General features: G+C 35.2%; 2 protein-coding genes and 1 long non-coding RNA gene across 3 annotated transcripts; 2 read left to right on the forward strand and 1 right to left on the reverse strand.

Annotated features, from left to right (window-relative positions):
- The first annotated feature begins 11937 nt into the window (after positions 1–11937).
- On the forward strand, positions 11938–14276 carry LOC127084451 (protein NUCLEAR FUSION DEFECTIVE 4). Its single transcript, XM_051024897.1, has 2 exons — positions 11938–13208; positions 13674–14276. Exons 1-2 carry the CDS (start codon positions 12091–12093, stop codon positions 14092–14094), a joined length of 1539 nt encoding a protein of 512 aa, XP_050880854.1. The 5' UTR covers positions 11938–12090; the 3' UTR covers positions 14095–14276.
- Positions 14277–19763: 5487 nt separating this feature from the next.
- LOC127078390 (uncharacterized) lies at positions 19764–20391 on the forward strand. Its single transcript, XR_007787847.1, has 3 exons — positions 19764–19892; positions 19984–20057; positions 20165–20391. It is a non-coding gene; the product is annotated as an uncharacterized LOC127078390 (long non-coding RNA).
- Positions 20392–40633: 20242 nt separating this feature from the next.
- LOC127084452 (uncharacterized) lies at positions 40634–44426 on the reverse strand. Its single transcript, XM_051024898.1, has 7 exons — positions 43977–44426; positions 43681–43847; positions 43243–43454; positions 41727–41981; positions 41527–41613; positions 41239–41411; positions 40634–41015 (listed from the first exon to the last, which is right to left on the reverse strand). The coding sequence occupies exons 1-7, from the start codon at positions 44282–44284 to the stop codon at positions 40904–40906; spliced, it is 1314 nt and encodes a 437-aa protein (XP_050880855.1). The 5' UTR covers positions 44285–44426; the 3' UTR covers positions 40634–40903.
- Between the last annotated feature and the right edge of the window lie 27663 nt (positions 44427–72089).

The raw sequence follows: 72089 nt of genomic DNA on the forward strand, positions 1-72089 counted from the left end.
CAGTTGGTAATAGATCTCTTCCCTTTATTTCTGATGTCCTCTAAGTTGGGGGATTGATGCATAACTTGTTATCCATAAGTCAATTAAGTGATAACAGTTATGATATAATCTTTAATCAAAAAACGTGCAAAGTTTTTAATAAGAAAAATGGCACAGTTCCTTTCACTGGAAAGAGGAAGAACAACCTTTATAAAATAAAGCTTTCAAATTTGAAAAATCAAAATTTAAAATGCTTAATGTCTACAAATGAAGAGCAATGGGTGTGGCATAGACGCTTGAGTCACATTAGGTTGAAGAGAATTTCTCAGCTAAATAAACTTGAGCTTGTCAGAGGCCTACCTAGCCTGAAGTTTTTTTTAGGTGCTCTTTGTGAAGCATGCCAGAAAGGAAAATTTTCTAAAACAACCTTCAAAACCAAAAATGTTGTTTCTACCTCTAAACCTCTGGAACTTCTACACATTGATCTTTTTAGACCTGTTAAGACGACGTCACTCAATGGTAAGAAGTATGGACTTGTCATTGTTGATGATTACAGTCGTTGGGCATGGGTCAAATTCTTAAGGCACAAGAATGAGTGACATTATGGGTTCACCAGTTTTTGTTCAAAAGTACAAAATGAACTTGACTCTAAAATCATTAGAGTCAAAAGTGATCATGGTGGCGAATTTGAAAACAACATTTTTGAAGAAATTTTTGACTCTAATGGAATATCTCATGATTTCTCCTGTCCTAGAACTTCACAACAAAATGGAGTTGTAGAAAGGAAGAACAGAACCCTCCAAGAAATGGCCAGAACCATGATCAATGAAACTAATATGGCTAAAGACTTCTGGGCATAAGTTGTGAATACAACATGTTGCACTCAGAATAGAATCTCCATCAGACCTATTTTAAAGAAGACTCCTTATGAATTGTGCAAGGGAAGAAAACCCAACATTTCTTATTTTCATCCTTTTGGATGTTCTTGTTTTATTCTGAATACTAAAGATAATCAGAACAAGTTTGACTCTAAGGCACAAAAGTGTATTATGTTGGGATACTCAAAACATTCTAAAGGATATAGAGTATACAATATAGAAACACAAATTGTGGAAGAATCAATTCATGTCAGATTTAATGATAAGCTTGACTCTGAAAAGTCAAATCTAGTTAAGAATTTTGAAGATTTGGAGATCACGGTTGCAAGTTCTGATGAAAAGACAAAAGATTCTGAAGAAGCAGAAAGAGGAACTTCAAAAGCACCTGAAATCTCAATCAATTAGAAAAGACAAAGAATTATGCAGAATCTTTCTGAAGAACTGATTCTGGGAAACAAGGATAAACCTGTTAGAACAATATCTACATTCAAAGTTTCTAAAGAAACATTTTTGGAACTAGTATCTTTGATACAACCAACATCTTATGAAGAAGCTCTTAAAGACAAAGAATGGATTCTAGAAATGAAAGAAGAACTTGATCAGTTTTCCAAGAAGGACGTTTGGGATCTTGTACCAAGACCCAAGGGAACCTATGTGATTGGAACCAAATGGGTCTACAGAAACAAACTAAATGAAAAGGGTTAAGTGGTCAGAAACAAAGCACGACTGGTAGAACAAGGTTATAGTCAACAAGAAGAAATTAACTATAATGAAACCTTTGATCCAGTCGCAAGGTTATAATCTATTCGTCTCCTTGTATATTTTGTTGTAAATTATTGCATTAAATTATATCAGATGGACGTCGAAAGTGCGTTTCTGAATGGTTATATTTCTGAAGAAGTGTATGTCCATCAACCTCCTGGCTTTGAAAACTCAAAACTTCCAGAACATGTTTTTAAACATAAAAAATATCTTTATGGTCTGAAACAAGCTCACAGAGCTTGGTATGAAAGACTCAACTCATTTCTTCTGGAAAATGACTTTATCAGAGGTAAAGTGGACTCTACACTCTTTTGCAAAAACATCACAAATGATCTTATGATTTGTCACATATATGTTGATGACATAATTTTTGGTTCTACTAACCCCTCTGTTTGCCAATAATTTTTTGAGTTAATGTAGGCATAATTTGAGATGAGTCAGATGCAAGAACTAAAGTTATTTCTGGGGATTCAAAAATCAACCAAACATTAGAAGCCACGTATGTATATCAAAGAAAATACATAAAAGATATTCTGAATAAATTTGGCATGTCAGAAAGCAAACCTGCCAAGACTCCCATGCATCCTACTTGCATTCTGGAGAAAGAAGAGGTAAGTCAAAAGGTTTGTCAGAAACTCGATCGTGGTACGATAGGTTCTCTCCTCTATCTAACTGCTACGCGTCCAAATATATTATTTAGCGTATGTCTATGTGCAAGATTTCAGTCAGATCCAAAAGAAACTCATTTAACTATTGTTAAGAGAATCCTTAGGTATCTGAAAGGAACACCTAACCTTGGTCCGATGTATAAGAAAACATCAGAGTATAGGCTTTTTGGCCATTGTAATGCAAATTATGCTGGAGATAGGTTGGAACACAAAAGCACACCTGGGAACTGTCTGTTTATGGGAGGTAACCTTATATCATGGGCAAGCAAAAGACAATCAACCATTGCATTGTTAACTACAGAAGCAAAATACATTTCATCTTCACTGTGCACCACTCAGATGTTCTGGATGAAGAATCAGCTTGAGGACTTTCATATTTACGAGACTAATATCCCTATCTTTTATGACAATACTACTGCTATATGTTTAAGTAAGAATCCAATTTTACATTCCAGCGCGAAGCACATAGAAATTAAACAACATTTTATCAGAGACTATGTTCATAAAGGGATAATTATTTTAAAATTCATAGATACATACCATCAATGGGATGATATCTTTACAAAACCCTTAGTTGAATATAGATTTCTTTTCATTATGAAAAACATAAATATGGCAGTTTGCCCATAATGAATCTGAACATGTGCTTCTCCTCTCTAATGTTAAACTAGACTCTGACTTAAACATATGTTGTTTATTTAATTATGGTTCTGATACTTCTACAAGTCAGAAGACATCTAGATCATAAACGTATGAGTCAGAAACCCGTTGGTATTCTTGACATCAGAAACATCAACACGTGGTCTCTCAAACGTGTGACCTTGGATCTTCTAGACACGTGTCTAGCTCAAAACTCAAGGGCCAAACTGTTGATATCCCCTCGAGCAGTATGCATATTTTTTAGATTAGACACTCATCATTAGCTGCATTTAATTCTCCCCACGCTTATCAACTCAGATTTTAGCAATCATAATTACTTTTGTCCTCTCTTAATCTAACGATGTCGTCTTACATGTGTTTTAAAATTTGTATATATATTACCACGATTCCCACATTCACACTTTTCACTCTCACAACCTACACAAACCCTTACCATCAACTTCTCTGCAACTTCTTTTCAACTTCATCTCCTTCAACAAACAGTATGAGTTCTCAACAATAACAAATGTTTGAATACCCACATGAAATGAATGTTGTTGAGCAATAAGTTGCAACCCAAAATTCTACGCCTTCAACAACCACCTATCAAGAACCCCATGTTCTTGATCGTCCTCCTCATATCAACCTTGCTATGCCATTTGAGAAACTGGAAGTTCATTGTGAGCTTTTGGTTGATTTCGACAACCTCAAGAAGAATGGTATGGACTTAACTGAAGAACTGGCGAATCAAGGATGGGCTAACTACTTCAATCGTCTTTATAGCCCCATTTACATATAACTGGTAAAGGAGTTCTAGAGATTTGTAGATTGTGATGACTACTACATAGTGTCTTACGTTCTGGGAATAAAGATGGTGATAACTGAGAAGTCCATAACAACACTTCTGGACATGGAAAAAGCTGGGGGGGAAGGATCTACAACATCAATCCTAGGGAAAAGTATATGTCCCAGGAAGTTATCCCTACTACTTTCTCTCAGAACCCAGAAGGCAAAACCTCAAAGAACAAAGAGCTTCATCAGCATCTAAGAGTATGGTTGAAGATCATTCTGGGAACCATCCATCATCGTCCTGCTTCAAGCTTCTCTAACTACATCAACACAGACCAGAAATGAATTCTCTACTATCTGTACAAAGGTCTGAAGCTGAATCTTCGCTCCCTCCTCTTTAAATATCTAAGGGACTCCATCAGAGACACCTGAAATAACATGAAGCACAGAAACTACATACCTCTAGGAAGATTAATCTCTGATGTTTTGGTAGAGAGTGGTCTGGTGAACCATCTCATCTCTCTGAACCTGATGGAAGACGTAACTGTAGACATGGGGAATCCTCTGAACGGGAGGAATCTGAAGAGTATGGGTTTAATTGACAAGGTCAGAGTCAAACCCATAAAGGACACCTCCTGGGAAGCTCTGGAGGACCAAAGGATGATATCAAATGGCATGTATCTTTTCTCCAAGATTGATCCTCCAGAAGTCGTCGCTTGCTACCTTTAGGATCTGGAAGCACAAGGCATCGAGATTTCTGGCTTCAGCTTGGATTGGCTACCAGATCATCCACCTAACTTCATGAAGAGGAATAGAGAGCCCTCTGAGAAGAAGAAGAAGAATAAGAAGAAGAAGAAGAAGAAGAAGAAGAAGAAGAAGAAGAGTCTGAAGCTGGGAGAATCTTCATCAACTCAAAAGCAACATGTGCCTCTGAGCTCTTCAGCACCGGGTAAGTTCCTAATCTCAGAAGCTCCTTTAGTTTCTAGTACTAGGAAAATCCTCTCATCCTTACCTCAACCACCCCCACCATCTCTCCCTCGGGACCAACCATCTCTATACCTACCCCTCCTGAACCAAACACTTTTGAGCATCTCACTTCTGACCCTAAACCATTTTCACCTCCATTACCTCAATTCAATCTCACAACAACATCCATCCCCATATCTGAAGCCTTATTGCTTAACGAACCCATATTACCTCCCTCTTCTAACCCAAGTTCCCCTTCATACTACGACCTAACCTCAAACTCTGAACATTCAGATATTCCTGACCCATCTTCTCCAACTCTTGCACAACTCCAGGCCACAACTAAATCTGAAAAGACTCAGTATGTACCAGAATCTTCTGAACCCATTCCACCTCCCTCTGAACCCACTTCTGAACCCATTCACAAACCCTCTGAACCCACTTTAGCCAAGTTCTTAGAGAACTCTACTTCAAGACTAAGGCAGTTATCTAAAGAATCCAAGCTCATTGACAATCCTTCTAAAGTAAGGACTCATTGGAAATGGTTTCTCAGGTGGATGACATCTGAAGTCTTTAAGCTGAAAGGACTTTCTGAGCAAGCCAGAAATAACTACATCAGAGGTGTTGAAGAGAGGCTAGAGGCGCATCTGGCGTAGGAAGCTACTGAAAGGGCTAGGAGAGAAGCTGAATAAAGAGTATTTGTTGAAGCTGCTGCAAAGGAGGCAACTGAGGAGGCTATTGTAAAGGTTGAAGCTAAAGCAACATTGGTCGCTGAAGCTGCTAGAAAAGCTGCAGAAGACGCTGAGAAGGCTAATGAGGTTGCTCTGACTCGAGGTGAGTCATCAACATCTGATCTAGCTCCCATTATCCTCCAGACTCTAGAAGAGCTACAGAAAGAACATCAACTAGTCAGAGTCAGACTCGACCAGCAGGATCAAGTCAACTCCAACATCCAAAATCTACTTGCTCAACTACATCAGAGGATGCCTCCTCCTCCAAACCCTTAGGAACTCTACGAATTTATTTGATTGTATTTTTTCTAAGATTTTTTGTCTCTGAGGCACCTTTTTCTTCTGCTTTCTTCTATCTATAACTCCTTTTTCTCTATCAATGAAATTTTGCCTTCTCTAGATTTTTCTTTTGTTTTTATTAACTTTTTTAGTCTGACAAAAAGGGGTAGAAATAAATAGAAGTATTATGATGAAATAACATATCTAACTCTCAAAATGCACTGCTTACATTCTAACATTAAAATTTATTGCGCAGTCTAAGTGTTTTACAGGATTTATATGAACAAATAAGAAATGAATTTTTATCTGAGAAACAAATAAAAATAAGGCAAGCAACCTAAGAAGATCTGGTAAAAAACTCTCTACCCCATAAACCCTTTTCTAATACAATTGTCTTAAAAAAAATTCTAAGTATCAGACTTAGGAGGAGATTGCTAATCTCAGGGGGAGTCATTCTCGATCTGTCTCTCATTCATTTAAATCTATATCTTTGGAAAGGACAAGGAACTTAATACCTTTAATTCCCATAGTTGACAAGAAATCTCCAATGATTTCCCTCCAACGGTATCATCCTAAAGTACTATATAAAGGCATATTCACAACATGTTGAACATACCTGAATACACAACACATCGATCTACAACTCTCAATCCACAATATATATTCATATCTCTCTTAGTAATATTCAGTAATCACACAAGAGTTGTTGCTCATATTGTGTGGCCATTGTCTCATTGTTCTTAACTTGTCTTCATACTGCTTATCTAGAAGCATTAAGATAAAACTCTTGTAATTCTCCAAATTTGTTGATATTCCTCAAGTGAGTTGGTTAAGTCTGTAGACTTGAGAGGGCTAAGATATTGTTAAACTCTTAGATGTTTTTGTAATCTATTGAGATTATTGGATTAAGTCCTTATTGAAGGAGAAATCACCTTGGCCAGGTGGACTGGAGTAGCTTTGATTTTCAAGCGAACCAGGATAAACTCCTTGTGTTGTTAGCATTTATCTTTGTGTGTGTGGTGTTGCAAAAAGTTGTTAATTACCGTGAAAACAATTCAAACCCCCCTTTCTTGTTTTTCTCTACCTTCTAAAAGTAATAAGCTCAAAAGGAAGGATACCAACTACCAGCCAAGTGATAACTTAACAAAGGTAATAATCTCGAAAGGGGAAATTACCAACTACCATCTAAGTGATAACTTAACAAAGGTAACTATCCAAGGGTAAAAGGAATATTACCTACTATCAACCAATTGATAGCTTAAGAAAGGTAATAAGCTCAAAAGGAATGATTACCAACTACCAGTTAAGTGATAGCTTAACGAAGGTAACCAACCAAAGGTAAGAGAAATATTACCTAACTATTAGCCAAGTGATAGCTTTACAAAGGTAATAAGCTTCAGGGACCAAAATTCAAACCAGGAATAAACTAGAGAGAAACGGTCAAAGAAGACTCAATCCAATAAGGAAATAAACTCAATTAGGGATAAACTCAATTGGGCATACTCATGACATGATCATTCATTTACAGTTGCATTTTAGATAAGCACCATTGATTCAAAGGTTGTTGCTCGTGGCATAAATGGATGATAGGTTTCTTTTAATGGTATTCTTGATAATCAAGCATATAGTGTCCCGGTGCTACATCTAACCAGTGATGATCATTTCTCTCGGACTTAACATCTTTGGAATCTTTATTTTAGTCTAAGGTATTTGGGATCATGTGGATTGCATTATGGCATTGAATCTGATTATGGATTGCAAGTGTGATTGGCTAATGTCTTTGTGGGCTTTTTCATGCACTATTTTATTGGTCATTTGGTATGGATTCAAGACAAAGAGTTTCAGTTCAAAGTTCATACAAAAGTCAAGGATCTTATTCATTCAAGGTTCAAATTAAAGAAAAGTTCAAGTTCATTCAAGTACGACCTCAAATGTTCAGACTAAGATTTGGAGGGAAAATATTTTGCTCAAAACACTAGAAACAATTCATTTTAAAAGATCATTTCATTACAAAATCCAAAATTACACAAGTTTTCTTCATTTGATCAACTGCTGGCTTTTTGGTCAAACTATTGACCAAAGGCAAATGACACTCCTAAATCCTACTTATTTTTCATCCCTCATGAGTCTTCCATGTTTGAGTTTCCACATCTTCAAGATTCTAAAATGACTTGCCAAAATGTTGTTCCTACCATGTGTCATACACGTGAAACCATACACAATTCACAATTAGTCACAAAGATCAATGCATAGCTCACATTTGCAAGCCACTACATCCAAAACATTAAAAAAACAAATCTTCATTATGGTAACCGTTACCTGAATCAGTGTAACCTATTAAACCTGTTATTCATACCATTCCAATAGCTAAACCATCCAAAATTTCGTTTTCGTAACTAGTTACCAGAATCAATGTAACCGGTTACACCTGCCTTTCCATCAATTTCCAGAAGCCCAGAAATACAAACCATTGAATTGGTAACCGGTTACCAAGAATCAGGTAGCCGGTTACACCTGTATTGCAGCCCCATTTTACACATACCATAATGCATATTTTCGAGTGTGTAACTAATTACGCAACTTCTGGTAATTGGTTACACCTAAACCATAAGCAAAAAACAGGTTTTTTCAACATTACAACGACATTCCAATCATCCTAAACCATTTCCAATTCACATTTAAAGACAATGGAATTATGAAACAACACATCACAACAAATAACATTCATATCCTACACTAATGCACTCCAACATCACTAACATTCATCAACACTTGAGATACACTAACCTCACCAACCTGTCATGATAGTCCCTAAATACAACTTTACTAACAATTCCAACTGTCAAATTCAATCAAACATAAACTCTAATATTGTTAACTTCATAACGAACTTCCTCATGAAAACGCTTAACACTAACTGATGCCCTAACTTCTAACCGCCATTGACCAGAAGAGTGCCTAAAACGGTTAGAACAATTCACATATGTAAACTCATCACTCTCTTCAATCTAAAGGAGGTTCATTCATAAACCATCACCATATTCATTCACCCATTCAACAATCACTCAAAAGTCAGAATTTATACTCTCTCAATTGATCTCTTTCACCTCATACCAAAGCCTTAAAACACCATTGTTGGAGCAAGCTTTACTTTGAAGCTTGCCACCAATTAAACTAAGACGCGTACACTACATTGCTACACCTTGCTACTGCTACATTCAACATATAATCAACAACAACCACAATCAAATTTCGATTTCTACACTACATTCAAGGAAGAAAAAGAAGTGATTGAAGCATTTTCAGCAAGAAATTAATTAGCTTACCGAATAAAAGATTCTTTGGTTTCTTTATCTTTGTCATCTTCTGATTTCAACAATTTCCCGGACAAACCTCCATCTTGTAGGTCGGTGAATTTTTCCACTTCTCTATTTGTTTGAATTTTGATTTGTATTGGATAATCAAAGCCCCAAGGTTTTGTGGCTTGGTTCTTCTCCTCCATCATTTAATTTTTTTTAAAGGTTGGGGTTCATCACTTTATTGATGCAATTCTGAAAATTGGGTAATCTTTGAAATGAATTAATGAGATATTAAGAAAGAGGAGATGGAGAGGACTATATTGATGGTGCTATTTGTATGTTTTATCCAACTCCGCCGCCTCCGGTGGTGCTTCTTACATTAACATAAGCATGATGTGTAGAGATGAAGATATGTGTTGCTGAATTTTGCTTCTTTCTCTTGCATTTTCGTGTATGCCTTGGTGCACAAGCACACTGTTTTTCTCTTCATACACCTATTTTGCTTGGTATGTCCATTGTTGAACCCAATAACAACATTTTGCAGTTGGGCCTTATCTGTTAGGCCTAAAGCCTCTGTTTCCATGTTGCACACCCCCTGAGTTATGCACCCTTGCAGAATTAATTGATAATTGCTTAATTGCTTATTTTTTCAATTCTTTTGACAATTTTTTCTATACTTCTAATTCATGATAATGCACATTTTAATTCATGATAACTCATTAAAAAATGCATGAATTTGTTTAATTAGAGTATTCTCTTTTTTATAATTTAATTGAATTTAATTGTGGAGTTACTTTAATTCTTCATTAAAATTCATTAAAAATTAGGTTCTAACATGATTGATTTCAATTTTAATGTCATGTTAATTTCTTACATTTCTATGTGTTTAATGTTGTTTTGACATGTTCACCCCTTTGATTAGTTGATCAAGTTTATTCTTGATCAATTAATTACTCTGAATAATTTGCATTTTTCCCATTCATTCAAGTGACCGTAAGTATTTTGGTCACTTGATTGGATTATGCCTTGGTACGTGCACTACACCGGACCACTCAAGTTCAAGACTTCCCTTTCCAAGACTCTGAAGGAGAGTAAACATCAAGATCCTGATCATTGTTGGATTTCATCCATCTATTTCTTTTCCTTGTTCATTTAAGACTAAAACCATTTTTGCAAATAAATTCAAAAACACTTAAAAATACGATTTGAATTGTATGCCACGAGCCTTAAGAAATATTGAAAGAATGAGAGAGAATATTCATATCCTCATTCTGAATATCTTTGGATACGAGACGCTTGACCCAGTTGTTCAAAGTATCCACCTCCATTCATATACTTTAGTGCAATTCAAATCAAGACAATCTTTTTCAAAATTAAAATCAATCATAACCAATCAAACTAAGGGCATTCAAAATCTTTTCACAAAGGACATGTTATTTTCGTTCTATCGAAAACAAACAACGCTTAAGTCTCTCATGCGCGAGCATACAAGCAATGTTTAACTGCTAGAACGCGAACGATAACACTGTTCACTAAAAACAACCAACAAATATGAATTTTCTACCACGAACTACGGAGCTCTGATTTTTTCATTACACTATAAGAATACGTAGGCACGGGGGTTGAATCCTTGGCGGGCACATTAATTAAAACATTTTTACCACTTTCGCAAGTAACTTTTAGATAGTAACATTCATCCACACAAAGAACAATCAAAATGATTCCCGTTGAGTACAACGAATGTGAGGGATGCTAGTACATTTCCATTGCATAATCGACTTCCTTACCCGTTTCTCTTCCCCTACGTTTTATCGATATTTTGCCTTTCTTTTAAAATAAATAAAGTTCGATGGAGACTCTGTTGTATCTTTGAGCGTGCAATGCACTCAGATGTTTTTCGCGGAGCGACAAAGTTTACAATGAAGTGAGACTAAAACTCATATCTCTCTTCATGGTTCGGTGGTTCAACTGCATTTTCATTTTCTTCGCACTTCCTAAGTAAAATCATGATGGAAGAAAGCGGGGAATGAATGAAGAAAAGGAAGGAAATAATACTCGCACAAGGGTGTCGTATGGGATGTTGAGCATGCAAGTGTAACAAGGTCTAGTAAGAAAATAAGGTTGAAGAAGAAAGTCTCATGTTAAGCATGTTGAGCATGCAAGTGTAACGAGGTCTAGTAAGAAAATAAGGTTGAAGAAGAAAGTCTCATGTTGAGCATGGAAGTGTAACGAGGTCTAGTAAGAAAATAAGGTTGAAGAAGAAAGTCTCAGAAGCGATGTGTATGTGAATAAGAAAGCGATGTAAGATGTTTGTGGTCTGTCCTAGAATTTATAGAAACCCATAGGGTCCACAAATCAAACACCCATAATGACTTTATCAGAAGATCAATGAACTTGGTTCCAACTCTACACACAACCAATGACTCAAATCAAATGATCATTTCCAAAAAGTTTGAATCTTCACAACCACTTAACGAAAGAAACCAAAGACCTTCATGTGGAATCGTTGGATAGGGAAATTAAATCGTCTTCAAAATCATACGGTTGTGATTAACTCAACCTCAAACATGCAAAAGTAGATATCGATTCTAAATAACATCGTCTCTTTAACCACTTTACTTTTACATGCCTCGTGTTTGGAGGAATATAAATTGTTTTATTTCTCATTAACCACTTTGCCCTACAAATTAATCTCGTACTTGGGATTGTGGACCGTCATGAACTGGACCTACTCCCTTAGATTCACATGTGAGGCACAAGAGATCTCAAATAAAGTTTAGCAAGCTAGGGCAAAATTTTGGCATAGTGTTATAATTAATGCATCTGTGGATGAAATTTTAAGATTTAAATCTTGAGTAGGTTATACCAGTACTAACTTAGTTTAGACCCAATTAAATAATAGAGAAAAGGCATTTCAGATTTAAATCAAGCCACATTATTCAATTTTATATGTCACCATATTAATTTCTTGACTTTGTTGCACACCTTAATCATCTAGCCCATTCTTTTTCTTATCAACATTTAATCCCTCACACACACATACCATACCATATAACCTCTCTTAATGTCTTACAAGTTTTAGTCATCATTCTTCTTCACAATGCCTTCTTCTACTCTTCAATGGCTTAGCCTAGTTGCCATCATTTGGCTCCAAGTCATAAATGGAACAAACACTAATTTCCCAGCTTATTCTTCCCAGCTAAAACAACTTCTCTCCATTTCACAAGTTGAACTCAATAACCTTGCTTTTGCATCCGATGCTGGTAAACTTTTTGGTTGGTTTTCCGGGCTCGCTGCTATTTACCTCCCTCTCTGGCTCGTCCTTATCATCGGTTCGTTTCTCGGACTAATCGGTTATGGTCTACAATATCTCTTCATAACCAACCAAATTTCTTATCTATCATACTGGCATGTGTTCTTCCTAACATTTCTTGCTGGCAATAGCATTTGTTGGATCAACACTGTCTGTTATGTTGTCGCCATACGAAACTTTCTATCCAATCGCCAAGTCGCTGTCGGATTAACAACTAGTTATCAAGGATTAAGTGCAAAGATTTATACAAACATTGTTGATGTTGTTTCTTCACACAATAAAGCTAAAACTTTTCTTTTATTGAACTCTATAGTACCTGTGGTTGTTTGCTTCATATTAGCTCCTATAGTAAGAGAAAATGAAGTCAAAAATTCAAAGCATTCTAGTGTTGTTTTTGCTTTGATGTTTGTTATCACAATTACCACCGGAATATATGCAGTGATTAGCAGCTTGCCAATTTTCACAAACAAAATTTCCTCACTTGGTGTCCTTATTGGTATTCTAGTATCTCTTCTCTTACCTCTTTTACTTCCAATTTCTGTGAAGATCAAGGAACTAGTTGAATCATTGCACAAAAAAAGAGAAAGTCTAAGAATCTACCATTTTACCATGGAGGAGAATATTGATAAAGAGAGTTATGTGAAAGAGAGTGAAGATAGTTGTGAAGTTGAAGATGGTTGTGTTATGGAAGAAATAGGTGTGAAGTTAATGTTGAAAAGAATGAATTTCTGGTTATATTTCTTTGTGTATTTTTTTGGTGCAACAATTGGTTTAGTATTTCTGAACAATTTGGGACAAATAGCTGAATCAAGAGGTTGTTCTGCTACTTCCTATTTGGTGTCTTTGTCTTCTTCTTTTGGATTCTTTGGTCGTCTCATTCCATCTCTTCTAGATTACTTCTACAGGTAATTTGAAACAATTTCTATGGTTTTTCCAAGTTTTTAGACATATTAAATAATCGATGCATCTAACTTTTATATAGATAGAATACATTAATTATTCAATAAATCTAAAAAAAAATAACTTTTTATTTATAATAATGGCCATAGTAGTAGTTACTTTGTGGTGCACAAAACATCAAAAACTTTAATGTCCTAGCCTTAGATTGCAATTTTGAACATGTTTTAACAGTGAAATGTAATACCAACTGAAACTATTGCATTTATGTTTTTATTTAATGCAAAATAATGATAATGGAAATGTTGGTTGATCTACATTGATGAAGACAAACAAACCAACAAATTAAAAGCCGCTCATTCCATAACATGGTTATTATTAACACTCCCTTAGATCACATATAAATCAAATATATCGGTTATTCAATATTCGGAATAAAGTCTAATATTTTAACTAAATGATTTCAATTTCAGAGGAAAGTGTACAATTTCAAGACCTGTCACAATGGCGGGAGTAATGGCACCAACAGCAGGTGCATTCTTCTTGCTTCTCAACAAAACAGACATTGCTCTTTACATAAGCACAGCTGTGATTGGAGTCTCCACTGGAGCAATCACTTCCACTGCTATTTCAACAACAACTGAACTTTTTGGAACTAACAATTTCTCTGTAAATCATAATGTGGTTGTGGCTAATATTCCTATTGGATCTTTTCTATTTGGTTACTCAGCAGCACTTATCTACCGTAACCAAGGAAATGGAGATGGAAAATGCATGGGCGTGGAATGTTTTAGCAACACTTTTATCATTTGGGGTTCCTTTTGTTGCTTTGGAACTTTTTTGGCTTTGATTCTTTATTTTAGGACTCGCAAGTTTTACTCACAAAATCATTAGGGTAACATTTTTGTTTACTTATTACTAATATATAATCTCACTTTCATTTTACACCAATTTACTATATTTAGATTTAGTTACAAATATAGTCTAGAAGTAGGCGTTGTAATATATGTATAGGTTTGCTTTCACTTGATTAATAAGTATAACTATTGAATCAAGTAAGATATCTCTTGTGTGGATATTAGTGCAAAGTAAAGAAAAGTAGAAGAATAATGGAATGAATTTATGTATTGTATTGATCATAAAATAATGTATTTGTACAAACACGAAATTATGGATAACTAAAATCAATTAATGCTAACTATGTTAGTTGACTCACTAATTACTTCAATTACTAACTACCTCAATTACTTCAATTAATGATAACTACATAAATAGTGTAACTTGAGTTACAAGAAAGGTAACTTGAATTATAAGAAAGTCAATATCCTACATTATTTCAAATTATCTAGGTAACACACTTCTCAGATTTTTGGCATACGAGAAATTCATCTATTCTCTAATTTTAAATTTTTGCTGTTTGTGTAAGTCAATAGAAAACCTTATTCAGCTTGAATACCATTTCTTCCTTACCTTTGGTTTTAAATTTTGAAGGTTGGGGTCATATTCACAACTTTCTCCAAAGGTTCATTTAAAGATGCAAATTTCACATCAGAGTGAAATAAATGTCAACCTCTTCCATATGCAATGTCCACAATTAGCCTTAGAGTCTCAAGCATCGCAACTGCTGAGTGCACTCTGTCATAATTCAAGCCAACTTTCTACGTAAAGCCTCTTGCAACTAATCTCATCTTGTGTTTTGGCTATCTCTCCATTTGACTTTAAATTTAACATGAACACTCATTTGACATCTATGACTCTTTTGTTTAATGATACACTACGCCAAAAACTGGAATAGACAGCGCCCCTTAGAGGGCGCTTTATTACAAAAGCGCACTCTAAAGTGAAGAGAAAAAATAAGGAGCGAACAACTGGAATAGACAGCGCACTTTAGAGGGCGCTTTTGTAATAAAGCGCCCTCTAAGGTGAAGCGAAAAAATAAGGAGGAGATAGAGGGACAACAATACAGGGCGCTTTTTAGAAAGCGCCCTCTAAGGTTACCCTTAGAGGGCGCTTTTAAAAAAGCGCTCTATAAGTCCATGTGCATTTCCAGTTTATAAAGCGCTTTTGGAAAGCCTTAGAGAGCGCTTTTAGAAGCGTCCTCTTAGGCCCCCTTTAGAGGGCGCTTTTGTAACAAAGCGCCCTCTAAAGTGAAGCCAAAAAAAAATGGAGGGACAACAATAGAGGGCGCTTTTGTGAAAGCGCCCTCTAAGGGCGCTTTTGAAAAAGCGCTCTCTAAGTCCATGTACATTTCCAGTTTATAAAGCGCTTCTGGAAAGCCTTAGAGAGCGCTTTCATAAGCGCCCTCTTAGGCCCCCTTTAGAGGGCGCTTTTTTTCCACAAGCGCCCTCTAATGTCCCCTTTAGTAAACATTAAAATTATAACATACTGCGCGTTTTGTTATTTCACTATCTGTTATTAGCGTTCTTTTTCATGTTAGGGTTCTGAGGCGTTTTCCTTCCACCTCTGTTAGATCTACATGCGCGTTTCCTCCTTCTACCAATCAAAGGTACACGCTTTTCCCAATTACTGTTTTATGTTATTGCTTTGTTTTAGCTTTGCCCAATTTCTATTTTACCTTATTACTGCGCGTTTCCTCCTTCTACGTTTGTTTCGACCATGATAGCGGATGCACTAGGAAATTGACGGTTGGTTTTTAGTGACCATGATTGCGGATGCAATGGGTTATACGACCTATGAACATCTGATTTTGTGTCAACACCAGTATCATTAGAAACCTAGGTCCGAATGTGTTTGAACTCTTCTGAAATTGTTTTTTATTTATTCTAATTAGTAATGGATAATACATGGATGTCTTCTAATCGATTGTCGAGAGAGTACGAGAATGGGGTATCAGAATTCGTTAAGTTTGCCGTTGCGCACGCCGAAGACCCCAGTAGAATGATATGTCCTTGCTTGGGTTGTTGTTATGGGAAACGGGTTGACGCAGTTCAGTTGACATCGCATCTAATGAGGCATGGAATTGATCGAAGTTATACATGTTGGAATTTGCATGGTGAGAAAAGTAACGAGAATGTTGAACCGGGGATAGTACGACCTATGCCTCAAACTATAGTGGCGCAGATACATACGATTGTGATCGAGTTGAAGAGATTGCAGAAGCACTTGAAGGAGATCTTAAGGATTGTCCCGAAATGTTTGAGAGGTTGGTAGAGAAACCTTTGTATGATGGTTGCACTAAATTCACAAGATTGTCTGCGGTATTAAAGTTGTACAACTTAAAGGCGGGCAATGGGTGGTCGGATAAAAGTTTCACAGAGTTATTAGCCCTTTTGAAAGATATGCTTCCTGAGGATAATGTTCTTCCCAATCGAACATATGAGACCAAAAAGATGTTGTGCTCTATTGGCATGAGCTATGATAAGATACATGCATGTCCAAACGATTGCGTTTTGTTTCGAAATGAGTATGCATCGTTAAATGAGTGTCCTAAATGCGGTGTCTCGCGATATAAGAACAAGTTGTCTCCAGCAAAGGTCTTGTGGTATTTTCCTGTTATTCCGAGATTTAGATGCATGTTTCGTAGTGAAACCGATTCAAGACACTTGACCTGGCATGCAGATGAAAGAATTATAGATGGAAAGTATCGACATCCGGCAGATTCACCACAGTGGTTGAAAATTGATAATGATTATCCTGAATTTGGAGAAGAATCAAGAAACCTTCGCTTGGCATTATCTACTGATGGAATGAACCCACACGGTATCCAGAGTATCTCACACAGTACATGGCCTGTGATTATTATGATTTATAACCTACCTCCATGGCTATGTATGAAGCGTAAGTACATGATGTTGTCTATGTTGATTTCTGGACCTAAACAACCAGGGAATGACATAGACGTGTACTTGAAGCCCTTAATCGAAGATTTAAAGATTTTGTGGGAGACCGGTGTGGAGGTTTATGATGGATATAGGAAAGAAAGTTTCAACTTGAGGGCGATGTTGTTTGGCACAATTAATGATTTTCCAGCATACGGAAATCTATCAGGGTATAGCATAAAAGGTCAATGTGCGTGTCCTGTTTGTGAAGATAAAACAGATTGGAAGCGCTTGGAGTTTGGTCAGAAGAATGTCTTTCTCGGTCATCGGAGATTCTTAAATTCAAATCATCACTACCGTGGATGGAGAAAGGCGTTCAATGGAGAGACAGAACAAGGCAGAGCTCCACCTATATTGACGGGTGATCAAATTTTTGAAAAGGTGAAAGATTTGGATACTCAGTTTGGCAAGCCTTTTGCCCACACACTTGTCAAAAGTGGGTGGAAGAAGAGGTCAGTTTTTTTGAATTGCCGTATTGGAAGTCCTTGTATGTGAGACATTTTCTTGATGTTATGCATATTGAAAAAAATGTATTTGAAAGTGTTATTGGCACGTTACTCAATATACAAGGAAAGTCTAAGGATGGCCTTAAGGCAAGAAAGGACTTGATAGCGATGGGAATAAGAACTGAATTAGGACCCTTGAAGAAAGGAAAACGAACATATCTACCGCCTGCTGCTTATACTCTATCTAGAAAGGAGAAAAAAACATTGTGTAAGTTTCTAAGTGAAGTTAAAGTTCCAGAAGGGTACTCTTCAGATATTAGAAGACTTGTGTCTATGAAAGACCTCAAGTTAAAGAGTTTAAAGACCCATGATTGCCATGTTATAATGGAACATTTTCTCCCAATAGGTATACGTTCTATTCTTCCAGAAAAAGTAAGAAGCTCTATAACTAAGTTGTGTTCTTTCTTCAAGTCAATTTGCAGTAAGGTGATCAATCCTGCGATCTTACCAATGTTGCAAAAAGAAATCGTTATTACTTTGTGTGAGCTTGAAATGTTTTTTCCTCCATCATTTTTTGACATAATGGTACATCTAGTTGTTCATCTTGTGAAAGAGACACAATTGTGTGGACCAGCTTATATGAGATGGATGTACCCTGTTGAACGTTATATGAAAATATTAAAAGGGTACGTGAAGAACCGAAGTCGACCAGAAGGTTGTATGGTTGAAAGATACATTGTTGAAGAAGCGATTGAGTTTTGTACTGAATATTTGTCTAATGTTCAGTCAATCGGACTCCCCAAGTCTCAGCTTGTCGAAAAGAAAGAAGGAAAAAATCTAATTGGAAATAAAATCGTGGCAGTATCAAGGGTCGAACGGGATCAAGTGCATTTGTATGTTCTGCACAATGAGAATGAGGTTGAGCCGTATGTTGAAATTCACAAGGATGTTCTCCGAGGTTTAAATCCCAATAGAAATGAAAATTGGATAGTACGAGAGCACAATCGATGTTTTATACCTTGGTTTAAGGATCATATTTATTCAAAGTATTATTCAGATCCCGCTTCAATAACAGAAAGGTTGAGATGCTTAGCATATGGTCCAAGTTTCCATGTTTTTTCTTATAGCGCATACGCGATTAATGGATACACATTTTATACCAAAGAACAAGATGATAAAAGTACTATGCAGAATAGTGGTGTCACCGTGGTAGCTGAAGCAATGCACATATCAAGTGTGAAGGACTTAAACCCCAAATTTGCAAATCTGTCGTATTTTGGTGTTATCGAGCGCATTTGGGTGTTTGATTATGAGAAGTTTCAGATTCCTATATTTGGTTGCAAGTGGGTTGAAAATAATAACGGCATTCGAATGGATAAGTCAGGATTTTTGCAAGTGGATCTTAATAGGGTGGGATACAAAGATGAGTCTTTTATTCTAGCCTCTCAAGCTAGACAAGTGTTCTATGTCAATGATCCGAAAAGTACGAAATGGTCTATAGTTCTTTTTTCCAACAAAGTAATTGATGAAAACACTGGAGATCAAGGTGATATTGATGTTGAGATTGAATCGTTTACCAGAAATGATCAAGATGAGAATATTATATCAAATGATTCATATATTAGAAATGATCATAATGAGGGTATTTGGATCAATCCAACCGTCCGTGTTGTTAAGAGACATGTAGAACATATTCCAACCAAGAAAAGAAAGAGAACTTAGTGAAAAAGGTACAGGTCAAATGATTTTAATTGTTTTCTTTATTACAGGTAAAATGACTTTTATGATTTTAATTGTTTTTACATTTGTCATCTGATTTTAATTGTTTTCTTTTTTACAGGTAAAATGATGATGCTGGATATTTGTTTAGATGGAGATGCTCTATTGTCGTCAAGCCTCATTCGCGTAGATGATGATGCTGGATATTTGAAAGTATCCCTCTACGACAATGGAACATGTCCATCTAAACATATATCAATTCTATCTTCAAAAGATAAGGGTTCAATGTTGGCAAGTTACATTGGTTTCCTTGTTCGACAACATATTCCGATTACATGTGATAATTGGAGAAGTCCGGACTTGAAGGTTGGCAAAGAAAAAATATGGTCGGAGATACAGGTACTTACCATATATTGTTATATGTTTTTTGTTGCATCAACTTTGCAGCCCTGTATTGTAGGCAGAATTTAGGACTTCTCAAAGTTGATTTCTTGTTACTTTGTCGTTCATAAAATACACCACTAAATTCTCTGCGTTTAATTTTTAATTTTTTTTCATCAGGCTTGTGTCTCAATAGAGGATGGGTATCTACCTAAAGTTACTTTTGTAGTGGTCCAAAAGAGACATCACACCCGTCTCTTTCCTGTCAACCCCAAAGAGACCGATAGAAGTGGAAATATTATGCCAGGTTTTTTCAATATATTTCTCAACGCAGCTGGTATATATTATCATTTGAATTTATCACGTTTTGCTGATTTTGTTGTTCTAAATTGTCAAAGGAACCGTGGTAGACACCAGCGTTTGTCACCCTAGGGAATTTGATTTTTACCTTAACAGCCATGCAGGAATTCAGGTAATATTAGCTATGTCATTTAACTTTATGCCATTGTTTACTATTTGTTGCTCAATCGCCTTTTGACAGTTCTGTGTTATTTGCATTTGGACGTGTTCTTTTTGCAGGGGACTACTTATGCTGCCATTTGTTGTTTTGGTTGAGCCTTATTTTGTATGGATGTGCGATAGAACTACTAGACAGCTTTTGGATATACAGAACATGTTTGCCACCATGGGTGGATGGGCGTTTTTGTTTAGTATTGGTTAGAACTACTAGACAGCTTTTGGATACAGTGGTCACTGGGTGTTGGTTGCTATGTTTTATTCTCTTAATTGTAGTACTTTGAGAATATGTTGTTGTATATTGTTGATCAAAGAATCATATATTAATGTTGTATATATGGAGGATTAATGTTGTATATAAATGGATTCATGTTGTATATGTCAATGGATTAATGGTGTATAACATTGGATTAAAGGATGAAATCAATATGAATTTTACACTTTTGCAGCATGCGAACAGGTTACCAATTAAATATATATCCACTGTTTTTCAAACAAATTTTTTTAAAATAACTAACACTTTAGAGGGAGCTTTGTCCAGAAAGCGCCCTCTAAACACTTTACATTGACAACTTTAGAGGGCGCTTTTTCCTGAAAGCGCCCTCTAAACACTTTACATTGACAACTTTAGAGGGCGCTTTTTCCTGAAAGCGCCCTCTAAACACTTTACAATGACAACTTTAGAGGGCGCTTCTTCCAGAAAGCGCCCTCTAAACACTTTACACTGACAACTTTAGAGGGCGTTTTTTCCAGAAAGCGCCCTCTAAGGTGTCCCTTTATGGACCACTCCAGAGGGCGCTTTTTTCTTAAATCGCACTATAATGTGGCCACTTTAGACAGCGCTTTCTCCAGGAGAACAAAGCGCTGTCTTTACCTATGCCAGCGCCAGATTAGAGGGCGCTTAAAAGCGCTGTTATAGGCCAAAATAAGCGCCCTCTTTTCCCTTATTTGGCGTAGTGGTAGTTTTATCAACTCCCAAATGTTATGTTCTTCTCTATTGCGTTCAATTCTCAAGCATTGTATTTTTACTTACATTTTTCATCTAAGATCTTCTTATAATTAGTTGGTTATACACAGGGCTGACCTTGCGCAAGTGTAGCATGTGCTGCAGCACAGGGGCCCAAATATTAGAGGCCCTAAATTTTGAAATTTTCAATTTTTTTTCATAAATATTAATAAAAAAAATAAAATGATATTAAAAAAATTTAATAATTGAAAGAAATATTATTATAAAAACTCAATACATACAAAAATCAAGATTTATCAAAATTCAAAATAATTATAATTACATTTATTTTTAATTAATATATAATTGTATTTTTGATATATTTTTTTAATTATTATAATTGTATTTTAAAAAAAAAAATTATTCATTTTTATAATTAGAATAAGGTCTCCGATACGATTGGGTCGACCCTGGTTATACATATATAGAAGAGAAAAGTGCATAAAATCACCTCCATCATTTACTTGATTATCCTGAAAAATTTCATGGTTTGTCAACTTTGTTGACATAAATATTTGTCTTTGTGAGGTTCTTCTTACTTAAACTACATATGTACCTTGTACTTCAATCTTCCACTAATCTCGATCTTCTTTTTCCTCATCAATTACCATTGAAACACTTGGATTTGTGCATATTTGTTTTCTGCTATAATCCCAAGATTCTGACTCACACACTATCACATATCTACTCAATATAATTGTGTTTGACCGGATTATATAAGCACATATTTCATGATAATTTGAAAGGATCATAGGTTTACTCATATCATCCAAATTCTCCTTCTTCTGGTACTTTGCTTAAATTTTTGGTAAAACATTTATTAAATACATAGGTTGTAGTATATACGACTTCTCCCCACAACATGCTTCGTATTTTCTATTGCACGCATATACTTTTTGTCATATCAAGCAAGATTTTATTTATTCTTTCTACATGACTATTGTTTTGTGGTGTATAAAGAGTAGTCACCTCGTGTATTATACAATTTGACTCAAAATAAATTTTGAATTTATTTGAAGTGTATTCACCTCTAGCATATATTCTAAAAAATTTCCAGAGTTCTGTCACACTGTTTATTTGCTAGAAATCTAAATTTCTTAAACATTGTAAATACTTCACTTTTGTCTTTGATAAAAAAAATAGTCAGATTTTCTTGCTAAACTCATCCACAAATGTGATAAAGTACATGTTTCCACTAAGTGAGTGACCTTCAAGAAGTACACACGCATCTAAATGAACAACATCTAGCACACCACCTGATATATGTGCTACATGTGACTTAAAGGAATTCCTAGGCCGCTTTTCAACTAGACAAACTTCACATGCCTTCTCATGTAAGATTTTTGTAGGTATACCTAACGCCAGTTCTTTATCACTTAATTGAAAAAGACTTCATAAATACAAATGGTCAAACCTAAGATGTCATAGCCAACTAACATGAGTCTTCATTTTTGTATAGAGACACCTCATATTCATTGTTCTCTTGGATGTTTGAATTATATTGATTATCATCAAACAATTCCAATGCATTATCATCCGTTCTCACTAAATAACCTTTTTGCACAAATTGACCAACACTCAATAAATTGCCTAGCATACTAGGGACATTTAACATTTATTCAATGATTGCCATTTTTTCATATTTCTTCATGATAACAATTATTCCTTTCTAAAACTAGAATTGGATCTGGTTCGTTGATGCAAAATCTTGAACAATACTGAAATGAGCTTTTAGTGTGTATGAGGAGGGGGTGTACTTGCAAGGCACCTTGATGCCCAAGTCAGTTTAGAGCTTAAGACGAGAGTAGTGAAATTGGAGAATAGAGAATATAGTTGGAATTCTCGTGTAAAACGGTTTTATACCTTGGACTAGGTATAATGGATTGAATGGAGATGAGCCTAAGATCTTTTGGGCCTTTGATTGGCCTAGAATAACAATATTTTCCATTCCTTTGGTTGCCAAAGTTCTATGGTTTGTCAGCTTCACTTTAGTTGACATATTTGTATCCAAAACCTTCGGCCAATCTTTCTGTTGTTGAATATGATTGGAGCAACTAGTACCAAAGAATTATCCTTTTGAACTGTAGCTCTCACTATTAGCTTGTTTTGTTATCATCAATAAGGTAGAATCTTAATTTGAATATTTCCGAGCCATATTTGATTCTTCTTCAATCTCTGTTTGTTTTTCTTTTCCAAGATAGAACTTGGATGCATAATGTCCATATTTCTGGTAGCTGAAACATGGGATCATTTTCTTGTCATAAATTTTCTTCTTTCTATGATTCTTGACGGAGCCTCTTCCTCCTCTTGAAGATTTAGGTTTGTCGTCCGTTCTTATTTTTTCTTTATAAATTCTTTCACTTCATTTTCTTCGATTCTTCTTTCTTTATTCAAAAGTTTCTTTCTTGGTTTGAGCTAACAAATTTCTTTTAACATTTCTTTATACGTTGAACTTCTTTTGGATTTTCAACCATAGGTTAAAGACCTAATTTCTAATTCATTTCACGCTCTATTTGCATTCTTCTGATTTTCAATCTTAACTTTAGAGTCAAATGTCATTCTCACAATTCTTATAATAATAAAAAAATATGTTTTAGATTCTTTAAATAAATAATATATTTAATTTTTATATAAAATAGATAGAGCGATTTTTAAAATAAATAACAAAAACTTTGAAACAAAATATTTTCTTCTTATAATAATCAAAAGAAAAATATATTTTTAAGTTTAAATATCTTTGTAGTCCTCATAAATATCTTAAATTCCACTTTTAATCCCTCAAAATATTTTCTTCAAAGAATGGTTCTTCTTAAAATTTTACATCCACATTCTTTGTCTTTTCTACAACTTAGCAAAGATTTTTACAACTTAACAACTGAATTAACGACGGTTTATTATTTAACGACTGAATTAACGATAATTTTAACAATAATTTTAATATTAGGGATTAAAAATATGGATGAAAAAATTTAGATGAACTATTTAAAAAAAGATATTTTGAGAGATTAAAAATAAAATCTAAATCTTTAATTTATTTAACCTAGATAAAATTATTACGGCATCTCATGTTCTCAAGTGGGTCTTACTTAGATTTTACACCAATTTAATACATTTAAATATAAGTAAGAATTAATTCTATGCGGGTAAATTGGTGATCTATTGTTTAAAAGGTCGTGCTACTTCGAAGCACTCTTTAAACATTAAAATAAACATAATTAAGTAGGTTCCCTACACTGAATATATACTCTTATTATAGGTGAAAAGAAACACATATTTATACGTATAACCGACTGGTGTTTACTCTTTTGACTTATAGTTCATATCTATAGATTTTAATATATGACATAGCTTATTGGTTAGATTTTGTCGTGTATTGATACGTGGACTATGGTTTGGCAAATTACGACAATGTGTAACAGTCTGTTATCTTTTAAATGAATGTCCGTTTTCTGTCTATTACTAATATATAGGTCTCACAACTTAACGAATATTAAATGACACTAAATTCTTAAGTTTAGTTTGCGAGTTTCAAAATAGGGAAATGAAGGATTTAGTAGAGGAAATAAAGGGGAAAACAAAGATTTTTTAAAAATGTTTTTGATAGAAGATTTTGATATAGAAGATTTTGATAGAGCCTAATGAATAAATATAAATATGAGGTTAAAGATAATGTAATGTGAGTGTAAAGAAATATTATATTAATATTTAATCAAAATATTTTAAATTGAGATAAATCATAATAATATTTTAAAAATAAAAATGTGATAGGGCAAGATACATGGGTCTCATTGATTGATAATGTAAAAATATTTTACATTGTTAATACATATTTTTTTTTCTCAATAAATATTTGTTATTAATATGTATTTTATTTTGAGGATATTTTAACAATAACATTGAATTTAAATAATTTATTTAAATTCTCTAAAAATCGTCACTCAATGTAATAATTTAGTTCTTTAGACGTGAAAGAAGTCAAAATTGTATTGAATATTATAATATTTGTCTTGCTTTAAGTTTTTAGCTTATTCAAATTCAATACTATATTTTCACTTATTGCCGCCTCTCAATGTACACACTATTTAAAGCACGGGCGGACGCAACTTATATTGCACCCACTCAAATTTCCAAATTAAAACACAATTATCATATATATTTTAATATTGCACCCCTTCAAACCCCTTCAAATTTAAAACATGAAAAGGCGTGACTCAAATATATATTATTAAAAAATTAATTAAAAAATCTTGCACATTTAGGTTAGAGTTTAAAATTCTAAATGTCACACTAATGACTTCCACTAACTTGAGTGTTCGTAAATTTTTCATTTAAACTTTGTTGTTTTTTTAACGTTTGAGTGTTCGTAAATTTTTCATTTAAACTTTGTTGTTTTTTTTAACGAATAATTCTCCTTTTTCTATTCACAATTAGAGTGGATCAAGGATGAACTATTCTTCATTTTAACTCTTTTTGATATGAACGGAGAAAATTTCTAAGTTCTACTCATATTGCACAAAACTTGTTGAAAAAATGATATTCCCATAGATCTTAGAAGACACTTTCGGAGAAAACAACATCACCATTTTCACATCAAAATCTTAACCATAACTTGAAAACATTCAATGTCTGTTGAGATTTACTTTTCTCCATTTTTAAGATGGTCTTCATCATTTTTCTCCACAACTCTCATAATTGTTCGACGAAATTCTCAAATGAAAAAACAGAGCAATTATGCTAAGCCACCTCATTTCTCATTTCTCATTTCTTCTACCTATGTTTGATGATGCTCAAGAAGAAGATGATGGGAGAGAGAGAGAGAGAGAGAGAGAGAGAGAGTAATTAACTCTAACAAAAAATTTCAATCTCAACAAACTAAACTTCTCCTTTTTTTCAATTGTAAATAACTTTAGTTTATATACACTAACCCAAACTCAAATGCAAATCAAATGAAACTAAAACTAAATAACTTGAATTTGAATTACATTTAACACCATCCCTTAATTCATATTCAAGATTAAAAAATCAATAACATCAATTTCATCCCTCAAATTAATGAAGTGTACAGTTTTGATTTCCTTGGTTAGCACATCTTCAAGTTGCTTCTGAGTGCTGATGCGAACAACCTCAAACACTCATTCTGAACTTGATTACATAGAAAATGAAACTTTATGTTAATGTGCTTGCTTTTTCCATGCAACACTGAATTCTTGGCAAGACTTATGGCTGATTTATTGTCAACCATCAATCTTACTGGTTTGCTCACCTTGAACTTCAGTTCCTGTAGCGAATTCATAAGCCAAACAGTCTGACACGCAGACAAATCACCAACTATATGTATTTTGCTTCACAAGTTGACAATGCAACCACTAGTTGCTTCTTGAAACACCATGAAATGGGAGCTCCTAGATACATGAATAGATACCCTATAGTACTCCTTATGTCCACTCTGTCACCACACCAGTCTGAATTTGAATAGCATATCAATTCGGCATCATCTGACACTCCATATGGAAACATAATTCCATGTCTCAGAGTTCCCTTACATGCTTGAGTATCCTGACTGCATCTTGGTAATGTGACCACTTTGGCTTACTCAAAAACCTACTCACCATTCCAACTGCATAACATATGCCAGGCCTGGAGTTACAAGGATATCTCAGAGAGTCAACCAACTGTTTGAAAGTTGTAGCATCTACTTCCTTACCATCTGTATCAGAATCCAGTTTATGGTTTCTCTCTGCAGGTCTGACTGCTGACTTACAGTTCATAAGCTCAAATCTCTTCAGGAACTCAAGTTCATATTCCAGTTAGTGCATAATGATTCCCTTATCTGTGTGTAAAATCTCCATCCCTAAAAAATTTACCATGTTTCCAAGGTCAATCATATCAAATGCTTTCATCAACACCCTTTTGATCTTGTTTATCTCAGAATTACAATTCCTTGTCAATAGTGTGTCATCTACATAAAGACACACCAAGATCACATTTCCATTAGAGGTATGCTGCACATACACACCATATTTCATTTCACATTTTTTGAATCCATAATGATTAAAAAATGGCCAATTTCTAGATTCCAGACCTTTAGAGCTTGTTTAAGCCCGTACAAGGCTTTATGTAGCTTGTACACCATTCCTTCTTTATTCTCTATCACAAATCCAGGAGGTTGTATCACATAAACTTCTTCTTGCAATGGACCATTTAGAAAAGCTGATTTTACATCTAAATGTATCAAAGGCCAATTCCTATTTATAGATATAGCAATAATCAATCTTATGGTTTCATGTCTAGCTACAGGTGAAAACACTTCAAAGTAGCCTAGACAAGACTTTTGTAAGAATCCTCTAACTATTAACCTTTCTTTATGCTTGACAACTGAACCATATGGATTCAAATTTATCTTGAAAACTCATCTCACATTGATGGCTTGCTTGTTCTTAGGTAGAATAGTTAATTCTCGTCTTGTTTATTTCTATTGCCTCAAGTTCTTCCTTCATGACCTTTATCCACACTTTCTTCTTTAGTGCCTTATTGATGCTGATAGGTTAAGAGTCTCCCATCATGACACCCTATATGACTTCCTCTTCACTGCAATCTCAGTAGCATTCAGCAACTCAAAATCTACAAGTCTCCTTGGTATTTGTCTAATTCTTTGTGGCCTCTAAAACTGTGTAACTTCACATTCAGAGGAAGGTCCGCCATCAGAGGAAGGGCCACCTTCATAAGGTCCACCTTCAGAGGTTGTATTACCTTCAGAAGCTAGATTACCTTTAGAGGCAAGATCACCTTCAGAGTCATACTCACTTTCAAATTCAGAGTTAGCTTCAGAGTTAGAGTCACCTTCAGAGTCAGAGTTACCTTCAGAGTCAGAGTCACCTTCAGAGTCAGGCTCACCTTCAGATTCAAACTCACCTTAGAGGCATACTCACCTTCAGAGGTAGAATCTCCTTCAGAGGCAGTATCAGACTCTAGTATTGACATTGCACTAGAGTTGGATTGAGACTTGTTATATTCCCATGTTTCTGATTCTTTCACTATGACATCTATGTTGACAACAATTTTGTTGGTGATTGGGAAATAGAGCATATAAGCACTTGTATAGTGGTAACCTATAAGCAATATAACTTGGCTTTTGTCATCCAATTTTCTTCTAGTAGCATTTGGTACATGTTTGTAACATACAAAATCAAGCACCTTGAAATAGCTCACACTTTGTTTTCTTCCAGTCCACTTCTCTAGAGGAACTACTTCTTTTAACTTCTTTGTTGGACATTTGTTGAGCATATATGTTGACGTGGAAATTACTTTACCCCACAATGTGTGAGGTAGATTCTTTTCTTTCACCATAGTTATATTTTCTCCTTGTCATGTCAAGCATAGTTATATTTCTTCTTTCAGTAAGACTATTATGTTGTGGAGTGTATGGAGCAGTCACCTCATACTTATTACACGCTCCTCACATAACTTATTGAACTCTGTTAAATTGAACTCACCTCTACCATTGTTTCTGAGGATCTTCAACCTTTGTCCACTTTTATTTTCAGCCTTCACTTTGAACTTCTTGAACTCAGCAAACACCTCATGTTTGAACTTTATGAATTCTACCCATGTCATTTTTGTGAACTCATCTACAAATGACACAAATTACTTATTTCCTCCAATTGTGAAGTTACCTAAAATGGCCTACAGACATCAGAATGCACCACACCCAAAGCATGAGTTACTCTTGGAGGAATTTTTGATGAGAATGGCAATCTTGGTTGTTTGATTCTCATGCATATATCACATGATTTCTATAGTGCCACAATATTTAGAATTCCATGTACTACATTCTTTGAACTCGTATGCCCTAAACTTCTGAAGTTCAAATGCCCCAATCTCTTGTGTCATAACTCACATTCCCTTACATTACTAGTTGCACTAAGGAATTGAGTGTCTGTTGTTGCAACATTCACCTTAAATGTCCTATTTCTTCTCAGTGTAGACTACATTATTAACTTCTAGTCACAGGCATACAACTTCAAAAGATTGTCCTTCATGGTTACTGAAAACCCTTTTTCAAGCAACTGACTTACACTCATCAGATTGTTATTCATGCCAAGAACACACCATACATCCTTGATCAATACAATTTTTCCATTCTTCAATGTTACTTTGACATTTCTCATTCCTTTAACATTCAGCTACTCATTATTAGCACATCTTATCTTGGTCTTTCTACCAAAGTAAAAATCAATCAGCCATTGCTTATTTCCAGTTAGGTGATTTGAGCAGCCGGTGTCCATATACCACCAGTCCACCATTTTTTCACCTTCATTCTCAGATTCCATCAATAGAATAGGTTCATCCTCATAATCTATTCTTGCTATGTTGGCTTATTCACCCTTGCTTTCCTTGTTTGACCAACAATCAGTAGTAAAATGGCCAAACTTGTTACAGTTGTAGCACTGAACCTTTCTCTTATATAACTTCTCATTTCCCTTATGAAAGTTCTTATGTTTCTTCTCATCTTGATTGAAGAGTTCTGACTTCTGAACATCATCACCATTATTTTTCTTGTTCTCTAGCCATGTTTGGTTCTTGTTCTTCTTGACAAAAGAATCTTTCACATCCTGTTTTGTTTCCCTTTCAAAGTTTCTTTCAATCAGACGCAATTCTTGTGCCTCTAACGTACTCTACAACTCTTCAACTCTCATGGTGTTGGTGTATTTTGAGTGTTCTATGACTACAACTATGTAACTAAACTAAAGATTGAGTGATCTTAGTATATTTTTAATGATTACTTGTTCAGAGAGCGTTTCTCCATAATACTTCATCTCATTCGTGACCATAATCACTCTAGAGATATAATTAGGAACCTTCTCATTTCTCTTCATGATGAAATTCTCATATTTCTTGTATAGGGACTATAAATTTACTTACTTCACTGATGTGTCACCACCATAGCGCTAGGCATGACAACATAACCCGTATCCGCGGGTACCCACCCGAACTCGCCCCGAAGTTGACGGGGAAAACCCGCTTTGACTGGGTTTAGTTTCGGGTTTGGGTTTTCCCTGATTATAAAATATGGGACGAGTTGGGTAATGGGGACACTAGTACCCACCCCGAACTCGCCCCCGAACTCGCCCCTGTTTATTTTATTATGTATATTATTGTTTATTTTTGATAATTTAGAATATCAAATATGTCTTCAATGTTTTGATATTTTAATTTTAATTTGTTATTAAATATATTTGAAATGTATGTATGGAATTTTTTTGGATTGTTTGATTTTATTATTTGTAACGTAGTTTTATTTTGGAAAAAATAAATATTTCTATTAAAAAAATTGATTTAGCTAAATGAATGGTGGCAGGGCGGGGATACCCGAACCCGTTTGGGACGGGTTTGGGTTTTGATTCTCCATCCCCGTTTGGGTTTGGGGCGGGGAACGGGTATTGTTTGGGCATTCGGGTTTGGGTTTGGGGAAGGTAAAAACTGTCCCAGACCCGCCTCGTTGCCATGCCTACATAGCACCGCACAAGTGTATCCCATGTTACCTTCGCCTTCTCCGTCATCGAGTCGGAAATCTTCTCAAACACCTTTTTATCCACACATTGATGTATATAGAACGATTCCTTCAGATCCTTCTTCATCACTTCACATTTCACATTTCTTTCCGCTTTAGTTGTGTTTTCTGCAATTGGCATGTAACCATCATTGGCAAGCTCAAGCACGTCTTGAGCACCAAACAACACACGCGTCTGAATTGACCACTGATTCCAATTATTTTCTTTGAATGATGGAAGCTTTGTATGCAAGCTAGCGTTTCCGCCGTTCATCTTTGTTCTTGTGCAACTCGCTCAATTCTCACTAACACTCGTGTGTCCCAATCCCTATGAATCAAGATTGTGATTCTCTTCTATTGCGATCTTCAATGCAATATGAATTTAAGCAATGAAATCAATCACACGCCTTATGTACACTCGTGTTTCCTTGTGAATCAAACTGGAGCTTTGGATACCAATTGTTAGATTTAACAATGAAACTTCATTCATGCATAAGAAGAAGAAGATGATGAAGATTGAAAGAAATGCAGAGAGAGAGAGAGAGAGAGAAAATATAACTAATTGTAACAAAAAAATTCAATCTCAACAAACTCAATTTCTCTTTTCTTCAATTGCATCTAACTTTCAGTTTATATACACTAGCCAAAACTCAAATGCAAATCAAATGAAATTGAAACTAAACAACTTGAATTTGAATTAGATTTAACAACGGTGTTTGAAGCCTTATCGCCATAGTCTTCACAAGGATTCTAAGAAGGACTTGTCACACATTCTCTTAAATGAAGCTAAAACCAAAGGAGCGTAGAATGAAGCCAAGTTCTAGAATCATAAACAATCATGTCCTAAGGTTGTTCTTGAAGCATGGGCGATGCCATCACAAGGGGTTAGTGGTAGAATTCTCCTATGACTTTCAAACTTCTTCAAAATCAATATTGGTAGATCTCGGTAAGGGCTTCGCTGCACCAAGGCTATCTTCCAATTCACAAGAAACTACTCATGTTGAGAACCTGATGGTCTGTACTCTAGAGGAGCACAGACGACACGGCAACAAAAAAGGGTGAGAATACATCTTATAAATACTAACGGTGAAATTTAGCAACAAGATAGTAATCGTGAGTTCATAAACACATCATTCACACTCAACAGCATAATCAAAGTTAAATAATAATGTGAGTGATAATGTAAATGCCACTAACTCCTCATCAAAATGCATGTGGTACCAAGTCTATGGGATCAGAGGTATATTACTGATTTACCAGTGTCCTCGGTTTCTCTTGAACAGTGTCCCTCTCTAGACATGAGATTGTCATAATCCCTCTATGAACCAGGTCATCATTGCACCGAAGTTCTACCTAACTCCAAAATAAAAGCATGCATGATCATGTATATGTAAGCATGCAATATCATCAGCATCAATAACATTGTAACATCATAAAACCACAATCAGTGAAAACATCATCAAAGCATCATCGAAAAGGTTTCACTCATGAACCTATAGTCGCCAATCACAGGTCATCATTGTAATCCCTCTGGATTACTATTCATCATAAATCGTCAATTAAAGTATTCACGTAATCCCTCCGGATTACTATTCATCAAAATCGTCAATTAAGGTCGTCATTGTAATCCCTTCGGATTACTATTCATCAAAATCGTCAATTAAGGTCGTCACTGTAATCCCTATGAATTACTATACTCAAAAAATTAATTTTAAAATAATTTTAATTATTTTTCATCAAAAAGGACAAAGTTATGTTATTACCCTTAACCTTTAACTCATCAAAAATTTCCAGGGAAACTCAAAATACCTCAAGCCTTACAATTCTCAAAAATAACCCCAAAGTACTCCAAAAGTACTCTAAGGTACCTCATTTCTATAAGGGTAAAGGTTCACAAGTGATAACTCTACTAAGCATAATAGACGGGCAGTTTGACTCAAAGTACTCAAAAGTGACCCTAAGGGTAGCAAAAGGTCGTCGACGTCAAAATCGCTCAAAAAGTCTCAAAATTTTATTATATTAGTTATAACTTAAAAGAATTCTCAAAAATCTCAAGGGAACTCTAAACAACTCACAACAAAACTTGACAACTCTAGGATAACCATTGAGTATCCAGAGTGCTCGAAATTGCCTCACTGACAACTTTCACAGGTGATAACTCTACAACAACTCTAACCAAATAAAATAGGACTGTTAAATTCATCAATAAGGTAATGAAAGGTCACTACACTCAAAATTGATCAAAACTCTAGACGTAACTTTAAAATTGTCTCACTTCAAAATAACACCAAATATTCCATACTTATGATAAAACTATGAAACCCTCCAGATTGAAAATTATTTAAACCCTCTTTCAAATGCACTTAACTGCATCTTAAGTAGAGTTACGAAACTTTAGTTCTATTCATTGCAGTTCAGTCTTATCACGACAAGTCCTGCATAAACTCTAAAGTAGAATGCCTAACTTCAAAATAGCACGAAAAATTATATAATCATGATAAATTATAAAAATCTCCAATTACAAATATCATTGAACCCTCTTTCTAATGCAACTGGCGGCATCCCAACAGGACTTACCAATGCATAACTGAATTTGACTATGTCTCTGGTGTAAAAACCAGCAAACTGCTACTGATGTAGCAAACCTAGACCCTATTTCTCCACTTAAAAATAAAGCTTATCTCTTTTGATTTCTAATACAACTGACGGCGCCTTAAAAGGACTTACGAAACTCAAGTTATGCCTGAAAAACAGTCACTCGTCTTCTATGTCTCCCTGCGATTTTTCTGCATTTTTTTTATTTTTGATTTTTCATGAAAAATATCTCATTTTGAAGAAAAAAAAGGTATTATGGCATTTGAGAAAAATGTCGATTCAGGGAGATTTGTTGAAAACTGAACACAGTCCAGCACCATCATAAAATTGGGAAACCAAACAACCCAAAAAGAGTCGTTCGAAATCCCGGGACAAAATCTCAACTCTACAAAGTTAATCATGCAGCATAACACAAAATTCATACAATATCATTATTATCAACAAAAAATTTATAAACCTACAAACAACATCGCAGAAGAGACCGTAGGGGATTTTTTTCAAATCTCATTTTTGTGTCTCAGAGCAATCATATAGAGAAACAATTCTAACAATCGCACCAATAAGGTTTTGTTCAAACCTTATTTGACCAATTTACATATATCGTATAAATTAAGAGAAATTAGGGGGAAATAGCATAAATCTCAAGGCACTGATAGGAGGGAAAGGAACCCTCACTACTTTGCATGCTTAAATCACTCATAAGAAGATAATCCCCCATACCTTGAACTTGTAGAGTTCTTGGTGAAGTTTAGTTTTTCCTTCCTAACGATCTTCCTTAGGGTTCCTCGTAGCACCTCTCCAATTTTTCTCAATTTCGTGTATAATATTTTCTAAATCCCAACTTTTTATACTTATATGACCTAATGGATTAGCAAATTCTCAATATTTACCCAAAACACTTCATTATCACAACTTAGTCCTACAATTTCTCTAGAAACTCAACATCTCCCCCATTCTCAATTATAATAGAAATTATTATTTAAATTAAATAAATATTTAATTTAAGTAAATATTTAATTCAAATGATTATTTAATTCAGGATTTATATATTTCTACTCCTTCAACCTATTGCCAAATAATTAAATATGTCTATTATTTGTAATAACCTCAATAATAATATTTCATTTTTCCGCTCTCAAATCTTATAACCCCAATAATTATTAAATTTTCAAAATACCCCATACACACTGAAATTCAAGTATAATGAATAAAATACATCATTAATTAAATAAAATATTATATTTAAAAGTTGGGATGTTACGATATCTTGGGCTTCCAAATGTATAGTGTGGTAAAGTTGGGCGTCTTTATGCTTTCGACATTGTGTTGGAGATGCCTCCCCTTTATCCATAATAAGTTTGATAATATGCAAATGCCTAGAGGAAATGATGGTCACCCGTTCACTTATTTTCCTCTTTCCAATTCTCAATAACCCTCTAGAATGACTATTGGGTTGTCATACTACTTCTCACCCCACTCATCCTTTTTCCTAGTGTGAAAGATTTTCTTCTTAGCAACGGTCATTGGCTTCATCCTTTCTGTTAGAAAATAAAAAGTGTTACTCGAAGTAAACATGTTAATTGTAAACACCTGAATAGACATCAAATGTATACAAATAATCACCAATTTCTTTCTCACTATCATTTCTTTTATCAAACTCCTTCATTTTCTCAGAGCTCATGATGTGAAACTCCTCCAAAATCGCAAGGACATCACATTATGTCTCGCTCAGGAACTCATAGCCAAAGCCATTTAATGCCACAAGATCATTTCTCTGGTACATGGAAAGTCAGTTTTCACTGGTCTCCTCAAACATCCACATGGAACAGTTATCTCCCCCTCGTACTCTCACAAGCATATCTTACCAACCTTGTAGTTGTTTGAATTAAGGGTGAAAAGGATCCCAGGAAGGGCACATAGGGTCACTCAGTTGCCTTTACTCATCATCTTAGTACCATTGAACGAAAAGAAGATACCAATTAAAGATGTGACTTCTAAGTTCCTACAGAGGATTTCAAGCGGCTTGATAAAGGCCCATCCGTTGGGAGAGATTTGAGAGGATTGACATTAATGATTCTAAGGACCTTGAACTCAAACACGATAAAGGGGATCAGCACCCCTAAGTCATAGATGACGAGGTGATGTGTATAGGATAAGTCTCCTTCAGAATCAGTAGGGACGCGATGTTAACCATGTCCTCTTCAGAACAAGGTTTTATGATGAAATCTTCCAATTCCTCTTAGCCAGACAAATTTATGCTTTTATTGAAGAAATTCACATTCTCCTTAATTGGATAAATGGTCTCATAATCTTTAACTCCCAAGCGTTTCAAAAAACTGGACACCGCCGGTGATCCTGTTTATCATGGAAAAAACTAGGATAAAAGGGGATCACTATCACTACTAGAATCGAAACTTCTAACTCAACAAGATTATATTGAACTGTCTCATCCAATTACCTTGTTTTTCTAACACGTTGTTCCTACATCCCTGTAATTTCCTCATGAGTAGAAGGCTCTACCACATTGTTATTCTCATCTAGTTCTGTAATAATCGTCATCCAAGAAAAAAAGAGGATGAAGGAGAAATCAAATACTTAAGTGATGGGGTTCACAATGATTGTGGGTTGACGATGATATAGTTGAACTTGAAGAAGAAGAGTCGAGGAAGTAGGTTTACTCCATGAGTGATTAAGATATGCTCATTTAGAAGCCAAATATCTAGGTTGTGTAGGCTATCATTGCCCGATAGTAGGTTTGTGCCTGCTAGTGGTGGGCAGAGCATCTATAGCCTAATATTAACGCATGCAATATGATTAAGGCTCACAACGTCTTTGCCTTCCTGATAGAATCATTATGACAAAAGGATTCTTCAAATGAGACAAAGGGAGGCGTAAAATTAAGTTTGACATGCTTAAATATTTTTGAATATAATCGATTTTGCTTATAAAAATTATTCTAACTTTAAAATTTATAGCTTTTGCTTTCTACACTTGATTTTAGCCTTAAGTTTAATGTTCATGCAACTTTTCTATAAATGTATCCGTATATATAAATCATTTAACATTTATCTTCACTTTTATTAAGAGGCAAGCCAATAAAAAAGCTCTTGCTCTTGCAAGGTGGTCGTATCTTTACCTAATTTTCATATTTTTATTGACATCCTAACATGTATTAGAAAAAATATTATAAATGAAATGCTATAACCATTATTTAGTAAAAAAAGAATCTTTTAGTAAGAATTAGTTTCCAAAAATCTGTCCATTTAAAGAGAACAAGTATCACCCAACAATCTAAATTTACCATGGGTGGTTGTTTCGAATTATAAAATAATATTTAGGATTATTATTTTCGAGAATAATATTTATATGCATTTGTTTGGCCAAATATTAGATTTCTAAAGAATGTCTACGGATTTAATTTAATTAAAAAATTATAAAAAACAAAAACAAAAATAAATGTGAGTATTAATAGGAAGTTAGCGTTAGTTAGATTTTATTCCCATGAAAATTATGATGAGAATTGTGGGTTCCCACCCTTTAACAAATTTTTTACTAAAATAACTCAGTTTTTAAAAAAAAAACCCAAAATAATCCTGTTTTTAAAAAAAACCACAAACTACCTCACTTTTAGGAGGAGGTGACAATCCAATTGGCGCCTCCTCTTAAAATTAGAGTGCAGGCGCCAATTAGATTGGCTATGGCACATGGTGCAACCAATTCAATTGGAATCCATGTGTATGGTTTCAAAGGAGGCGTCAATTGGATTGACACCTCAGTGTATTTTGCAATTTTTTTTGTTAAATAGTCTACGTGATACATAATTTCGAAATAGAATCAATTCATATTAATATAAATTCCCGTTTACACAAAAAAGACTAATGTTGGTGACCGGGATCACCTAACCGACCTCCGATCCCACATCCCCTAGCTACCCGAACCCGTGGCCCTAACCCGCATTGATGATTCACAACTGATGTTTGAGCATCTGAGGGACCAGGAACATCACTACCAACTACAGGAGATGGCATGTTGAGATACTCAGACAAATCAACATAGTCTTGAGTATGCATCGAAGGTGTACCGCCATAGCTGAGTTCATGACCCATACCAGAGTAGTTGGGTTGTGTTTGACTTATTAGTGGGAGACCGGGACGGTTGAAGGGAGACATAGGTGTGAATGATGCGTCGAGAAAAGGTTGGAAAGGATGTTGGGGTGTTTGGTAGAGATAAGGTTGTCGAAGTTTTCGGTTTTGTGAGGTTTGGGCTTCTTGGGTATGGTAGGAGGAGGGATGGTTGGTGTTGAATGATCGTTGAGTGTTCTGGCTAAGGCGAATTTGGTAGGGTGATGTGTTGGGTGCGAAACAATGTTGGGTCTCTGGTTGATGATCTATTTGTTGGTGGTGGTACGGGGTATGCTCTTGGTATTATGGTTGGGTGTATGGCATGTTAGGGTTGTATGTTTGTGTGTTTGTGGAACGGAAACTTTGACGGATAGGGGGTTGTGTGTAGCCGGTCTGACAATGTTGTTTGGGGGTTAGATGTTGATGCGTCTGGTGTGTAAGTTTGTTGACGTGGGTCGTATAGGTACATATCCTCGGCGATGAACTCAAAACCAATTGATCTGTACCAAGCCATATAAGTACGGCTTGGTTTTTCTTCATTTGGCATCACTGCATCAGTTAAGACATGGTCATGGCGGTGCTTCCATTTGCGACACTCAGATCTTGCCAAGCTTTGCCATGGATTGAAGTTCCATTGGTCGTTAACTTTGTGCAGATGCCATTCTCCTAGGTTTGTTGGGGGATCTGGGATGTGTTGAAGCATACCGAACTGCAACTTCACACGATCATTGTTGTGCATCTCTACAGTTGTGAATCTTATTATCAGTGTGCATGCAATCCATACGATCACTGTTATACTCCAACGTATAAGAAAGCGTGGATTGCGAGGACAAAGACTGTTGAACAGGTATTCGGCAACTGGGAGGATTCATACAAAGAATTATCACGGTTTTTATGGGCACTAAAAACATATGTCCCAGGAACTGTGGCAATTATGGAGACATTGCCAGCAATGACGCCAGACGAAACCTGTGTTACTAGTAATAGAATCATTCATCGTCTCTTTTGGGCATTTGACCCATGCATCAAAGGTTTTGCATTCTGCAAACCTATTATTCAAATTGATGGAACATGATTATACGACAAATACAATGGTACTTTGCTTATGGCGGTTGCACAAGATGACAACAACAATGTCTTTCCCATTGCCTTTGCTCTGGTTGAAGGTGAAACTGCTGGTGGTTAGGGTTTCTTTCTTCGACATCTCAGAACGCATATGGCTCCACAAGTCAATCTTTGTTTGATTTCTGATAGACATGCTGCCATTGAGAGTGCCTACAATAACCATGACAACGGATGGCATGATCCTCCTTCTACCCATGTCTATTGCATTAGACATATTGCACAAAACTTCATGCGTACAATAAAAGATAAAAATCTTCGCAAAAAGGTGGTGAATGTTGGGTATGCTCTAACTCAGCCGTCATTTCAATATTACCGTGATGAAATTAGATCGTCTAATGAAGATGCAGGAAGATGGTTGAATAACATACCAGTAGAACAGTGGACAATGACATTTGACGGAGGCTGTCGATGGGGCCACATGACAACAAATCTTGTGGAATGCATGAACGGCGTATTTAAAGGCATTAAAAATATGCCAATAACCGCCTTTGTCAGATCAACCTATTATAGGTTGGCTTCTACGTTCGCAACCAGAGGTGAAAGATGGAGTGCGGTGTTAATGTCTGGGCAAGTATTCAGTGAGTGTTGCATGAAAGTCATGAAAGAGGAGAGCATCAAAGCTAGCACACACGCTGTAACAGTCTTTGACTGTCATAGGCAAAATTTCATCGTGCAGGAAACAATGGACCACAACGAGGGGATACCAAATTTAGCCTATGATGTCAGACTAAACAGAAGTTGGTGCGACTGTGAAAAATTTCAGGTCTTCCGCATTCCTTGCTCCCATGTCATTGCAGCATGCGCACATACTCGCCAAGACGCTTACAACCATCTATCTGATGTGTACAAGGCCATCACCGTCATGAATGTCTATAATAAAAGCTTTTTGGTGCTACCAATGGAAGAATACTGGCCTCCATACGAAGGTGACATAGTTTGACACAACGACGAGATGTGTAGAAAGAAAAAAGGACGGTCAAACAAAACACGTATCAGCACAGAAATGGATACGACAGATAAAATGATAACACTATGTAGTATCTGTCGTCAACTAGGACACGATAAGAACAACTATCCCAATCGAGGAGCATCATCTAGGTTATAATCTTTTTGTAACATTGGATTTTTGTAACCTTCAATTTTTATATATCATTAAGTTTTTGTTACAACGAGGTTCACAACATACATCACTACAACATAAGCAAATTGAAAACAAAATATTTCTAAGTGATTACAACAATCAAAGTGATGTCATCTCGTCCGAACATCATTTCCCTAGCATCCTTATCAATTTTCATTCGCACCAAACCAAAGATATTGTCGAGTCTCTCAATACTTCTAATTTTTTCCCCTTCTGGTATTTTCCCATCTAACCAACGAACCAGTTCCCTCTTCAATTGAGCGAAAGTAGTGATGTTTCAGAAGAGCATCAACATCTGAGGTTTGTCTCTCGCATAAATCACATTTTCATAGCGGCGACGAACACCAAACATGATTGCCAAATGATGAAATGAGATGTGGAAAAATGATTCACATAACACCTCTATTTATAACCAAAAAAATGCAAAATACTCTGAGGTGTCAATCCAATTGGTGTCTCCTTTCAAAAAAATACACATGGACGCTAATTGAATTGGCTACACCATATGCCCTAGTGCCAATTGAATTTACTACACCATGTGCCATAGTCAATCCAATTGACTCCTACACTCTATTTTTAAGATGAGTCGTCAATTAGATTAACGTTTCCTCCTAAAAGTGAAATAGTTTGAGAATTTTTTTGAAAACAGAATTATTTTAAGATTTTTCTAAAAAAAATGAGTTATATTGATAAAAAAAATCCCCTTTAACATGAGAATAATTAAAGAAAAAATTATGTCCAAAATAGATTCTCGGAAATAAAGAATATCCAGGAATAATTTTTAAAAACTTCAAACAAATTTGAAATTATTGCATTTCCAATATAATATTTCCGGAAATGTTATTTTATAACTTGAAACAAACAGACCCCAATATAGGCTCCTTCCCCATCGCACAGCCAACATCAAACCATCAGTCACATTACCTGTATTCTACCTACAATGCTCTTTTCAGATATAAAAGAAACCTCTGGTCTAGTTAATAGAGGGAGAAAATATTTTGAAACTAAATTTAACATTTTTGTAATAAATAAGTTTTTAGATGTACACAATCTGCAACAAACATTCAAAACACTGCCTTTGAGAACAAGTTTTAAAGCAAATTAAACAGATTAAAGTGGATCGTGCAAATAGTAATCCAACTGTATGCTATCCTCTATGATGAATATAGCTCAAGAAAATACAAAATATCTATATTATTATGGATGACAGTCAGAACACATCTCACTGGTTAAAAATAATTAATACTAGTGCATCTGACGTCTGTCATCGCATGAAAGGAACTAAGCCCCTCATCTCTGTTCCATTTCCATTGCATAGGAAGTAAATTTTTTTCCAATTTTCTTCTGTGAATGCTTCGCGCCGAATAAGCCTTTGCCTGTCAAATAGGAAAACACATGGGACTCGGGAATATGTAAAACAATTTTCAAGCTATGAAATTTAATTGCACAGTAAAAATCAAAGAAAGGTATAAATATACAAGAACATTCATCCATCGATCGCTATTACACTGATTGATTTGTTAGCTATTACACTAATATAGTGTTATTGTTGTGCCATATGTTACCAACTTGAGAAATAGAGAGACTGTGTAAGCATACCTTAAATAATAATGACAAACAGTGTCTGCTTCCTCTAAACTGTATCGAGGAAACATAGCACGGGCATCGACTGGTACATCTGGTAAGTCTTTACGAAGCTTTCCTACAGCTGTCGAATGAGAAAAAGCCCCTACCATCATATTATCATGCATCATTGACCTAAAAGCATTCACCTGCAATAGTGTGAAGAAAGCATCGAATGTAGCCTATTTCCAAGGGCAGAAGTTATATCCTTAAAAAAATATATATCTGGCACTGTTCTACAATATAAAGAATCAACATACTAACCATCGTAATTTCTCTAGCATGTATTGGCCGACAAGATCGAATTGTGACAGGTTCCTCATACTCACTGAATGTAAACCAGTTATTATACTGGAGAGAAGCAATCACAGCAAATAAGGAAAACAAATAGCATAGCCCAATTTTGAGAACAAATCATTTCAAAAAAAGAACATCATTTTAACAACAAGCAATTTGATTCTCACTTGATCAATTGCAATAAGAACAGGCATGTCTTTAACAAGTGATAACTCTTTCCTCAAACGAACTACCACCCCAACAGCTGCATGTGTTTGCTCAATGCCAGTCTTCACCAGCTCATACAACATTGTACCTTCAGGAACTGCCATGGAATCAACATCTTTTAACCATCCCACACCAGCACCCTCGCCTAATGGGATTGGATCAAATATTTGGCATGGCAGTTGCTTTAGGTAGGATTCATTGTACTTCAAGAAATCCTGAAGAAAATTATCCATAACATTCAATGTAACTACAAGTAATGAGCCAAGGAGGCTGATAACAAACCAGTATTTATCATAATCATCATTAATAAGCAAAATATAAGTAAACATCCAAAATCAAATAAAACAAATACAACCTTTGACCCTTAATATAGGTCCCTCTTAAGTTTTCTCTTTATTCCTTTTTATATGACCCATTTCAAATTTTCAATTACATCAATTATTTTTTGCCAACATACTACCCCTAATTATATTACATCTTTTCTTGCAATTTGTTTTAAATACTCTATAAATCATGAACTATTTCTCTCGTGAAGGGTAAACTTGTAAATAAAACCAATTATCAGCAAATTTAATGGTACAACCAACTTTTTTAATTCTTGTATTTTACTCAATGGGGTCATATAATTAAAGGACGAAGGTAGTAAGTAGGAGAATAACAACTTTTTCCTACAAAACTATCAAATTTTAAAATTTTCTTCATTAAACATCTATATTTCTGACTTCTAATATGCATGGGGTTCAGAACAATCCTAATCTAGTATCCTAGTAATTAAAACTTTTATTTGATATATCTTAAGACAGGGGAAGTGATAGCAAACATCATTGTCTCACGTAGCTCAGTTGATGAGTTAAGGGACAGTGAAGGAGTGAAGGAGTTTTAAACAGGAGGTTCATGGTTCAAACCCTAAAAACTAACATAATCATTAACTCGCTAAGATTTGTCTATCATTGGATAATGTGGGTTTTCACTCCTCTAGCCTTTATAGTCATGACATCATATAAGGATGTAAACAAAATCATAGCATAGGTAAAAATCAACACTCTCTCCAATTATTGTGGAAAAGAAAGTGACTGCATTAAAGCAGTTGGGTAAAGAGAGATGACAGAAAGTGTACTCATTCTTATTTTCTAATTTAATTACATCTCGAAGAATTGGAAATTTCTTATAGGTAAACTATCATGCCAATTAGACAAATAGAAGTGTAACATAGGAGCCCAAACTACAATGGGGTAACCATACTAAGACAGTTAACAACCATCATAGGAAACTAATTGCACAACCTCTATAAATTGATTAGTTGTTGCTAAAGCATCATTAAGAAAACACATTGTTTCATCTATTTCTCTTGTTTGAAACGTCCTATAAACCGGACTTCCAAACTGAAAAGTATGTATATCATACCGGCACGAACATACAACTACACAATGATAGACAACATGGTAAAGCTAGAAATAGTGAAAGTTTTAGTCTTACTTTGAGGACATACTCGGCCTGGACAGGTGTGTCCCATAGACCTGTTTGTGGATGCTTATAGAAAAATCCTCCATGTGTCCATTCCTTTCCTCTGGGAACATAGAAAACCAACCAACCTTCTTCTCTAGCCCACTGAACAAGCATTGCAAGCGCAATGCTCTTCCCACAACTAACAGGACCATCTAAAACAACTTGCTTCCTAACTTTAACCCCTAAAATATTTAACAAAGAAACAAATCAATTTGAGTCTTAACTATAGTTAAGAATTGCAGTCTACAGCCCCAATTAGGGCAACAACATATAGGTTTTAGAATGTCTATGCATCAGCACTGCAACTGCAATTGCAATTGCAGCCCCATCAACAAGGTTTAAAGAAATTTAGAACATCAACATTGAAAATAATTGAGTAATTCGAAAGTATAAATTCAAAGAGCGCACCTTTACCATGAGGTGACCACATTGGTGGATCAACCACACGCCTGAAGTTATCACGAAGATCCAGAAAGCTCTGGCGAACAAGCAACGCAGTTCGCATAGAGTCCTGAAACTCCTTCGTCATACCAATCGGCAATCCTTCAGGCAAAGCAGCATCCAATGTCTCCTTCCTGGAAAATTAAAGCGACTCAGCAACTTAATACCCGAAAAAGAGTTCTAAAAAAAACCACGCACAGAAGGTGTTCGAGAAAACGCCGCAGTGGCAAACAAAGCAAAAAAGGCTCAAAGGGAGAGTGTACGCGAGCGGGAAGTATGTGCAGGTGTCGTTGTTGGTGAGCTTAGACAAGGAAGCGGCGGAAGTGAAGAGGGGTCTTCCGTTGGGGCCCACATTGAGAGAAGGGTTCTTTTCATCGGCGGTGAGATTGCGGAGGCGTTCCTGTTCGTCGAAGAAGATGTCGGCGGTTGCGGCGGTGGTAGGGGTTTTGGAAGTAGGAGTGGGCTTTGTTGGAGACTTGGAAGAATAATTTAGAGATGAGACTGTTGTGGTGAGGTTGTTCCGCCATGAATGATTGTGTGTTGCTGCGGTTCTCGTAAGGGACCGCAACATTTTATTTTCTCTAATGAGAGAGAGAGAGAGTTTGGGTTATTATGGATGGAAGTGGGAGATGGAGAACTGAGAAATGCGAAACTGAGAAGTGGAGAGAACTGGGAAACATTGTGGGGGTATTACCGTACTTTTACCTGATTGTTGGTTGAAATCAGCCCATCAGCCCGTATGATACAATCAATTGCCATCTTTCTTACCACACACCCCACTAAATTGCTTTAATTTAAATGTGTTGAATGTTGATGATTCAGAATATTTTATCTTGAAGAAAAAATTTGTAACATGTTTTGTATTTTTTGTTATTTGATTTAGTCTGTGTATTGATAATATATATATTTTTTAAATTGAATCATGTGTGGATGAAGTTAATACTCAGATTTTTGGAATTTTCTCAAATGTTATATGCATGTGATTTTTTAGGGGTTATTATTGGCGCGCCGCGAAAACTATTTGAACGCGTCGCACGTTCGAAGATACAACAGTCGTCACCGAAATTTATTTATTTCTGAAGAAAAGAGAAAATATCGATAAAATTCAAGGGGGGAGAAAATGGTAAGGAAGTTGGTTATGCAAGGGGAATGTATTAACATCTCTCACATTCGTTGTATTCAACGGGAACCATTTTAATTGTTCTTTGCGCGTATGGGTGTTATTATTTAAAGATTACTTGCGAAAAGGAAAAAAGATTTAATAATTAGTGTGCTCGCCAAGGATTTGAATCCTCGTGCTTACATATCCTCATAGTGCAATGAGAAATCAGAGTTTTGTAGTTCATGGAACTAAGGATAGGAACTGAAAAGGAAAGAGTGGATTAGATTGCAAAAAGGAGAAGAAAATTGCTTGAATAGAAAGTGTTGTTTGTATTAAAAGAGTGTGACATTAACCAATAGATGGTGATTAAGCAAAGATAGCAAAGGAGTGTGGCGTTAACCAATAGATGGCTTGGTTAATGCAAAAAGAAAGAGGTGTTTGTCTAAGTACCGGGTCTGACAAGACAAACAAGCAAGAGAATAGTTTTTCTAAGCATGGGGTCTGACAAGACAAATAAGTAAGGGGATTTGCCTAAGCACACTGTCCGGCAAGGCAAACGATAAAGAGGAGAGTTTGTGTAAGAATAGGGTCTGACAAGACAAACAAGCAAGAAAAGAAGGTTTGCCTAAGCACATGATCTAACAAGACAAACAAGCAAGAAAAGAAGGTTTGCCTAAGCACAGGATCTGGCAAGACAAACAAGTAAGAGAAGAAGGTTTGCCTAAGCATGGGGTCTGATAAGGCAAACAAGCAAGAGTAGAGTTTGTCAAAGCACGGGGTCTGACAAGACAAAAAAGTAGGAGAATAAGGTTTGCCTAAGTACATGGTCTGACAAGGCAAACAAGCAAGAGAAGAAGGTTTGTCTAAGCATGGGACCTGAAAAGGAAAACAATCAATAGAAGAAGGTTTTTCTAAGCACAGGGTCTGACAAGACAAATAAGCAAGAGAAGAAGGTTTGCCTAAGGACGGGGTCTGACAAGGAAAAACAAGCAAGAGTAGAGTTTGTCTAAGCACTGAGTCTGACAAGACAAACAATCAAGAGAAGAAGGTTTTCCTAAGCATAAGGTCTGACAAGGAAAACAAGTAAGAGAATAAGGTTTGCCTAAGCACGGGGGTCTGACAAGGCAAACAAGCAAGAGAAGAGTTTATCTAAGCACAGGGGAGGGGGTCTGACAAGACAAACAAGAAAGAGAAGAGCATATTGGTCCAGAGATGGGTATTTTAACATGGGGTGTTTACCCCAAAGAATGTACGGATGTCCAAAGCAAGTAGTGTTTGGTCCAAAGAGGAAGTGTATTGTTGTTGGAGATGGTTGAAGTGATATCTATGGGGAAGAATGCTTGACAATCATTTGATTCGAATTGCACTAAAGTCTATGAACGGAGGTGAATACTCTGAATAACTAGGGCTTGTGCCCCGTATGCAGAGGTACTCTAGACAAGGCTAGAAATAATCTCTCTTATCATTCTACGTTGCTTAAGGCTCGTGGCGTGCAATTCTCATCGTGATTGACAAGTGTTGAAGAAGATTATTCTTGTTGTGTTTGATGTAGTGATCCAGTCGTGATATCTAGTGTTTTCAAAGCCTTGCATGGGAAGATTGACTTGAGTATGAAGCCTTGAGTCTGAATTTTACTTTAGTTGTCTAATGTATTGCCAGTATAGAGGATCAGTCATATCAAATGATAAAGAGGCTTTGATCACTTGACTAGACATGGGAGACAAACAAGTGAATAGACCATTTGATCAAAGATGACTTTGATCATTTAGTCAATCAGGGACAAGATTAGAGTACTCAAGCACAATGATTTTATTAAAAGACTAAATTCATGAAGAAAAATTCAATATTCACAAGCATATTAATTTCTAAAAGTAAAACTAACATTAACTAATGAACCAAATTCTAATATACATCTAATATTACTATGTTTATCAATTTTCCAAAAAAGTCTAAATGAAAACTAATTCTAAAAAACTAACGATTGTTTATTTATTTTAAAATATGGATTAAATGGGGAAAACAATTAAAACCTAAAAATCTAAGTACTATTCTGGCATGATTTATAAGAAAAAAGATAAATTCCATGCTTATTAAGAAATATAGTTAAGTGCATTTAATTTTCTTGATTTCATGTGAGAGAGACAACACAATTACTAATATACCCTCAATTAAATTGTCTTCTACTAACAATATTAAGTAATTAATGCATGGATACTTTTGGAAGAAAGACATTAAATGCACATAGATTTGTTGATATTTACTTATGTTTAAGACCAAAAAAATTAGAAGACTTTTGCTTATAAATAAGACCGAGGAGAATACATTATTATTTTTCAAGGTATTTTCATATCAATATAATATGAGAATTTAAGCCAAGCCCAAAATCTCAGATGATCGAGTTGCTTAGACAATTTAAGGACTGCTTCATTGAGGACTATAATGAGATGTCATGCCTCATTCAAGAGTTGGTGGAATTGAAACTACCAATTCGACCTAACAATAGACTGGTGAAGCAGATACCAAGGAGGTATGCACCAAAGAAAATGTCAAAAATAAAAGAAGAGACCGAAAGACTTCTCAGGAATAAGTTCATAAGAACTTCTAGGTGTGTTGAATGGCTTCCAAACATTGTTTCCGTAATTAAATTTAATGGGACTCTTAGAGTTTGTATAGATTTTAGAGACCTAAATATTGTCACTCCAAAGGATGAATATCCAATGCATGTGGCATAAATGCTAGTCGATTCATCTGCAGGCTTTAAGTATCTAAGTCTTTTAGATAGTTATTTTGGATATAACCAAATCTTTATTATAGAGGAACATGTGTCGAAAATGAAATTTTAATGCCTTCGGGCCTTAGGAACTCATGAGTGGGTGGTAATGCCTTTTGGCCTAAAGAATGCAGATGCAACATACCAAAGGGCGATGAATCACATGTTCCATGATTTCATCGAAACCTTCATGCAGGTATATATTGATGACATAATCATTAAATTCTCATCGAAAAATGGTCATTTAGGCCACCTTTGACAGTCCTTTGAAAGGATGAGGGAACATGGACTTAAAATGAATCCATTAAAGTGTGCTTTTGGTGCTCATGCATGTGATTTTCTAGGATTTTTGGTTCACAAAAATGGCATAGAGATCAACCAAAATAAAACCAAGGTTATATTCGACACCAACCCCCCGTTGAACAAGAATCAACTCCAGTTCTTGCTAGGAAAGCTAAACTTCTTAAGGAGGCTCATCTCGAATCTAATTGGCAAGACAAACGTTTTTTCACCTTTGCTATATTTAAAGAAGGAGGGAGGATTCGTGTGGGAACTAGAGCATCAAAAATCTTTTGATCAGATCAAGAGTTACCTATTGAATCCTCTTATACTTTTACCTCCTGATAGGAATAAACCAATAATGTTATACATTTCGACATCTGATTTGACAATAGGTAGTATGTTAGCACAAGAAGATGATGATGGCGTCAAAAAGGCCATTTATTACCTTACTTAAGTGTTGAATGACGCAAAAACTAGATATAGCTCAGTAGAGAAATTGTGTCTTTGTTTGGATTTCCCTTTTACAAAGTTGAAGTACTATATAAATCCAATAGATGTGTTCGTTTACTCTCACTTTGATATTATTAAACATACTGAAGCCTATTTTTCATAGTAGAATAGGAAAGTGGGCTTTGGCTTTAACTGGATATTCTTTAACATATGTACGTCTTTAAAGACCATTAAAGGTCAGATTGTTGTTGATTTTATTGTAGATCATTCAATAGTCGAAGCACGACAAAATTATGTTAGCCTAAACCTTAGAAGTTGTACTTTGACTATTCCAGACATAAAAATAGAACAAACATTGGAATTCTGGTTATTTCCCACAAAGGAATCTCAACCAAGTTTAAATTCAAAATCCAAGGGTGTTGCTCAAATAATGAGGCTGAATATGAAGTCTTAATAGCAGGCCTTAGAATCCTGCTAGACATGGGGGAAAATGAACGAAATCAAAGGCGACTCAAAATTGGTTGTGAAGAAGTTGACGAAAGAATATAAGTGCATTAAAGAGAATTTATTTATGTACTTAGTCAAATCAATTCACTTCTAAAAAGATTTGATTCATTCAACATCAAACATGTACCTCGACTAGAGAATCAAGAAGCAATCGACTTAGATCAGATTGCTTCGGGATATAAAGTCTTTAAAGAGAAATTAGAAGAATTAATCGAGATGAAGGAAAAGTTGGTTTCGTCAAGTATTATTCCCTCGGATTTTCCCAAGTTAAAATTTATGGGGATAGAAGAGTTGAAAGACTTGCAAAATCCTGAAATTTTTTGAAATGTTTTGCATTGACAATTTGTCGAATAATGATTGGCAAAAAACAATCATAGATTTTCTGGAAAACCCAATTGGAACAACGGATCGAAAGATCAAGTATAAGGTATAAATTTATGTTATTATTGGTAATTATTTATTTAAAAAGACCCTAGAAGGAGTTCTTTTGAAATGCCTTAGTGAAAGTGAAGCATATTTGGCAATTTTTAATGTCCATAATGGATCATGTGGCGCCCATCAAGTTGATCATAAAATAAAGTGTCTTTCATTTTGACAAGGCGTTTATTGGCCAACTATGTTGAAAGATTGCATAGAATTTTCTAAAGGGTGTCAAGAATGCCAAAAGCATGCAGGCATTTAACATGTCCCAGTTAGGGAATTGCACTCAATTGTTAAGCCTTGGCCATTTAAAAATTAGGCATTAGATTTAATTGGTAGAATTCGACCTACATCATCTAAAGGTCATAATTACATCTTACTAGGTATAAATTATTTTACCAAATGGGTCAAAGTTGTGCCTTTGACGAATGTTGATCAAGATGTGTCACGGCGCGAAAAATGACGACGAGAGTTCACACGCTCGAGATGATAACAGAGTCACCACCCAAGTTTATTTATTCCAAAAGGAAAGGAAAAATATCGATAAAATTCTTAAAAGAAAAAGAATATGGTTATTGTAACCAAATTCGAGTTCGGGAGTCGGTTATGCGAGGGGAAGGTATTAGTATTCCTTACATCCGTTGTACTCAATGAGAACCATTTAGTTAGATTATGAATAAAATTTTAGCTTTCGTTATTTGTTTTTTTCTAGTTATTAAAAGTTTGAAATGGAAAAAAGAAAAGGTCGCAAAAGTTTTTTATTAGGGTGCTTGACAAGATTGCGAGTCTTGCCCCTATGTATCCTTAGGTGCGATGAGGAATTCAAAGCTACGTAGTTCTGTGTAGCAAATATTTATAGGTTGGTCAATTTTAGAGAAAGGCACCCAGTCACATTCGAGCGGAAAACATTGATTGCTACCTAATTATGAATGTAAAGAATCTTGTGAGTTGTATTAGAATGAACAACATAACTTGGAATCTCACAAAGTTATGTTTTCATCATATTCAAGTGGAAAGTGTTCCTACTTCACGCACATGATATGAACCAATCTTTATTTGCATCGTCTTGGTATGGATGAAGCAGATCTCATTTGTAAAGGTTTGACATCGCGCTAATACGGAAAAAGAGTTTGATTGGTTGAGAATATGCTTAGGAGAATGACGAGTACTTGAATGGGAGGCTAAGTACGACTATCATTCAAATACTCGGGGACTAGAGGGATAAGTACGTCAAACTATTCCTTTTTCTTCCAAGATATTTATGAAATTGTGAGGCAGATTAAATCATATTTCTTTAATAGATGATGAGTATTCACACGGAAGGTTAAATACGACCATCACACAAACACTAGGGGATTATGAGGGACAACTACGTTAAACAATTCCTTTTTCTCCATATGGGCCCCCTAGTCAAAGTGTGGAATATGAAAATCCAAAGGCTCGACACCTGCCACGTGTCCACTTAAATGAAATATGGCAATGATTTAAAAAGAAAACCAAAAAGCACATGAACTAATTTCCTATTTTATTCGCTCTCTCTCTCTCTCTCTCTCTCTCTCTCTCTCTCTCTCTCTCTCTCGGATTTTCATCTCTCTCTTCTCAACCATAAAAACACACTTTCATATTTTTTCACTCCCCAAAATGGACCAACGCGGTGGTTCACGAAGAACACACAAGGATGAACACGTTGAATGTTCATCCCTGCCACTCCCCAAATTTCTCCAAACCTCAGTAAAAAAACAAAACACACACCCTTATTCTTTTTCCCTCCTGACCATGAATTTGGCATCAAAACACTTAAACCCTTTATGAATTAAGCAAATCAAACCTCCCCAAATCAAAACCCTAAACTTTTTCCTTCAAAATCGAAACGGTTACAACATGATTACAACGAAACGAAGCAATAAAGTAATAAGGCAATATACAAATGGTATTAAAAATCAACAGAAAGCGAGGAAAAGAACCTCACTAGAATCTAGATTTCCCAGGATTCTGGCGAGAAATTCAACAAGTTCTTTCGACCTTTAGGTACGCCCTCTTTGTTATGCTCTTTCATTTCTTTTCCGTTTTTTACTTCTGCTCTTCTTTGAAACCTCTTCTTTCTTTTGGGTTTGGCCTACTGTAGATGAATTAGAAGTTAAACTAACGTTCCTGCAAATGTTTGGTGAGTGATTATCGTGTCTTTGTAGTAGCGTTTTTTCAGGAGTTTTTGGTGTGTTTGAGGGTGAAGTGAGGAGCTCGTGATCTTTCTTTTTGAGGGAATTTGTGAAGTTTTTTGGGGGGAATTGTGGTGATTGGCAGAAGTGTGATATAGGGTGGTGAATGTGTGATTTGTGAATGTATGTGATCATGCTTATGGATGGTGTTGCTGTGAAATCATATTTATGTAACAAATTTTCATTTTATTTCAATTTGGATTTCAATGTATTCTTCTTCTTTATGTTTTGTTTGTTTGTAAATGGGATAGATGCCTGCAATGTATGTGGTGTTTGACTATGCAACTTGCTTTCACGTGTATTATATCATGTATGAAGTGTAGGAACTCCATGTATGTATTCACGTTTTTCATGTATATGTTCAATGTAAATATTTTATGCTCATGGTAATGTGGATGGTAACTTTGACATACATTGATGTTGAGTGATGTTAAATACAACTTTGTAGCTCACATGTTATGTATAAACATACTTTATTCACTTTAATTTCTTTCTCATTTTAATATACTTTTTAGTCCAATTTTGTCCACGGCTTTGTGATGGGTAATGATAAAAAACAAACAATGGCACTTGGAATCAAAAGATGATAACAATGCAATTAAAAAAGTGGTTTGAATATTTTTTTATTTCAACATAATGATGATATATGCAACTATAATTGAAATTATTTAACCAACTAAATTGGACTTTATAATGCAAGAATGACATGCAAAAAATAAAATAAGGATTGAAACAAATAAAACAACTATTCCATTTATTTTTAAGTATGAATCTAAAATTTAAAAGGAATTCAAAATACAATGAAATGTGCCAATTGGATTTGACTAAGATGAACTGTATTTAAAAAAAAAGTTATGCAATGTAATGATTAGAGAAAATTGGTGGGATTAAATTAGGGTACGCCATTTGTTCCTATTTAACTATTTTTACCCAGAGAGTATGAATGACGGTAGTCTTCATATAATCGTGGTGAAAGATAATTAAATACAAATAATCCAAATTTTATCCCTTAGATGAAAATGCAATGGAATATTATGAAATGAGATGCAATGAAATGAGGCTTGAATAAATGTCTTTATTGGTGAATGGAAATGCAGGGTGGACTCAATGGAGATTATGTTCTTTGGGGATGCTTCGAAAGCGATGACGAGTTTCGAATTTTCTCAGAACTAATTAAGTGGCATTTAGCGATAAAATGGTAAATTATGGAAATCCTTATAACAAACCCAAAGATATTCGGTATCCTCAGACTCAATAAATAGTTATGGAAATCCATCGTAACAAAATGTAGAGCTCTGGAAATCCTCAGAGTAGACCAATTGATATCCAGAAATACTCGGACTCAAAGTGATGACATTTTTATTTGTACACCTTGTGAACTTCTGTTGACCTTGGATCATGATGGTTTAGACTTTAAGTCTCATCAAACTTAATGGATCTTGGGTGTTGATGGGGTGAAAACCCTAATCCACCAAAATAGATGATTGATTTTGATGATGACTTGATCAAACTTTTGGTCCAATTTGGGTGTGACTTCTCTTGTGTCTCTCTTCTTCATCTCTTTTTTTCCCTTTGATCAATTGGATGACTTGTGTCCATCTTGTTAATGATGTATGGATTGGTATTTGATGAACTTTCATAATTTCAAATCTACCTCCTAATTGGTCATAGATCATTTAAGGTACTTTGGATTGATGATAAGTTTATCCTAAGTGTCATGAAGTGTGGACTGAAGTAATGGACCATCCTCCTAGTCTTTATGCTTGATCATCCCTTTTCTCTCTTTGTGGCATGTCTTTAGGAGAATGGTTTACATATCATTTCTCTAGCATGTATTAACACAAACATTATTATTGACCGACCTCATATAGTTGTAACTTCTACATAAGTCCAATTACGATTGCTTAACATATCGCTAAGTTTGTCCCAAAGAAAACAAAAACATTTTTATAAGTGAGATTGTAAGTCTCCTATTCCTCATGATATTGTGTGAAAATGTTGCTCCTTTTCCATTTGTGAGAGCTAGTGGCATACTTGTTGATTATATCCAAGTTGGAGCCCTTCTCATAAATGATGTATAGGTTCATATTTTCATACGTATGAGTGGATAGTTTAGTGTTCTCCAAAAAGTGACCAGAACATCTTTTCATCTTTGATTACTAACATCCTTTACTAACACTTTACTTGTATTAACTTTTACTTTAAAGTCATTTACTTTATGCTTATTTATTTTATCCCATTTACTGTATACTTTATGTTGAGCATTTCATATTATATTGTTTGTGATTATGTCATTTATTCTTTGTCCATTTGGACTTTTTCTTTTATATCATTATAAAGAAGACATTAATAAAAGAAAAAAACTTAAAAGGAAACTTGATTATCCTGACTCATGGCCTTGTGGTTACTATCCTTGGCATCATTGTGGAGTTATGGACTTAGAATTAGGACCTTGACCTTTGCTTTGGACTTGTGATTTGAGATCTTGGGATTCATCTGATATCTTTTGTAGCGGTAAAATTTTTGAGATTAAGCTATTGATTAACTTAACTCACAAAGCAAGAGTCACCGCCATGCTTTTATTATTTCCAGAGGGAAAGGGAAAAAGTACAAACAAAATTCAAAGAAGTTTTAAATAAAACTAATAAAAAGAGAACAAGGATTCGGGGGTTAGTTATGCAAAGGGAAGGTATTAGAACCCTAAACATTCATGGTACTCCATGGGAACCTCTATGAAAATGTGTACATTTTAGCTTGAAAAAGGTGTTGTTTGCAAATGACTAGAGAGACGGGGAAAGAAATATATTTTTTTATTTTTTGTGTTTGCCAAGACTTTTGAAGTCTCATGACTACGTACCAACAAAGTGCAATGGAGGATCAAAACCTTGTAGTTCGTGGTAAAAAAAAAGGAGTTTGTTTCGATTCATTTTTTAGGAAAAAGACATTTTTGTCATTTTAAGGAGAATACTCAACTAGTCACCCACAAGTATGAAAACTTTGCATCATCATGAGAAGGGCTCCAAATTGGATAAAATGAACAAGTATGCCATTAGCTCTCACAAATGGAAAAGGATTATCATCAATTCTTTGGAGATATGATAATTAAAACTCAACTATGGAAATGACTCATGTCTAATAACTTGAGAAAAGTTTTAAAAGGAAAAGTGCATGAGTGCACAAAAATGGTTTGAATGAGTTATGCATTTTTTAGTCTTTTGAAATTAGTCTAAACATGCTTAAGATGGATTGGCATTTATTAAGAAAAAAAGTTTTGAAAATCACTTGACAAAATTCAAGGTTTATTGAGAAAAATGATTCAAGTTTGTAAAACAAGAAGGTTTTAAAACAGAGAGAAGGTTTTGAAAATTTAAGAAATGGGGGAAGGAGAAGAAGAGAATATCCTAAAGAATAAAGTAAAATTTAGGGAGGAAAGATCTAACCAATAGATAGTAAGCTTTATGACATAAGTCAAGCAATAATTCCCTCATTTGGATTAAGCCTTAAGAAAGCAAAATAAGCAAATAGTAATCCTTGTGTCAGGTGAAGCCAAGGTAACCAAGCCAAATCTTCACAGAGATGTCCAAAGTCAAAGGTATCAGATGGATTCCAAGGTCTTAAGTCTCAAATCCCAAAGCAAAGGTCAAGATCCTAATCTTAAGTCCATAACTCCATAATGATGCCAAGGATAGTAACCACAAGTCCATGAGTTAGGAGAAATAAGTTTCTTTTTTATGAATGCCTTCTTAACAATGATATAAAAAGAAAAATCCAAATGGACAAAGAACAAAATGTCATAAACACAAATAATATGATATAAAATTTTAAACATAAAGTATAAAGTAAATGACATAAAATAAATGCATAAAGGTAAATTACTTTGAAGTAAAAGTTAATACAAGTAAAATGTTAGCAAAAGATGAAAATATGTTTTAGTCATTTTTGGGAGAATACTCAACCATCAACTCACAAGCATGAAAATATGAACCTATACATCATTTATGAGAAGGGCTCTAACTTGGATAAAATTAACAAGTATGCCACTAGCTCCCACAAATGGAAAAGGAGCAACATTTTCACACAATATCATGAGGAATATGAGACTTACAATCTCACTTATAAAAAATGTCATTGCCTTTGGGACAAATTTAGCACTATGTTAAGAAATCGTAATTGGACTTATGTAGAAGGCACAACTATCTAAGGTCGGTCAATAATAATATTTGTATTAAGACATGCTATAGAAATGATATGTAAACCATCCTCCTAAAGCCATGCCACACAAGAAAAGAAAAATAAAAGGGATGATCAAGCACAAAGGCTAGAAGGATGGTCCATTACTCCAATCCATACTTCATGACACTTAGAACAAACTTATGCATCAATCCAAAGTACCTTAAATTATTCATGATCATTTAGAAGGTAGATTTGAAATGATGAAAGTTCATCAAGTACCAATCCACACATCATGAACAAGATGCACACAATCCATCCAATTGATCAAAGGGAAAAGAAGGAGATGAAGAAGAAGGGGATAAGGGAGATCACACCCAAATTGGATCAAGAAATTTGTTCAAGTCATCATCAAAATCAATCATCCATTTTGATGGATTAGGGTTTTCACCCCATTAACACCTAATATCCATTGAGTTTGATGAGACTCGAAGTCAAAATCATCATGATCAAAGGCCAACAGAAGTCTACAAGGTCGTACAAATTTAAAATGCAATTAAATGAAATAAAAATGCATCAAATGTATTTTTAAAAAGGAAATAAAATGGAAAATCCACAAAGTCCTTCAAAACACCAAATAAAGGGCCAAGAAAATTATGGAAGGTTGGAAATAAAACGAGAAACATATAATAAAATTTTCAGAATTTTAAAATGCAAAAAAGTGTTTTTAAACCAATTAAAATAAGTGAGAAAAGAGAAAATTCATGAAAAATAGGAAATCCATAAAATAAAATGTAAAAAAATAAAAATCAGATGAAGAAAAATAAAAGAAAATTTTAGAAATTATTTTGGGATATTTTGGATAAAAAATGAAATTACTATGAATTTTTAAAGAAAAAACAATTTAAAAATAAAAATAGAAAAAGAAATAAATCAGAAAAAACCCGGAGCGTTGGATCATGTCTCATTAATTGACGTGACAAATCCAACACTCCAAATATTGAGAAACATGGTGGAACACGCTGCAAGCAAAGCATACGATCCAGTTTGAATTTAACCAATCAAAACATTTCAAAATGCCAAGGTGTCTGGTCCAAACTCAGACCACCTGATAAATACTCCGATCATTTTCTCCGGTGAGCTCTCACCGGAATTTCATTATTTGGTAACTTCAAGACACGAGACACCATCATTGTGATCCCCTTCTCATCCTGAATTCAACCTCATACTCCAAATTCATTTATGTGAATTGAGCAAAGGGAATTTTAAAGAAGTTTCAGAAACAAGCAAGTCACGAAAAATTAAATTAAATGATGAACACGATCAATCAACACCAGATAAGTTAAGAGAAAACATCAGAGAGTGAAGAACTACATTGTAGTAACTTGTTTGAGTTCAAGTGATGCTCATAACTACCTTGTCTAGATGGTGATCAGAAGTTGATGAAACTCGATCTGGTTAGATCACTTCAGAAGGTCTCATAGCTTGGGAATTGTTGCAAAAGTTTCAGAGGATGCCGATGGAGCTAATGGAATCAAGAAATTAGATTGAAATAGGATGAAACTCAGAACACGATAGTTGAATTTTCTGGAAAAAATTCAAGTTGCAGCTGGGGTTTCTTGGCTCTCCAAAGCTTGCAAATGAATGCAATATCTTCCTCTATTTATAGGGAACTTTATTGGATCCAAATACATGTGGAATGATGCATAATTCATGCAAAACAAATTTGATCCAAGTGTGTGGAAAGTGTGACTTGAAACTCATCAAAACTCAGCCAAATGATGCATTTTAAGTGTCAATTAACTTTTGGAGACTTTTTAAAACATGTTTAAGCATAAAACACTTGCTAATTTGGCTTGGAGTTGAGATTAGTCATGATCGAATTTCGGGCAATGGTGATTTATTCAGTTTCAAGTCACCAAGTTCAACTCAATGGGGCATCCTACTCAAAAGGCTTTTTGATCTCATTCTTTTTGCAATATGTTAACATCGTAGCCAAGATTACAATGAGCCAAGAAAGGTTATATTTGGATGTTTGAGCACGAAGTTATGGTGTGTTGAAGTTGGCATAAAATATTGGTCACATAACTTAGAAAAATTTGAGTGCTTCATGGCTGAAAATGACCTATAATGTCCCAATGAATTCCATGGCCTTCCAAGCATATTTTTGTTGGTGTAAGCCCTAGAGGCCAATACTTTTGCTAATTGTATCGATTATTTATTAATAATAAAAGGTTTTTTCTTTATTATGGTTGTTTAATAAAGTCCCTAGAATAACTAGTTCGTTTAATGTATCAAGTGTGACTTAATCATGAGATCACATTAAACATAAGGACACTATTCTTAAAGTATCTGTAGTCGAGCCTTATTATGAAGTGGGATAACATTAAAGCATTAAGACTATTATGTATATAGACTGATGATCACATCTCATGGATCATGGATAAGGAGTTATCAAGTCTTAAACATAGGTATGAATATTAAGAGTAATATTTATACTGGATTGACCCGCTATGAGAATACTATATAGAATGTTATGCAAAGTGTCATAAGTTATTCTCATGGTGATAATGGTGTATACCACCCTTCGACCTGAAACCACCATGGACCCTAGATGTAGAGTCGAGTGCCTTATTGCTGATCAAACATTGTCCGTAACTGGATGACCATAAAGACAGTTGATGGATACTCCACGAAGCATGCTGAGGGACATGAGTGACCTAGATGGAATTTTCCCATCCCGCGTAATAGGATAAATGTCTATGGGCCCAATATTGAACTGGACAAGGATGACACGATTTATGCCTTGTGTTCAATATAGACATAAGGGCAAAAAGGTAATTGTACATATAAGTATTATCACAAAAGGATTTGTCAGATCACAAAAGGACAGATTGATGAGAGATAGAGTTGTAAGAACAAAGTTGGTTCTACAATATATCTCTAGGATTTTGATGATAACAAAGGATGAAACAAAAATGGTACTCTAACAAGATTTTTCTTAGTGTGCAGGACTCTGATCAAACATCTGATGGAGAATTACATCACATACAAAATATTCGATTATCAGATACTACTCAGAAAGAATGTGTCCAGAAGGATCTGATTCTGATCAACGCAGATACCAGCGCAACATAAAGAAGTCAGAAACTCTGATAAAAGAATACTGAATCCAGACTCTGAATCTAAAGAAGTCTAGAGCATTGAGAAACTCTAATGTGATCAGATATAATCAACCTTTGAAGATAAACTCTGATTTATCAAGACTCTGATGCAGACTCACAAGTTCAGAACGCATAACCGAAAATAAATCTTAATTTGGAAAGAAACGTATTTCGAGAAGGAAATAATGAGGCGTGCAAAACTGTTTTAGAAAGAAACAAGGAGAGTAATGACATTAAACATTCTTCAATGACCAAGATCCTGTCATCAATCCAACGGTCCTTCACAACGACTATATAAAGGACGGAATACTTCACAAGAAAAAAATACACATGAGACACACAAGAAAATGAAAACTCTCAATTTCCTTCTTATCTTTCACGAGTTGCTGCTCTTACATGAAAATCTATTGTTCTTACAATTATGTAATTCTTGCTTGTTTGTTAGAAGCACATTACATTACAATTTATACTCTTTCTTAAAATACTTCCTCAAGTGACTCTATGTAGTCTGAATACTTGAGAAGGCTGAGATATTATTCTCTTAGACGATTGGTTGTGTAATCTTTCAAGATTAGTGGATTAAGTACTTTTTGAAGGCGAAATCACCTTGGCCGGGTGGACTGGAGTAGCTTTGAATTTCAAGCGAACCAGTATAAAATTTTGTGTTATCTCCTTTTTATTCTGTGTGTGTCTGATTTCTGAAAAAGTTTTTATTTCCAAAAAAATTCAAACCCCCTTTCTTGTTTTTCTCAACCTTCAAGAGTAATTAAGGAACACCGTAAGGTACAACGCACTTAAGTGAATTGTAGAACATCGTAAGGTATAGTGTACTTAAGTAGAATACGAAATATGGTAAGGTACCACTCACTTAAGTGATTTTGGCATATTATAAGATATGGGCCACATACACTTAAGTGGGCTTTTTAGCTTGCAGCCCACACAAGGGGTTCTATAAATAGAACCCTTGTGCAGAAGCATTAGTGGAGTTGCAATTTAGTTTCTCTCTATCTCTCTCTCTCACTCAAAGCCTTCATTCGTAGCAGCTAGCACTGAGATTGAAGGAATCCATTCGTGTGGACTGAGTAGAGGTGTTGTCATTGTTCAACGTTCGTGATCACTCCGTAGATCTGCATCAAAGGTTACTATCGCCACAAGAGGTAACGATTCTATCACTGATCATGCCCATTCTTAAGGATCACTAAAGGAGAATTTTTTTAAATTACACTGCATTTTGGATCGCCCTTCTCCTTCAGTGGTATCAGAGCCACTTACAAAACCATGCATCTGATAGATGTTTATTTTCTGTGTTAATATGATTAAAAGACAGAATGAATCAAAGAATAAACGAGTAATTAAATTTGGCATCATGTGTGTATGATTTGGATGATTGATGTTGACTATGCTTCGGAATCCGACGTTAGTATGGTGAAGCAACGATACATTGATCGTCCATAGGTTACACAATTGAGATCGATCAAGTTATATATATGATATAAGTAATCCTGATGCAAAATACAGTATATATGATATACTATTTCTGTTTCATTCATTCAAACACTTATTGGTTGTTTTCCTTTGAGCGATCACTGGTCATTTGCTTCTTGATCCGACATTAGTATGGTGAAGCAATGACGTGTTGATCAATCATACTGAATTAACAATCGAGGTGTGTTTGACAGTCTGAAATTGGTGCATTAGGGTTAATGACGACACAAGGGTTATGTTATCAAAGAGTTATGCGATTAGGGTTGTGACCATCTAACTCTGCGTAGTGTGATCGGTCGCCGAAATTTAATTTGGTTTTAATTAATTAACAGAATTTAAATTAATGATAATAATGTGTTTATTATTATTGTCTTGTGGTGATCGATTATGGCCTTAGTTTTCCTTTATTTTGTTTTGGGATTTTAAAATACGACCTGCGTGTCGTGCCTCTCTTTTAATCTCTTAATGTAACTTCTTTTCTCATCTCACTCCCTCGTATGTAAAACGAGTTTCTTTTATGTAATTTAATGTTATGAAGAAAGAGAAGAATATAATATCAAAGAAGGACAACCTTGAAGATCTTGCTTGGAGAAGCTTAGATCGTTATTAGGTTAGCTTAGGTTCTCTCATTAGCTTAGATCGTTGATGCATGTGAGAGACGATTTATATGATAAATAAGCCAGTGAGATCAGAATAATTTCAAATTCCCTCAAATTAAATATTAAGTTTATGCTTTCCAAGTTTTAGCACTCATCAAGACTAGTATCGGATAATGTAGGTTTCACCTACGCGAGGTGCATGTTCTATATTAGTAAGGTGCGATGGGATAATTGTAATATCCAATTGCTAAAACAATGGGTCAAACTTAACTAAATAAATTATAATAATATTATATATGTTTAGAAGCGAGAGTTGGAAATGATCCATGTGATGGATTGGAATAAGGAGTTATTCACCCAACTAAAATATTCGAGAGTTATATTAGATACAATTGGAAGGAGTTCCTACCTAAATAACCTAGTTTTGTGTAATCCGCCTACGCGGACTTAAAACAAAGTGAAATGTGGATCTTGACCCACTAGAAAATCTTCCAACAGGATTTTCCGAATCAAATGGTGAGGGTCATTTGTTTTGAGTAAAATAGTGGGAGCATATTTAATCAAAGGCCTAATTAAATATGTTATTGATACTTATATTTTCATTATTTTCATGTAGATTACCATGACAACAAACACCTCTAACAACATTTTACGATCAATCCTTGACAAGGAAAAATTGTCTGGGACCAATTTTCTGGATTGGCACCGAAATCTAAGGATTGTCCTCAAACATGATATAAAGCTGTATGTCTTGGAGAAACCTGTTCCTGAAGAGGAACCTCCTAGTTCTGCACCTAAGGCAGAAATATATGCTTATAAGAAGCATGTCGATGATGCCAATGAAACTGCTTGCCTCATGCTAGCTACCATGAACTTAGAGTTGTAAAAGCAACATGAGAATATGGCAGCATTCGATATGATCGAACACCTGAAGATTCTCTATCAAGAGGAAGCAAGGCATGAAAGGTTTGAAGTTTTAAAAGCCCTTTTTCAAGGAAAGTTAGCTGAGGGAGCCCTTGTAGGTCCCCATGTGCTCAAGATGATTGGGTATGTGGAAAACCTTGAGAGGTTGGGGTTTCCCCTCGGAAAGGAACTTGCGACTGATTTGATCTTGCAATCGTTGCCAGATAGATTCAGTCGATTTGTCCTTAATTCAATATGAATGATATGGGCAAATCTCTTCCTGAACTACTAGCCATGTTAAGAACTACTGAGCAGAATCTGAAGTCAAAAGGGAAGTCCATCAAAATCCTCTATAACTTATCTTTACATGACAAGATCCAATTATGCTTGGAGGATCATCAAAAGTTTGGGTACATTAGATGTCATTTGTGGACTTAGTGAAATTTGTTTACACATGATTGAAGCATCTCTAACCACTTCCCACCTCCAAATCCATAGTTGAATTGACAATTGACTTTTGTTGACTTTTTAGGGTTTCAGATGATTTGCACATGGACTGATGATCTCTGAGTCTCCAATACTTGGCCAAATCACTTCAAAATGATCCTTAAATCATGTGAACTCATGGGAACCACCCTAAGGCTTTGATCTCATGGAAAAATGCACTTGTTGCCTTGCACAGCTGAATCTCTTAACCAGTCTTGCCTGATGACATGATGGACTATGCAATGACAATGCAATGTTAATGACCTAAAAATAAAAATGTATATACAAATGGGAGGTGCAAATTTGAGGTGCTACACTCATAGGTTGATGAGTTTCAGTTACAAGCTAAATTTTGGAAAAAAATGTCTCAGACATTGTGTCCAACATTTGTGTACCTGTTGATGAAACTAATATGGTTTTTAAGGGAGAAATGTTGAAGATGTTTCACCATAACTTGTTATTGCTCCTACTACTATTTTGATGTTCCTTGTTATATGTTCTCCCGTGGTTTGATAATATGGTACATATTCCCAATTTGAAGTCTTTTGGATGAAGATGTGTGCTAGTCTGGTCGGCTGCTGTTCCTGTTAAGCTTGTGTTCTGGATCCTGAAGCTTGTTGTTTTGGTTGTGGTTCTTTCCATACCTTTGTCAAATTATGGAAAAAACGGGAAATAATGATCATGTGGGACAAGATATTCCATCATCATGTTCTATGTATGTGTTGATATGATCTCTTGATATGTAGTAACCAACTTACTTATGCTGCTGCTATTTTCTTTGTTGGTTATGATGTCTGATATGGTGTGTTGCTTATGTTACTTCTTGAAGATCACATCTTATAAGTTATTATAGCCCAAATTTTACATAGGAGGGATTGTTGTTCCTTTTGATTGTATGAATTAGGTAAAATAACATATATACAAGATGTATTTTATGCAGAGGTAACATGTGAAACAAGATGTTCCAGCATGTGTTCCATCATTCAGCCTCAGTCTACAAACCATGACTTATGAGTGAATATGTGTGCATTGATGTTTGATTTCTGGAAAATTTGTTGTTGTATCTTGATGTGTATTTTGGAAAATATTATTCAGTAAGATTTTCTAAAAAGATTTTATTAGTCCATAAGTTCGAAGAAGATTTAATTAGATATGGATTAATTAAAAATATTTGGAGTTGGAAGATTTAATTGGATATGGTTTGAAGATAGATTGGTTCAGTTTTATCCAAGATTGAGCTGAAGATTTAATTAAAAAAATATTCATGAAGAGATTTAATGGGATGTATTTTAGTTACAAGATATGGATTTGAACTTAATTAGAAGATCTTCAATCCAAGTTTTAGAAGTATGGTTCAATTTAAGCAAGAGATTATTCTGAATCCTTTACTTGAGAAATTAGAATTGTGATGTATATCAAGTAAATGTTTTGTTTGGTATGTTCAATTTATTTATGTGAAGAAAGGAAACATGTGGTAACAGATGTCCCATCATGTGCGCAACATCTGGCCCTTGTCAGCAGACCAATGTTGTAGTTGTTTTGCACGTTATTTTCTGGTTAGATCTTAATCAAATTTGTTACAAAGTTGTTGCTATATTTTATAATGCTTTTGTGTGAATTGTTTGATAGTTGTTTGAAGATTAAATCAATTTAAATGTAGATTTAAATTTGAATTAAAAATAAATCATACCATTTTTTGGAGACTTTTGTGGAGAAAATCAAATCCAACTATATAAGTTATAATTCAGGATGAAATCAAATCAATTTCCCATTGGAAAAAGCCCAAAATAAGCATTGCTATTTAAGGAGACTCAAACCTCACGTTTGAGGTGTTCATGTTTTGAAGACTCTTTGTATTAGGGTTTCTATTTTTTAGAATTTCTTTGAGTTATTGTTGTACACCACTCTAGCGCCTGAATTCATATCTTAAGGCATCGAGTTCAGTTTGTTAATTGAGTTGTAACACTTTGTTCCTAGACATTAACTCTATAATCTTGAAAACAAAGTACTTGTGTGGTACTATTATTTCATTTATTCATTCATATTCTAATTGTCTAAACACTCGGGAGAGTGTTTGAGTTAAAGTGAGAGGGTTCTAATATTTAAGGGGAGTGTAAAACGAAGCTTCACGGGTAGTATTAGGAAAGTGGTATTGAACTTGAAAAGTTCAGAGTAAGCCCATTTTTCCTTATGACTAATTAGAGTGAAATAGTTGTTGAAAAGTATATCTTCGGCAAATATTTTTGTATCGTATCCACAGAGATTGGTTGATATTACCGCCGTTCTATAATCCGAATGTTATAAGTTTAGAAAGTAACAGGGTTGTTTTGTTTGGAAAAATATCCTGTGAGTAAATGTTAACAAAAACTATGAAATGGTTTTAGTCAAATATAAAAGCTTGGCAAGATTGGAGTTCACTATTTCAAATGTTTATGATTCCTTATGATAAATACATAGATTCAAGATTTTTGATGATGTTCAAATATCCTCTCAAAGTCATTTATGTCTAAATGATATTGTGATAATCACTATATTGATCCTTAGACGATCTCTCCACCTAACTATCAATATAGCAATCTTTAATGTTTAATACCAAAGAAGAGTAATGAGTAAATCTACCTCTACAACTTATTCACTACTTGAAAATCTGTTTTATGTCTAAACTCAAGTAATCTCTCTCGACAACTACTCAAATCTGGTTTTCAACTTAGAGCAAAAACAGTATTCAATACATCAACAATCTTTATCATATATATAAATCAAAGTGAATACATAAACAGATGAGAATAGCTACTACCTCCAATCTTGACAAAAGGGAGTTTAGCTCCTCATCATCATTGTTACAAAGTAGAAAATTAAAGAAGAAAAACTTTATTTTTCTCTCTTACAAAAATCTCTCAATATCAATGTGTGAATGATAATAGTGTAATGTTCCAATGCCCTAGAATAATGTATTTGTTTCTAACAAAAAAAAGGTTGACATTTCCCTAATTGGTCATTGTCATCTAAAGCAGAAAAGCAATTCCCAGGCAGACATCAAAATGGCAATAAACTTTTCCTGCAAAACAACACTTTTGACCCTCAGTCAGCTTGCTGGATTCGCAGCCTTCGCGGCGCGAATGCAGTTCGCGGCGCGAACTGTTGCTTCTCCAGCTTCCTTGTTTGGCAAGCTTCCTCCAAGATGTAGTGTTGCAATCCAAGGCCTTCTTATCCCAAAATTCTACAAAACTAACAAAAATGTGAAATAACTATTCAAAACAAAATAAATTAAACCTAATTGCATTTATACAAAATAGTGAGAATAAAAGTGTGTAATTACATCAAAACTTGGTAAAAGGGACCAATAAAATGGTATAAAAAGTAGTACTAATTGGTCCCTAACAACTCTCCCCAACTTAGCATTTTGTTTGTCCCTAAACAAAAGTTTCCACCCTTACAACCAAAGTCATGACACAAAAGATTTAAACAAGAATTTATCAAGGACATTCAAATGGTTCAAAAGTGTTTGGCATCTTCTCAATTCACCTATCTCAATTCTAGACAAAGCATGAATAAGGGAAATGGTAAAGTGCAAAAATAATTCCAAGGAATTCAAAGCCATATATGTCAAAATTGAATCAAGCTTACACACACATCATGATAATGATGAATAACATGAAGGGTTACTTTCACTCATCCAAGCATTTAAATCAACAACAACTCAAATCATGCGGTTATCACAACAAGTACCAAATCATGTGAAAAATGAGAATCAAGAGGTCTTTCAAGGGTTGTAATGTGGCTTAGGTTACAAGAAAGGATATGATTAAGAGAATTCAACCAAATTGCCTATTCTAAGGGAGCATTCCCAAAGATTCACTCTACACAATTTCCCTTTCTTTGATCCCTATCTTTTCTTTTTCTTTTTCTTTTCAAATCCACACAACCATGAGCATTTCCTTTGCTTTTCTTTTTCTAATAATTTTTTTTTCAATGCTCTATGGTTTCAAGGGTGATTTCTTTTTCTTGTTTCTTTTCATATTTTTACCCTTACATAGAAACTCACTTTTCCAAGTTTCTAATCAACTTTTCACTTTACTCCCCCCAACTTTAGATTCCAAAACCACATTTATTCAATAATGCTCCCTACTTAGACATAAGCAAAAGGCAAAATTTTGCAAACAGCTCGGTTTGAGGTTTTGACTGATACGAAAGAAATTAGGATTCATTTATTCCACAATTTTCAATTGATTTTACAATGATCAATCAAATGAATCCTAAAATAAGCTCAAAGGGGTTTAACTAGGGATTATTCCTCACAAGGTTAGTTGATTCAAACTTTTTGGTCAAGTGGTTTTTCTCACAAACAATGCCTCTATCATTTTCAAAATTTTTCACAAAAATAGATTGATGCATGATTTAGCATGATAAGAATGAGTTAAAATAATGCTCGGTTTCCCGCTTTTTAGTGTACAATGGAAAGCCTCCTCACAATTGGTTAAATCCTAATTTGATTCAAAACTGACATATACTTCAATGAATTTATGAAATGGAATTTGCACACACCATCAAACTACTTCATGTTAAGTCTAGAAAGCGATAACGTGTATCTTGAAATGCCGACACTAATTCTTATCATCACCACTCGAAGTATCCTATGCTTCTTTCTTTGTGATCATTTCTCGGTTGCTTAAAGCTTGACTTAAGAATAAGAACAATTAAACAAAAATGTTGGTAAACCAAAATTTGATTAAAAACACACTTAAATCTCAAATAGTATTCATGCAATTATCAAGACAAACTCTAAAATTCAACAAACTCCTCAATCTTCCTTCAACTCATCGCCATGGGTTACACCACCTCCTGCACCCCCCAAAAAAAATTGGTCTGCCCTCAGGCCACTTAGCATAATCAACATAATCCTCTTAGGAAGGGAATGGAGAGGGAAAGTTTTGAAATTTGGAGGTTTGGAAGTGGAGCAGCGAGGTTGTTGAAAGAATCTCCTAAGTTTGTGAAAAATAGGAATGAAACGAAAATGACATAAAACAAAAGTTTTTTTTTTCTGTTCGCGGGGCGAACTGAAGGAAATTTCCAAAAAATTAGTTCTGCCATTCACTGTTCGCGGCGCGAACTGAAGCTGTGAATTCAGTTCGCGGGGCGAACGGTAAAAAACAGAACCCAATTTTTTTCAAAATTTAACACAGCAGAAAAAAAAATGAAAATGCAGACTTACAACGTTGGGTTTCCTCCCAACAAGCGCTTTGTTTAACGTCGTTTAGAGCTCGACGGTTCAACGGTCTTCACGATCCGGCTTTGTTGAGCAACTTCCTCAAGGGCTTTGTTGTCTTTAAGAGGTTCTTGATGAACCTTCGATAAAATCTGATACCATCCGTTTTCGGAACTACTCGCACAACACTCACCCATTCACCATCGGAAATAGAACAAATCATCCCGACCTCTACTAAGTTGACAACTTCCTTCTTTTTTAGCACTCGCATCAATCGATTCTCCTCTTTTGTGGACAATGTATTACTAACGACCACCGGTTTAGTGCAGTCATCACCAAGGAACGAATACTTCAAATTTGGCTCTAGTTTTGGCTCTTCCACTTCCTTTGTCATATCCAAGCCTTCGTTTTTGGTCAAAACTTTGTAGACTCCGATAAGAGATTTCTCTGATGGATTAGAAAGATGAACCTGGTCTACGATATCAACTAGTCCCTCTTTGGTGGCATCGATTCGGAAGGAGTCACACTTACCATTGAAATGCTTTTTGGCTTCAAAAAGATTGAAGGCTACCTCTTCATCTTGCACCCTCACTTTCATTAGTCCATCATCAATATCAATCATCATTCGGGCCGTTTTCATGAATGGTCTTCCAAGAATTATAGGAACATCACGATCCTCATCCATGTCTACTATCACAAAATCTACCGGAAACAAGAATTTGTCCACCTTCACTAACATGTCTTGAGCAACTCCATATGGTGAAGTGGTAGACTTATCAGCTAGTTGTAAAGTCATCCTTGTAGATTTGATCTCAACATTTCCCAATCTTTTGACAATGGATAGGGGAATTAAATTGATGCTAGATCCCAAGTCAATCAAGCCATTACCCATGTAGGTGTCTCCAATAGTTACCGGTAAAACGACTCGGCCCGGATCGGATTCTTTCCTTGGGAGAGTCTTTTGGATGATGGCACTACACCGTGCATCAAGCAATATGGTTTCATCTTCCACATGTCTTCTTTTCTTTGTGAGAATATCCTTCATGAACTTTGCATACCCGGCATTTACTCTAATGCATCGGCAAATGGAATATTGATTTGAAGTTGTTTGAATATGTCCATAAACCGTGCATAGTGTCTAGCATTATCCTTCTTTGATGGTGCGTGCGGATATGGTAAATGTTGAACTGGACTGACCTTCACTCCTTTCTCTCCTTTCTTCTTCTTCCTTGGTTTGATTTCCTTATTCATTTCCGCTTCACACTGCTGCTCTTCCATCAATTGCTGGTTCTGCTGTTTTCGCGGCGCGAAGGGAGATCGTGGCGCGAACTGAGCAGTTTCTGCCACTTTCTTCTTTCCACAAGCCACATACTCATTTTCCAGCACATCATCCATATCATTCTCAACTGTAATTTCCTCACTTTTTTCACTTGTCAACTCTCTACCGCTTCTAGTCAAGATTGCTTTACAATGCTCATTTGGATTAGTTTGAGTATTAGCGGAGAAAGAAGATCCTGCAGTTTGTTCCGACAGTTGTTTCGCAAGTTGACCTATTTGATTTTCCAAATTCTTTATTGCTGCTTCATTACTCTTCTGATTTGCCATGGAAGCTTGCATGAATTGTTGAAGAGTGTCCTCTAGCTTGGAACTTCCTCCTTGCGATTGTTGGCCTTGAGAATTGGGGTGTTGATAAGGACTTTGCTGCTGAAAATTTTGATTGTTGAACCTTGATGGTTGGTAACCTTGATTGTTCCTTTGATAGCCTTGATTTTGATTGTTCACATAACTCACTTCTTCTAGTGGAGGGCAGAAACCAGTAGGATGATCTCCTTGACATAATTCGCAACATGCTACTTGATGTCGAACTTGAGAACCTTGAATTTCCTTCATTTGTTGTGGAAGCTTGGCCATTTGTTGAGTAAGCAACTCCACTTGTTGAGAAAGTAACTTGTTTTGAGCAAGGATGGCATCATTGGTATTTAACTTAAGAACTCCCGGTTTCCGTTGTGAAGGACTACGGTCATGTTGACTTTGACGATCATTGAGTGCCATCCGATCAATAATGACTTTAGCTTCTTCAGCATTCTTTGACATAAGAGAACCACCCGCGGTAGCATCCAAAAGTGTTCTATGAGTTGATTGGAGCCCATTAAGAAAAATATGGATTTGAGTGAGCTCATCAAAACCATGACCCTTGCATTTTCTCAACATTGACTTGAACCTTTCCCAAGCCTCATTTAAAGATTCGTTGCTTCCTTGAGTGAATACCGCAATAGCCGTTTTGGCTTCCATAAATCGGGATTGAGGGAAATATCTTTCTAAGAACTTTTCTTCTAACAAATTCCAATCCGTCATCACTCTTGCTGCTTGATCAAGGTACCACTCTTTTGCCTTTCCCACTAAGGAGTGTGGGAACATCCTCTTGAATAATGCTTCTTCACCCGCCTCGTCTATCCCTGTAGAACCCGCAATCTCATAGAATTTGATGAGATGGGTATACGGATCTTCATGATCCATTCCGGTGAATGGATTTGCATAGAGAAGTTGGAGGATTCCGGTCTTCATCTCCGTATTTCTACCTCCACGGGCAAATTGAGCATTCCTTCTTGGACTATTAGCGGACATTTCGGTACGATTATCATCCGCCATGTTTTCGTCGCAAGCCTCTACAACCACTTCTTCGATTGGAACAAGTGCGGAAGTAGATGCTTCTTCTCTCCAGTTCCTCTCTTCGGCTAGTTTCCTTCTTCTTCGTGTTTTGCTATTGAGCTTCCGAAGTGTTCTTTCAATTTCAGGATCGAATTGAAGTTGCTCCTCGGTTGCTTTTCCTCGCATGCACTAGAATCTACAAAACTAACAAACCAAGTGAAACAAAAGAGAGATAATAATAATTGTAACACAACTTAAAACAAAGAATTATTGCAATGCTTGTAATATCGACACCAATCCCCGGCAACGGCGCCAATTTGTTGAAAAGTATATCTTCGGCAAATATTTTTGTATCGTATCCACAGAGATTGGTTGATATTACCGCCGTTCTATAATCCGAATGTTATAAGTTTAGAAAGTAACAGGGTTGTTTTGTTTGGAAAAATATCCTGTGAGTAAATGTTAACAAAAACTATGAAATTGTTTTAGTCAAATATAAAAGCTTGGCAAGATTGGAGTTCACTATTTCAAATGTTTATGATTCCTTATGATAAATACATAGATTCAAGATTATTGATGATGTTCAAATATCCTCTCAAAGTCATTTATGTCTAAATGATATTGTGATAATCACTATATTGATCCTTAGACGATCTCTCCACCTAACTATCAATATAGCAATCTTTAATGTTTAATACCAAAGAAGAGTAATGAGTAAATCTATCTCTACAACTTATTCACTACTTGAAAATCTGTTTTATGTCTAAACTCAAGTAATCTCTCTCGACAACTACTCAAATCTGGTTTTCAACTTAGAGCAAAAACAGTATTCAATACATCAACAATCTTTATCATATATATAAATCAAAGTGAATACATAAACAGATGAGAATAGCTACTACCTCCAATCTTGACAAAAGGGAGTTTAGCTCCTCATCATCATTGTTACAAAGCAGAAAATTAAAGAAGAAAAACTCTGTTTTTCTCTCTTACAAAAATCTCTCAATATCAATGTGTGAATGATAATAGTGTAATGTTCCAATGCCCTAGAATAATGTATTTGTTTCTAACAAAAAAAGGTTGACATTTCCCTAATTGGTCATTGTCATCTAAAGCAGAAAAGCAATTCCCAGGCAGACATCAAAATGGCAATAAACTTTTCCTGCAAAACAACACTTTTGACCCTCAGTCAGCTTGCTGGATTCGCAGCCTTCGTGGCGCGAATGCAGTTCGCGGCGCGAACTGTTGCTTCTCCAGCTTCCTTGTTTGGCAAGCTTCCTCCAAGATGTAGTGTTGCAATCCAAGGCCTTCTTATCCCAAAATTCTACAAAACTAACAAAAATGTGAAATAACTATTCAAAACAAAATAAATTAAACCTAATTGCATTTATACAAAATAGTGAGAATAAAAGTGTGTAATTACATCAAAACTTGGTAAAAGGGACCAATAAAATGGTATAAAAAGTAGTACTAATTGGTCCCTAACAATAGTTCTATAGGGAGTACTAAATAGAAAGACATTAGGATTAGGAAGAGGCATTGAACAACACGGGGTGGTTGTTCCTATGAGAATAATTGTACTAATTAAAAATAGTGAATTTCCTTTCTTGGGTAGAGTGCCCTTCAGATGTAGGTGTTGTTTGCACTGAACTGGGTTAAAAGCTATTTTGTTCTTTATTGATTTTTTATATCATCATCTTGTAAAAGTTTAATTTTCATAACTTGGTAGTATAAACTAGTTTTTATTCGGGTATACAATGTTCAAGACATTGTGTTTGGCATATGTCCCCAGAATCTGTTATCTGTCATAAACCAGTTATAGATGTTGTTTTAGGCATCAGGTCCAACATTTGTCCTCTTGAGAATAAAATTTCAGGCTTTGGCTTCAATCCTTTCATCCTCTACCTCAAAGGTCATCTTAACATTAATAATCCCCCCCGTTTCATGGTCCTCTAATTTTCTCTTTT

Source organism: Lathyrus oleraceus, chromosome 5, assembly GCF_024323335.1.
Source record: "Lathyrus oleraceus cultivar Zhongwan6 chromosome 5, CAAS_Psat_ZW6_1.0, whole genome shotgun sequence".
Taxonomy (NCBI): domain Eukaryota; kingdom Viridiplantae; phylum Streptophyta; class Magnoliopsida; order Fabales; family Fabaceae; genus Lathyrus; species Lathyrus oleraceus.

Coding starts and splice junctions, on each gene's coding strand:
- LOC127084452 (XM_051024898.1), bottom strand. CDS start 44,284: ATGTTGCGGTCCCTTACGAGAACCGCAGCAACACACAATCATTCATGG. Junction 43,455..43,680: donor GTGGTCACCTCATGGTAAAG/GTGCGCTCTTTG, acceptor TAAATATTTTAG/GGGTTAAAGTTAGGAAGCAA. Junction 41,016..41,238: donor GTTTGTCATTATTATTTAAG/GTATGCTTACAC, acceptor CCTATTTGACAG/GCAAAGGCTTATTCGGCGCG.
- LOC127084451 (XM_051024897.1), top strand. CDS start 12,091: ATGCCTTCTTCTACTCTTCAATGGCTTAGCCTAGTTGCCATCATTTGG. Junction 13,209..13,673: donor CTTCTAGATTACTTCTACAG/GTAATTTGAAAC, acceptor TTTCAATTTCAG/AGGAAAGTGTACAATTTCAA.